Here is a 72,089-nt window from a genome sequence, read left to right as displayed (position 1 = left end):
CGAGGAAATTCTGAATAGTGCGCGGTCCTTCTGGGTTGAACTCCCACATGCGGAGGGGCCGGCGTTTGCAAGGCTGGACTCGACGAACCAACATGACTTGCACCACCGTAACCAGACTGAAATCTCCTTCAAAGAGATCTTGAATGCGGCTCTGCAGTATAGGCACGTCCTTGGCTGGACCCCAGCTCAGCCCTCTGCTAATCCATGACATCAGTTGTGGTGTAGGGCCTGAGCGGAAAGCAGGGGCAACCACCCACTTGGCACTTCTGGGAGCTGTGATGTAAAACCACTCCCATAGCCATAATCCGGACACCTCTGGAAAGGAACCCTTTGGCCATGGAGCTCCTGCGATCCTACTTATTAATGCGCCTGCTCATGCTACATGCTGCCCCTCGACCATCTTCAGCTTCACGTCAAAGGTCTTGAGCCATAGGCCGAAGTGAGGGGTAATGCCGAGGAAGGCCTCACATACGACAATAAATGCCGAGATGTGGAGAAAGGAGTCCGGGGCTAGATCGTGGAAATCTAGCCCGTAATAGAACATCAAACCCCTAATGAAGGGAGCCAGAGTGAGCCCTAGACCTCAAAGGAAGTGGGAGATGAACACAACATTCTCAGTGGGTTCGGGAGTAAGGACGACCTGCCCTCGGTCTGGCAGCCGATGAGAAACCTCGGCGGTCAGGTATCTGGCCTCCCTCAACTTCTTGATATCCTCTTCCGTAACAGAGGAGGGCATCCACCGGCCTTGAAGGCTAGATCCGGACATGATTGAAGGTCCGAAGCTCCTGACCTGGGTTTCGGGTGTTAGAACTCGAGGCGGGGGAAGGATTCGATTGAGCACGGGAGGAAAAAAGTAAAAACCTTGTCCCTTTATAAAGAGGGTGAATATCAAGCGTCCTCCCCGTAGCCGTTTGGGACTTGCCTAAAATCTAGGAGTCCTAGGCACGGTTGGGTTACCCACGGTCGTATTGATGAGAATCCCGTAATAAGGGGGAGACGATCTCTGCTTTGACAACACGTGTCAAAAAACTGCATCGCGTTATGTGCGGGGCTAGTTAAAGGAAACGGTTCGAATAATCACCGAGCCATGGCTTAATGTCATGTTGCCAAAACAAGTCAGGAGATTAGATTTGTGGAAATATTATTCTCTCTACGGTGGTATGTGGAACTTATTTTGCAGGGTCGGATGCTATCCTTGTATTCAAATTCTTCCGTGGTGTATTCGGAGGAGGAACCCGCCTTGCAATGCCGAAGACAATACTGCACGCCGGACTCATCGTCATTGAATCCTGGTTCAGGGGCTACTAAGGGAGTCCTGGATTAGGGGTCTCCGGACAGCCGGACTATATCCTTTGGCCGGACTGTTAGACTATGAAGATACAAGATTGAAGACTTCATCTTGTGTCCGGATGGGACTCTACTTGGCGGGGAAGGCAAGCTAGGCAATACGGATATGTATATCTCCTCCTTTGTAACCGACCTTGTGTAACCCTAGCCCTTTCTGGTGTCTATATAAACTGGAGGGTTTTAGTCCGTAGACCAACAATCATACCATAGGCTAGCTTCTAGGGTTTAGCATCTCCGATCTCGTGGTAGATCAACTCTTGTAATACTCATATCATCAAGAATAAATCAAGTAGGACATAGGGTTTTACCTCTGTCAAGAGGGCCCGAACCTGGGTAAAACATCGTGTCCCCTGCCTCCTGTTACCATCAGCCTTAGATGCACAGTTCGGGACCCCCTACCCGAGATCCGTCGGTTTTGACACCGACATCGGTTAAATCGTCGACAGTGGCTACTAAGTGGGTGGTGGGTGGGGAGCGAATTTCTTCATCATCCGCATCCCATTCTAGCCGGACATGGTTCAGCCAAGGTTCTCCTGGCAAGGAGAGAGACCTTAATGAATTTAACACGTCGCCGAAGGGTCAGTGCTGAAAGATATCCGCGGAGGTGAACTCCATGATCGGCGCCCAATCGGATTTGATAGGCACAGATGCATGTGGCTCGGAGTTCGTGGCCGGAGACGAATCCAGTGGTTCGGCAACACGGCTCTTGTACGGGGTGAAGTCAGTATCCGGCTCCATCACCACTGAGAGTGTGGCCTCCATGGCGGGGTCTACCCCCCCGTCCTCGGATGGTGCGACTTGCTCCGGATTGAGGGCCGGAGTAGTTGCATGTGTGATCTCCTGAACACTATCCAGTGGCAGAGTTACGTCATGCTCGCCGTGATTGTGCGGAGAACCTGACATGGGCTCGAATCCGTCAAAGATCAAGTCTCCGCGGATGTCGGCAGTGTAGTTTAAGTTTCTGACCAGACCTGATGGCCAGGGGCGTAGTGATGTCTACTACACAACCTTCTTCTTGTAGATGTTGTTGGGCCTCCAAGTGCAGAGATTTGTAGGACAATAGAAAATTTCCCTCAGGTGGATGACCTAAGGTTTATCAATCCGTAGGAGGCGTAGGATGAAGATGGTCTCTCTCAAGAAACCCTGCAACCAAATAACAAAGAGTCTCTTGTGTCCCCAACACACCCAATACGATGGTAGATTGTATAGGTGCACTAGTTCGGCGAACAGATGGTGATACAAGTGGTATATGGATGGTAGATAAAGGTTTTTGTAATCTGAAAATATAAAAACAGCAAGGTAACTAATGATAAAAGTGAGCGTAAACGGTATTGCAATGCGTTAAAACAAGGCCTAGGGTTCATACTTTCACTAGTGCAAGTCCTCTCAACAATAATAACATAATTGGATCATATAACTATTCCTCAACATGCAACAAAGAGTCTCTCCAAAGTCACTAATAGCGGAGAACGAACGAAGAGATTATGGTATGGTACGGATGTTGGGTTTCGTAGTAATTTCAAAAAATTTCCTACGCACATGCAAGATCATGTGATGCATAGCAACGAGAGGGGAGAGTGTCGTCTACGTACCCAACGCAGACTGACTGCGGAAGCGCTGACACGACGTAGAGGAAGTAGTCGTACGTCTTCACGATCCAACCGATCAAGCACCGAAACTACGGCACCTCCGAGTTCGAGCACACGTTCAGCTCGATGACGATCCCCGGACTCCGATCCAGCAAAGTGTCGGGGAAGAGTTCCGTCAGCACGACGGCGTGGTGACGATCTTGATGAACTACAGCAGCAGGGCTTCACCTAAACTCCGCTATAGTATTATCGAGGAAATATGGTGGCAGGGGGCACCACACACGGCTAAGGAATAGATCACGTGGATCAACTTGTGTGTTCTAGGGTGCCTCTACCTCAGTATATAAAGGAGCCAAGGGGGGGAGGCTGGCCGGCCACAAGGGCTGTGCCAGGAGAGTCCTACTCCCTCCGGGAGTAGGATTCCCCCCCCCCAATCCTATTCCAACTAGGATTCCCAATGGGGGAAAGAGAGAGAGAGGGGGGCCGGCCACCTTCTCCTAGTCCTAATAGGACTAGGGGAGGGGGGAGGTGCGCAGCCACCTTGGGCTGCCCCTTTCTCCTTTCCACTAAGGCCCATGAAGGCCCATATGGCTCCCGGGGGGTTCCGGTAACCTCCCGGTAACCCGGTAAAATCCCGATTTCACCCGGAACACTTCCGATATCCAAATATAGGCTTCCAATATATCAATCTTTACATGTCGACCATTTCGAGACTCCTCGTCATGTCCGTGATCACATCCGGGACTCCGAACAACCTTCGGTACATCAAAATGCATAAAGTCATAATATAACTGTCATCGTAACCTTAAGCGTGCGGACCCTACGGGTTCGAGAACAATGTAGACATGACCGAGACACGTCTCCGGTCAATAACCAATAGCGGGACCTGGATGCCCATATTGGCTCCTACATATTCTACGAAGATCTTTATCGGTCAGACCGCATAACAACATACGTTGTTCCCTTTGTCATCGGTATGTTACTTGCCCGAGATTCGATCGTCGGTATCCAATACCTAGTTCAATCTCGTTACCGGCAAGTCTCTTTACTCGTTCCGTAATACATCATCTCACAACCAACATATTAGTTGTAATGCTTGCAAGGCTTATGTGATGTGCATTACCGAGAGGGCCCCGAGATACCTCTCCAACAATCGGAGTGACAAAACCTAATCTCGAAATACGCCAACCCAACATGTACCATTAGAGACACCTGTAGTACTCCTTTATAATCACCCAGTTACGTTGTGACATTTGGTAGTACCCAAAGTGTTCCTCCGGTAAACGGGAGTTGCATAATCTCATAGTTATAGGAACATGTATAAGTCATGAAGAAAGCAATAGCAACATACTAAACGATCGGGTGCTAAGCTAATGGAATGGTTCATGTCAATCAGATCATTCAACTAATGATGTGACCTCGTTAATCAAATAACAACTCTTTGTTCATGGTTAGGAAACATAACCATCTTTGATTAACGAGCTAGTCAAGTAGAGGCATACTAGTGAAACTCTGTTTGTCTATTTATTCACACATGTATTATGTTTCCGGTTAATACAATTCTAGCATGAATAATAAACATTTATCATGATATAAGGAAATAAATAATAACTTTATTATTGCCTCTAGGGCATATTTCCTTCAGTCTCCCACTTGCACTAGAGTCAATAATCTAGATTACACTGTAATGATTCTAACACCCATGGAGCTTTGGTGCTAATCATGTTTTTCTCGTGGAAGAGGCTTAGTCAACGGGTCTGCAACATTCAGATCCGTATGTATCTTGCAAATCTCTATGTCTCCCACCTGGACTAGATCCCGGATGGAGTTGAAGCGTCTCTTGATGTGTTTGGTCCTTTTGTGAAATCTGGATTCCTTTGCCAAGGCAATTGCACCAGTATTGTCACAAAAGATTTTCATTGGACCCGATGCATTAGGTATGACACCTAGATCGGATATGAACTCCTTCATCCAGACTCCTTCGTTCGCTGCTTCCGAAGCAGCTATGTACTCCGCTTCACATGTAGATCCCGCTACGACGCTTTGTTTAGAACTGCACCAACTGACAGCTCCACCGTTTAATGTAAACACGTATCCGGTTTGCGATTTAGAATCGTCCGGATCAGTGTCAAAGCTTGCATCAATGTAACCTTTTACGGTGAGCTCTTTTTCACCTCCATATACGAGAAACATATCCTTAGTCCTTTTCAGGTATTTCAGGATGTTCTTGACCGCTGTCCAGTGATCCACTCCTGGATTACTTTGGTACCTCCCTGCTAAACTTATAGCAAGGCACACATCAGGTCTGGTACACAGCATTGCAAACATGATAGATCCTATGGCTGATGCATAGGGAACATCTTTCATATTCTCTCTATCTTCTGCAGTGGTCGGGCATTGAGTCTTACTCAACTTCACACCTTGTAACACAGGCAAGAACCCTTTCTTTGCTTGATCCATTTTGAACTTCTTCAAAATTTTGTCAAGGTATGTGCTTTGTGAAAGTCCAATTAAGCGTCTTGATCTATCTCTATAGATCTTAATGCCTAATATGTAAGCAGCTTCACCGAGGTCTTTCATTGAAAAACTTTGATTCAAGTATCTCTTTATGCTATCCAGAAATTATATATCATTTCCAATCAGCAATATGTCATCCACATATAATATCAGAAATGCTACAGAGCTCCCACTCACTTTCTTGTAAATACAGGCTTCTCCGAAAGTCTGTATAAAACCAAATGCTTTGATCACACTATCAAAACGTTTATTCCAACTCCGAGAGGCTTGCACCAGTCCATAAATGGATCACTGGAGCTTGCACACTTTGTTAGCTCCCTTTGGATCGACAAAACCTTCTGGTTGCATCATATACAACTCTTCTTCCAGAAATCCATTCAGGAATGCAGTTTTGACATCCATCTGCCAAATTTCATAATCATAAAATGCGGCAATCGCTAACATGATTTGGACTGACTTAAGCATCGCTACGGGTGAGAAGGTCTCATCGTAGTCAATCCCTTGAACTTGTCGAAAACCTTTTGCGACAAGTCGAGCTTTGTAGACAGTAACATTACCATCAGTGTCAGTCTTCTTCTTGAAGATCCATTTATTCTCAATTGCTTGCCGATCATCGGGCAAGTCAACCAAAGTCCATACTTTGTTCTCATACATGGATCCCATCTTAGATTTCATGGCTTCAAGCCACTTTGCGGAATCTGGGCTCATCATCGCTTCTTCATAGTTCGTAGGTTCATCATGATCTAGTAGCATGACTTCCAGAACAGGATTACCGTACCACTCTGGTGCGGATCTTACTCTGGTTGATCTACGAGGTTCAGTAGTATCTTGATCTGAAGTTTCATGATCATTATCATTGGCTTCCTCACTAACTGGTGTAGGTGTCACTGAAACAGTTTTCTGTGATGTACTACTTTCCAGTAAGGGAGCAGGTACAGTTACCTCGTCAAGTTCTACTTTCCTCCCACTCACTTCTTTCGAGAGAAACTCCTTCTCTAGAAAGGATCCATTCTTAGCAACGAATGTCTTGCCTTCGGATCTGTGATAGAAGGTGTACCCAACAGTTTCCTTTGGGTATCCTATGAAGACACATTTCTCCGATTTGGGTTCGAGCTTATCAGGTTGAAGCTTTTTCACATAAGAATCGCAGCCCCAAACTTTAAGAGACGATAACTTTGGTTTCTTGCCAAACCACAGTTCATAAGGCGTCGTCTCAACGGATTTTGATGGTGCCCTATTTAACGTGAATGCAGCCGTCTCTAGAGCATAACCCCAAAACGATAGCGGTAAATCAGTAAGAGACATCATAGATCGTACCATATCTAGTAAAGTACGATTACGACGTTCGGACACACCATTACGCTGTGGTGTTCCAGGTGGCATGAGTTGCGAAACTATTCCATAGTTTTTCAAATGTACACCAAACTCGTAACTCAAATATTCTCCTCCACGATCAGATCGTAGAAACTTTATTTTCTTGTTACGATGATTTCCAACTTCACTCTGAAATTCTTTGAACTTTTCAAATGTTTCAGACTTATGTTTCATTAAGTAGATATACCCATATCTGCTTAAATCATCTGTGAAGGTGAGAAAATAACGATATCCGCCACGAGCCTCAATATTCATCGGACCACATACATCGGTATGTATGATTTCCAACAAATCTGTTGCTCTCTCCATAGTACCGGAGAATGGTGTTTTAGTCATCTTGCCCATGAGGCACGGTTCGCAAGTACCAAGTGATTCATAATCAAGTGGTTCCAAAAGTCCATCAGTATGGAGTTTCTTCATGCGCTTTACACCGATATGACCTAAACGACAGTGCCACAAATAAGTTGCACTTTCATTATCAACTCTGCATCTTTTGGTTTCAACATTATGAATATGTGTATTACTACTATCGAGATTTAATAAAAATAGACCACTCTTCAAGGGTGCATGACCATAAAAGATATTACTCATATAAATAGAACAACCATTATTCTCTGGTTTAAATGAATAACCGTCTCGCATTAAACAAGATCCAGATATAATGTTCATGCTCAACGCTGGCACCAAATAACAATTATTTAGGTCTAATATTAATCCCGAAGGTAGATGTAGAGGTAGCGTGCCGACCGCGATCACATCGACTTTGGAACCGTTTCCCACGTGCATCGTCACCTCGTCCTTTGCCAGTGCCCGCTTATTCCGTAGTCCCTATTTCGAGTTGCAAATATTAGCAACAGAACCAGTATCAAATACCCAGGTGCTACTGCGAGCTCTAGTAAGGTACAATCCAATAACATGTATATCACATATACCTTTGTTCACCTTGCCATCCTTTTTATCCGCCAAATACTTGGGGCAGTTCCGCTTCCAGTGACCAGTCTGCTTGCAGTAGAAGCACTCAGTTTCAGGCTTAGGTCCAGACTTGGTTTCTTCTCCTGAGCAGCAACTTGCTTGCCGTTCTTCTTGAAGTTCCCCTTCTTCCCTTTGCCCTTTTTCTTGAAACTAGTGGTCTTGTTAACCATCAACACTTGATGCTCCTTCTTGATTTCTACCTCCGCAGCTTTCAGCATTGCGAAGAGCTCGGGAATAGTCTTGTTCATCCCTTGCATATTATAGTTCATCACGAAGCTCTTGTAGCTTGGTGGCAGTGATTGGAGAATTCTGTCAATGACGCAATCGTCCGGAAGATTAACTCCCAATTGAATCAAGTGATTATTATACCCAGACATTTTGAGTATATGCTCACTGACAGAACTGTTCTCCTCCATCTTGCAGCTATAGAACTTATTGGAGACTTCATATCTCTCAATCCGGGCATTTGCTTGAAATATTAACTTCAACTCCTGGAACATCTCATATGCTCCATGACGTTCAAAACGTCGTTGAAGTCCCGATTCTAAGCCGTAAAGCATGGCACACTGAACTATCGAGTAGTCATCAGCTTTGCTCTGCCAGACGTTCATAACATCTGGTGTTGCTCCAGCAGCAGGCCTGGCACCCAGCGGTGCTTCCAGGACGTAATTCTTCTGTGCAGCAATGAGGATAATCCTCAAGTTACGGACCCAGTCCGTGTAATTGCTACCATCATCTTTCAACTTTGCTTTCTCAAGGAATGCATTAAAATTCAACGGAACAACAGCACGAGCCATCTATCTACAATCAACATAAACAAGCAAGATACTATCAGGGACTAAGTTCATGATAAATTTAAGTTCAATTAATCATATTACTTAAGAACTCCCACTTAGATAGACATCCCTCTAATCTTCTAAGTGATTACGTGATCCAAATCAACTAAACCATAACCAATCATCACGTGAGATGGAGTAGTTTTCAATGGTGAACATCGTTATGTTGATCATATCTACTATATGATTCATGCTCGACCTTTCGGTATCCGTGTTCCGAGGCCATATCTGCATATGCTAGGCTCGTCAAGTTTAACCTGAGTATTCTGCGTGTGCAAAACTGGCTTGCACCCATTGTAGATGGACGTAGAGCTTATCACACCCGATCATCACGTGGTGTCTGGGCACGACGAACTTTGGCAACGGTGCATACTCAGGGAGAACACTTCTTGATAATTTAGTGAGAGATCATCTTATAATGCTACCGTCAATCAAAGCAAGATAAGATGCATAAAAGGATAAACATCACATGCAATCAATATAAGTGATATGATATGGCCATCATCATCTTGTGCTTGTGATCTCCATCTCCGAAGAACCGTCGTGATCACCATCGTCACCGGCGCGACACCTTGATCTCCATCGTAGCATCGTTGTCGTCTCGCCAATCTTATGCTTCCACGACTATCACTACCGCTTAGTAATAAAGTAAAGCATTACATCGCGATTTCATTGCATACAATAAAGCGACAACCATATGGCTCCTGCCAGTTGCCGATAACTCGGTTACAAAGCATGATCATCTCATACAATAAAATTTAGCATCATGCCTTGACCATATCACATCACAACATGCCCTGCAAAAACAAGTTAGACGTCCTCTACTTTGTTGTTGCAAGTTTTACGTGGCTGCTACGGGCTTAAGCAAGAACCAATCTCACCTACGCATCAAAACCACAACGATAGTTTGTCAAATAGACTCCGTTTTAACCTTCGCAAGGACCGGGCGTAGCCATACTTGGTTCAACTAAAGTTGGAGAGACAGTCGCCCGCAAGCCACCTGTGTGCAAAGCACGTCGGGGGAACCGGTCTCGCGTAAGCGTACGTGTAAGGTTGGTCCGGGTCATCTCGTCCAACAATACCGCCGAACCAAAGTATGACATGCTGGTAGGCAGTATGACTTATATCGCCCACAACTCACTTGTGTTCTACTCGTGCATATATCATCAACATAAATAACCTGGCTCGGATGCCACTGTTGGGTTTCGTAGTAATTTCAAAAAAATTCCTACGCACACGCAAGATCATGTGATGCATAGCAACGAGAGGGGAGAGTGTTGTCTACATACCCAACGCAGACCGACTGCGGAAGCGCTGACACGACGTAGAGGAAGTAGTCGTATGTCTTCACGATCCAACCGATCAAGCACCGAAACTACGGCACCTCCAAGTTCGAGCACACGTTCAGCTCGATGACGATCCCCGGACTCCGATCCAGCAAAGTGTCGGGGAAGAGTTCCGTCAGCACGACGGCGTGGTGACGATCTTGATGAACTACAACAGCAGGGCTTCGCCTAAACTCCGCTACAGTATTATCGAGGAATATGGTGGCAGGGGGCACCGCACACGGCTAAGGAATAGATCATGTGGATCAACTTGTGTGTTCTAGGGTGCCTCTACCTCAGTATATAAAGGAGCCAAGGGGGGGAGGCTGGCCGGCCACAAGGGGTGCGCCAGGAGAGTCCTACTCCCTCCGGGAGTAGGATTCCCCCCCAATCCTATTCCAACTAGGATTCCCAAGGGGGGAAAGAGAGAGAGGGGGGCCGGCCACCTTCTCCTAGTCCTAATAGGACTAGGGGAGGGGGGAGGTGTGCAGCCACCTTGGGCTGCCCCTTTCTCCTTTCCACTAAGGCCCATGAAGGCCCATATGGCTCCCGGGGGGTTCCGGTAACCTCCCGGTAACCCCGTAAAATCCCGATTTCACCCGGAACACTTCCGATATCCAAATATAGGCTTCCAATATATCAATCTTTACGTCTCGTCCATTTCGAGACTCCTCGTCATGTCCGTGATCACATCCGGGACTCCGAACAACCTTCGGTACATCAAAATGCATAAACTCATAATATAACTGTCCTCATAACCTTAAGCGTGCGGACCCTACGGGTTCGAGAACAATGTAGACATGACCGAGACACGTCCCCGGTCAATAACCAATAGCGGGACCTGGATGCCCATATTGGCTCCTACATATTCTACGAAGATCTTTATCGGTCAGACCGCATAACAACATACGTTGTTCCCTTTGTCATTGGTATGTTACTTGCCTGAGATTCGATCGTCGGTATCCAATACCTAGTTCAATCTCGTTACCGGCAAGTCTCTTTACTCATTCCATAATACATCATCTCACAACCAACATAATAGTTGTAATGTTTGCAAGGCTTATGTGATGTGCATTACCGAGAGGGCCCCGAGATACCTCTCTGACAATCGGAGTGACAAAACCTAATCTCGAAATACGCCAACCCAACATGTACCATTAGAGACACCTGTAGTACTCCTTTATAATCACCCAGTTACGTTGTGACGTTTGGTAGTACCCAAAGTGTTCATCCGGTAAACGGGAGTTCCATAATCTCATAGTTATAGGAACATGTATAAGTCATGAAGAAAGCAATAGCAACATACTAAACGATCGGGTGCTAAGCTAATGGAATGGGTCATGTCAATCAGATCATTCAACTAATGATGTGACCTCGTTAATCAAATAACAACTCTTTGTTCATGGTTAGGAAACATAACCATCTTTGATTAACGAGCTAGTCAAGTAGAGGCATACTAGTGACACTCTGTTTGTCTATGTATTCACACATGTATTATGTTTCCAGTTAATACAATTCTAGCATGAATAATAAACATTTATCATGATATAAGGAAATAAATAATAACTTTATTATTGCCTCTAGGGCATATTTCCTTCAACGGAACCACCTCAAAGTTATTCTTTCCAATCAATCCGTTGTGCTATTCCTATAAGTGTCACAAACAACCCTAGAGATCGTACTAGAATAACACCTTAAGACACAAATCAACCAAAACCCTAATGTCACCTAGATACTCCAATGTCACCTCAAGTATCCGTGGGTATGATTATACGATATGCGTCACACAATCTCAGAATCATCTATTCAACCAACACATAGAACCTCAAAGAGTGCCCCAAAGTCTCTACCGGAGAATCACAACAAAAACGTGTGCCAACCCCTATGCATAGGTTCATGGGCGGAACCCGCAAGTTGATCACCAAAACACACATCAAGTGAATCACGTGGTATCCAATTGTCACCACAGATACACACGGCAAGACATACATCAAGTGTTCTCAAATCTTTAAAGACTCAATCCGATAAGATTACTTCAAAGGGGAAACTCAATTCATTACAAGAGAGAATAGGGGGAGGAGAAACATAAGATCCAACTATAATAGAAAAGCTCGCGATACATCAAGATCGTATCACCTCAAGAACACGAGAGAGAGAGGGAGAGATCAAACACATAGCTACTGGTACATACCCTCAGCCCCAAGGGAGAACTACTCCCTTCTCGTCATGGAGAGCACCGGGATGATGAATATGGCCACTGGAGAAGGATTGCCCCCTCCGGCAGGGTGCCGGAACGGGTCTAGATTGGCTTTCGGTGGCTACGTAGGCTTCTGGCGGCGGAACTCCCGATCTATTGTGTGTTCTAGAAGTTTTAGTGTACGTGAGTATATATGGGTGCAGGAAGTATGTCGGTGGAGGTTCGGGTGCCCCACGAGGTAGGGGGCGCGCCCTAGGGGGGGTGCCCCCACCCTCGTGAGCACCTCCCTTGGCTCCTGACGTGGGGTCCAAGTCCATCTGGTAGCTTTCCTTACAAAAATAACTTCTCCACTTGATTTCGTTCCGTTTCGACTCCGTTTGATATTCCTTTTCTTCGAAACACCGAAATAGGCAAAAAAATAGCAATTCTAGGCTGGGCCTCCGGTTAATAGGTTAGTCCCAAAAATAATATAAAAGTGGGTAATAAAGCCCAATATTGCCCAAAACAGTAGATAACATAGCATGGAGCAATCAAAAATTATAGATACGTTGGAGACGTAGCAAGCATCCCCAAGCTTAATTCCTGCTCGTCCTCGAGTAGGTAAATGATAAAAACAGAATTTTTGATGCAGAGTGCTACTTGGCATAATTTCAATGTAATTCTTCTTAATTGTGGTATGAATATTCAGATCCGAAAGATTCAAGACGAAAGTTCATATTGACATAAAAATGATAATACTTCAAGCATACTAACTAAGCAATTATGTCTTCTCAAAATAACATGGCCAAAGAAAGTTCATCCCTACAAAATCATATGGTTTAGGCATGTCTAATTTTCGTCACACAAGAATGCTCTCATCATGCACAACCCCGATGACAAGCCAAGCAATTGTTTCATACTTTAGTAATCTCAAACTCATAAACTTTCACGCAATACATGAGCGCGAGCCATGGATATAGCACTATGGGTGGAATAGAATATACTGAGGGGATTATGTGGAGAAGACAAAAAGAGGAAGTCTCACATCAATGAGGCTAATCAATGGGCTATGGAGATTCCCACCGATTGATGTTAATGCGAGGAGTAGGGATTGCCATGCAACGGATGCACTAGAGCTATAAATGTATGAAAGCTCAACAAAAGAAACTATTGGGTGTGCATCCAACTTGCTTGCTCACGAAGACCTAGGGCACTTGAGGAGGCCCATTGTTGGAATATACAAGCCAAGTTCTATAATGAAAAATTCCCACTAGTATATGAAAGTGATAACATGAGAGACTCTCTACTATGAAGATCATGGTGCTACTTTGAAGCACAAGTGTGGTAAAAGGATAGTAACATTGTCCCTTCTCTATTTTTCTTTCATTTTTTTCGGCCTTCTCTTTTTTATGGCCTTTGTCTCTTTTTTTGGGCCTTCTCTTTTTTGGCCTTTTTTCTCACTTGGGACAATGCTCTAATAATGATGATCATCACACTTCTATTTATTTACAACTCAAAGATTACAACTCGATACAAGAACAAAGATGACTCTATATGAATGCCTCCGGCGGTGTACCGGGATATGCAATGAACCAAGAGTGACATGTATGAAAGAATTATGAATGGTGGCTCTGCCACAAATACTATGTCAACTACATGATCATGCTAAGCAATATGACAATGATGAATGTGTCAAGATGAACGGAATGATGGAATGTTGCATGGCAATATACCTCGGAATGGCTATGGAAATGCTATAATAGGTAGGTATGGTGGCTGTTTTGAGGAAGATATAAGGAGGTTTATGTGTGAAAGAGCGTATCATATCACGGGGTTTGGATGCACCGGCGAAGTTTGTACCAACTCTCAATGTGAGAAAGGGCAATGCACGGTACCGAAGAGGCTAGCAAGGATGGAAGGGTGAGAGTGCGTATAATCCATGGACTCAACATTAGTCATAAAGAACTCACATACTTATTGCAAAAATCTACAAGTCATCAAAAACCTCGGCACTACGCGCATGCTCCTAGGGGGATAGATTGGTAGGAAAAGACCATCGCTCGTCCCCGACTACCACTCATAAGGAGGACAATCAAATAACACCTCATGTTTCAAATTTGTTACATAACGTTTACCATACGTGCATGCTACGGGACTTGCAAACTTCAACACAAGCATTTCTCAATTTCACAACTACTCAACTAGCATGACTTTGATATTATTACCTCCATATCTCAAAGCAATCATCAAGCATCAAACTTTTCTTAGTATTCAACACACTCATAAGAAAGTTTTATTATTAATCTTTCATACCAAGCATATTAGGATTTTAAGCAAATTACCATGCTATTAAGACTCTCAAAATAGTCAAAGTGAAGCATGACAGTTCATCTATTTCTTCAAAATAAAACTACCACCATGCTCTAAAAGATATAAGTGAAGCACTAGAGCATTGACAAACTACTCCAAAAGATATAAGTGAAGATCAATGAGTAGTTGAATAATTATGCAACTATGTGAAGACTCTCTACCATTTAATAATTTTAGATATTGGTATTTTATTCAAACAGCAAGCAAAGAAAAATAAAATGGCATCTAATAATAAAAAACATCATGTGAAGAAGCAAAAACTTAGGATCAACCGATACTAATCGATAGTTGTTGAAGAAGAAAGGTGGGATGCCAACCGGGGCATCCCCAAGCTTAGACGCTTGAGACTTTTTGAGATATTTTCTTTTGGTGCCTTGGGCATCCCCAAGCTTGATCTTTTGTGTCTCCTTAATTCCTCTCATATCACGGTCTCCCTAAATCTCAAAAGCTCCATCCACACAAAACTCAACAAGGACTCGTGAGATAAGTTAGTATAAACCATTGCCAAAACCATATCATACTCTACTGTAGCAAATCACTAAAATTATTATTCAACATTGCATACTAAATGCCTCTGTATATTTAATAGTCCTATCCTGAAATATAATCATTAAAGAAGCAAACATATGCAAACAATGCAAACATAACAGCAATCTGCCTAAACAGGATAGTCTGTAAAGAATGCAGCAACATCCATACTTCCCTAGCTACAAAAATTATGAAAGAAAATTCCCACTGTAGTAAATTTATTAGAGCTTAATATGCAAAAGGTTTCAACATTTTATCACATTCTTAATTTTCTAGGGAATTATTGCAACAGCGGTAAACTTTCTGTTTTCAAACAGCAACATGTGGACTTCTAAAATAGGCATAGTAAAGGCTATCAATGCCACTTTTATTGAAATAAAAGATGCAAAACATTGTTATAAATAACAGAAAGCAAATCGTAACAAAATAAATTGATGCTCCAACCAAAACACATATCATGTGGTGAATAAAAATATAGCTCCAAGTAAAGTTTCCGATGAACGAAGACGAAAGAGGGGATGCCTTCCGGGGCATCCCCAAGCTTTGGCTCTTGGATATCCTTGAATATTACCTTGGGGTTCCTTGGGAATCCCCAATATTATGCTCTTGCCACTCCTTATTCCATAGTCCATCAAATCCTTACCCAAAACTTGAAAACTTCACAACACAAAACTTAACAGAAAACTCGTAAGCTCCGTTAGTATAAGAAAATAAATCACCACTTCAAGGTACTTTAATGAACTCATTATTTATTTATATTGGTGTTAAACCTACATGAAAAACAGAATCTGTCAAAAACAGAACAGTCTGTAGTAATCTGGATCAAACGTATACTTCTGGAACTCATAAAATTCTCAAATAAATTGCTGGACCTGAGGAATTTATCCATTAATAATCTTCAAAAATAATTAACTAAATATCACTCTCCAAATAAAAATGGTAGCAATTCTCGTGAGAGCTAAAGTTTCTGTTTTTTACAGCATGATCGCAAAGACTTTCCCCAAGTCTTCCCAAAGGTTCTACTTTGCACAAACACTAATTAAAATCATAAAACCATATCTAAACAAAGGCTAGATAAATTATTTATTACTAAAGAGGAACAAAAAGCATGGAACAAAAATAAAATTGGGTTTCCTCCCAACAAGCGCTATCGTTTAACGCCCCAAGCTAGGCATGATGATTTCAATGATGCTCACATAAAGGATAAGAATTGAAACATAAAGAGAGCATCATGAAGAATATGACTAGAACATTTAAGCCTAACCCACTTTCTATGCATAGGGATTTTGTGAGCAAACAACTTATGGGAACAATAATCAACTAGCATAGAAGGGCAAAATAAGCATAACTTCGAAACTTTAAGCACATAGAGAGGAAACTTGATATTATTGCAATTCCTACAAGCATATATTCCTCCCTCATAATAATTTTAAGTAGCATCATGAATGAATTCTACAATATAACCAGCACCTAAAGCATTCTTTTCATGATCTACAAGCATAGAAATTCTATTACTCTCCACATAAACAAAATTCTTCTCATTCGGGATAGTGGGAGTATCATAAGAGACTTGGATACTATGAATTGTTTCCACATTAAAGGAGTAATGTTCAGAAAAGGGGTAACCATAATCATGACAAGATTTATAAATATAATCCTCACTACTTCTTATAGCATATGTATCATCACAATAATTATCATAAGTAGGAGGCATGTTATTATCATTATAAATTTGCATATCAAAACTTGGGATACTAAAAATATCATCTTCATTAAGCGTAGCATCCCCAAGCTTGTGGCTTTGCATATCATTAGCATCATGGATATTCAAGGAATTTATACTAACAACATTGCAATCATGCTCATCATTCAAATATTTAGTGCCAAACATTCTAATGCATTCTTCTTCTAGCACTTGAGCACAATTATCGTAATCCTTATTCTCAAGATAGATATTAAAAAGATAAAGCGTATGAGGCAAAATTAATTCCATTTTTAATTTTCTTTTATAAACTAAACTAGTGATAAAACAAGAAACTAAAAGACTCGATTGCAAGATCTAAAGATATACCTTCAAGTGCTAACCTCCCCGGCAACGGCGCCAGAAAAGAGCATGATGTCTACTACACAACCATCTTCTTGTAGACATTGTTGGGCCTCCAAATGCAGAGGTTTGTAGGACAGTAGCAAATTTCCCTCAAGTGGATGACCTAAGGTTTATCAATCCGTAGGAGGCGTAGGATGAACATGGTCTCTCTCAAGCAACCCTGCAACCAAATAACAAAGAGTCTCTTCTGTCCCCAACACACCCAATACAATGGTAGATTGTATAGGTGCAGTAGTTCCGCGAAGAGATGATGATACAAGTGGTATATGGATGGTAGATAAAGGTTTTTGTAATCTGAAAATATAAAAACAGCAAGGTAACTAATGATAAAAGTGAGCGTAAACGGTATTGCAATGCATTAAAACAAGGCCTAGGGTTCATACTTTCACTAGTGCAAGTCCTCTCAACAATAATAACATAATTGGATCATATAACTATCCCTCAACATGCAACAAAGAGTCTCTCCAAAGTCACTAATAGCGGAGAACGAACGAAGAGATTATGGTATGGTACGGAACCACCTCAAAGTTATTCTTTCCAATCAATCCGTTGTGCTATTCCTATAAGTGTCACAAACAGCCCTAGCGTTCGTACTAGAATAACACCTTAAGACACAAATCAACCAAAACTCTAATGTCACCTAGATACTCCAATGTCACCTCAAGTATCCGTGGGTATGATTATACGATATGCGTCACACAATCTCAGAATCATCTATTCAACCAACACATAGAACCTCAAAGAGTGCCCCAAAGTCTCTACCGGAGAATCACGACGAAAACGTGTACCAACCCCTATGCATAGGTTCATGGGCGGAACCCGCAAGTTGATCACGAAAACATACATCAAGTGAATCACGTGGTATCCCATTGTCACCACAGATACACACGGCAAGACATACATCAAGTGTTCTCAAATCTTTAAAGAATCAATCCGATAAGATTACTTCAACGGGGAAACTCAATTCATTACAAGAGAGAAGAGGGGGAGGAGAAACATAAGATCCAACTATAATAGCAAAGTTTGTGATACATCAAGATCGTATATCCTCAAGAACACGAGAGAGAGAGATCAAACACATAGCTACTGGTATATACCCTCAGCCCCAAGGTAGAACTACTCCCTCCTTGTCATGGAGAGCACCAGGATGATGAAGAAGGCCACCGGAGAAGGATTGCCCCTCCGCAGGGTGCCGGAACAGGTCTAGATTGGCTTTCGGTGGCTACGGAGGCTTCTGGCAGCGGAACTCCCGATCTATTGTGTGTTCTGGAAGTTTTAGTGTACGTGAGTATATATGGGTGCAGGAACTACGTCGGTGGAGCTTCGGGGGCCCGATGAGGCAGGGGGCGCGCCCTAGGGGGGCGCCCCCACCCTCGTGAGCACCTCCCTTGGCTCCTGACGTGGGGTCCAAGTCCATCTGGTAGCTTTCCTTCCAAAAATAACTTCTCCAGTTGATTTCATTCCGTTTCATCTCCGTTTGATATTCCTTTTCTTCGAAACACTGAAATAGGCAAAAAACAGCAATTCTGGGCTGGGCCTCCGGTTAATAGGTTAGTCCCAAAAATAATATAAAAGTGGATAATAAAGCCCAATATTGCCCAAAATAGTAGATAGCATAGCATGGAGCAATCAAAAATTATAGATACATTGGAGACGTATCACGTAGCTCTCGATCTGCTCCAGATGGCCAAGCGAGTTGGCCCGCAGTGCAAAGCCGCCGAATACGAAGATCTGTTCGGGGAGGAAAACCTCACCCTGGACCGCATCGTTACCGATGATCAAAGGAGCCATCAAGACTTACGGTGACGGCACAGTGGAACTCTCAATGAAAGCACCAATGTCGGTGTCAAAACCGGCGGATCTCGGGTAGGGAGTCCCGAAATGTGCGTCTAAGGCGGATGGTAACAGGAGGCGGGGGACACGATGTTTACCCAGGTTCGGGCCCTCTTGATGGAGGTAATACCCTACGTCCTGCTTGATTGATCTTGATGATATGAGTATTACAAGAGTTGATCTACCACGAGATCGTAGAGGCTAAACCCTAGAAGCTAGCCTATGGTATGATTGTATGTCGTCCTATGGACTAAACCCTCCGGTTTATATAGACACCGAAGGGGGCTAGGGTTACACAGAGCCGGTTACAAGGGAGGAGATCTACATATCCGTATTGCCAAGCTTGCCTTCCACGCCAAGGAGAGTCCCGTCCGGACACGGGACAAAGTCTTCAATCTTGTATCTTCATATTCCAATAGTCCGGCCAAAGGATATAGTCCGGCTGTCCGGAGAACCCCTAATCCAGGACTCCCTCACCGGCCGTCATAGGGTGTGCCCAATGTGTGGAGTCCTACTAGGACTCCCTAGTCCTAGTAGGATTCCACCTCCCACATGGAATAGGAAAAAGGGAAGGGAGAAGGAGAAGGAAGGAAGGGGGTGCTGGTGTCAAAACCGGTGGATCTCAGGTAGGGGGTCCCGAGCTGTGTGTCATGGATCGATGGGTAATAGGAGACAGGGGACACGATGTTTACCTAGGTTCATGCCCTCTTAATGGAGGGAATACCCTACTTCCTGCTTGATTGATGTTGATGAATATAGAGATTACAAGAGTTGATCTATCCCGAGATCATATGTTGTGGTCTAAACCCTAGGGGTATGATGATTAATGTCATAATAATCTATCAACTAGCCTGACCTTGGCTTATATAATGCACCAGAGGCCTAGGATAACAAGAGTACTAGCTGAATACATTGGTGGAGAGGAGTCCTTGTCTTGATCACCATGTCTTGTGGAATACTCCGTGTATGCGGCATGGAATGCCCGACGTGGCCCATGAGTGAACCGCCATGGGGGTCCTTGGCCCGATCCACCTAGTCGGGAGATGATGTGGTGAGTACCCCCTAGTCCAGGACACCGTCAGTAGCCCCCTGAACCGATCTTCAAGTTGGGGACGCTCCTCGATCCTTCCGAACTGTTCTTCATCTTTGGTCGTTGGTCTTGAAAACTGGTTCAAGAAATCTCCTCATCTTCGATCTTGAGGATCGCCAAGGTGAATTTGAAGAGTTTATATGTCGGGTATCCAAGGATCCCCTTTAAGCTCTCGGCCTTTATCAATGCCTTATTATTACATTTTACGCCACACCTCGGGTTTGAAGTTGTTCTCGTGCAGCAGTGTCCTCTTGTATCCGAGATCCAACGCCGAACTGCATTCGGGATATCTTTTGCAGCCGAGCACCAACACCGGACTATATCCGAGCTCCAACACCGGACTATATCCGAGCTCCAACGCCGGACTATATCCGAGGTGTCATAGATCACCTTGTCTTGAAAAAGTTTTAAGGAGGTTATCCGAGTTTAACACTGAAAATTTCTCCATGGAACGAGCCATTTGAATCTGGGCTTTATGCTGGACCATTTCCGAGCTCCAACGATGGTCAGCGACCGAGGTGTCATAAACTACCTCGGTCTTTTAAAAGATTGAACGAATTGAGCCAAGCTTAATGCTAGAATTGCCCCCTATGGAGCCAGCCACTAGTGCCCGAGCTTTATGCCGGACTGCTTCCGAGGTGGTGCACCACCCCGACCGCGGGCTGATTTTTGTGAATATTTTTGATTGGTGCAATTTATTCTCTGCCGAGATATATAGCCAGTATATGTATATCCAGTAGCCCTCAAGGTGTGTGTCGGCCTAAAACCCGAGATGCACCTGAAGGAAAACATAAAACTGCTGATCCTAGTAGCCCCTGAGACTCAGGTCGATTTGCAAAATTGGCCTGAGGATAAACACCTAGCTCGGCAGCATACGTATGAATAGAAACGTAGTGTAATATATTAGAAATAATGATCGGCATACAGGCCCCTGAGAGAGGGTTCTGAGAAGTCGTCGTGACATATTAGCTTGATGCCGAATAAGTCCTAGATGTTACTTAGTGTTGTCCGAAGACGCGATTGCCCATAGTTCGGTCATGCCGAACATGGAGCACTCTGAATTCTCTGCATTGAATAAGCAATGTAGTAGCCCCTGAGACATAGGTCGGGTGGCAACACAAGATCAGGGGATTGATGTGCCCCTTTAGTAGTAGTGAATGATAAGCCCGAAGCCCAGTAGCCCCCGAGCCTTAATGCGGGCACGGGTGGCCGAGTTAAGGATCGATATCCGAAGTAAAATCACAAATTATGTGTAATGATTGTATGTATCCAAGTACTTTACATCATTAATGCTCGAATCCGCATTGTACAAAACTTTGTTGACCGACCATCAGCTTCCACCTCCTCGGCCAGTAGCCGAGGAGTGTTTGTCCTACTTTATAAAGCCTTATGAGGGCAAAGATTTATGACAAACAAGGAAATCCGGCCATACGGTTTTATAAACAAAGGTATGCAGAGAGATATGTTATATTACTGTTTATCATAAGGAATGTCTTCCAAAGAAAATAGTCCCGCTATCGGTTCCTTTCTTTGGGTTGTCATGCTAAGCATGATCATGAAACCTCAGCTCCGATCAACGTGGGAGCAAAATATTGAGGATTTAGTTTGGGGAAAGTTCCCGAACTATGTGGTCTTAATGAACCAAAATTTTCACTTCCATCGTTGCCGACCAATTATATCCTGTAAGATCGCTAGCTTTCAGCTTCACCCAGTCTAAGGTACTAACTCGGATGACCTGGTAGTAACAATCACAGAGGTGCTTCCTTTACCGCCTAGCCGAACAATCGAGAACGTAGGGGTAAGCACAGGAGCCAGGCAACCCAGCTTGGCCAAAATCTTAAGTCAAATTGATGCATATTTATGGCTTTATGACAATGATTGCGGAAGGCAGGCTTCGTATCTTAAATACAAACACCGATGATATATTTATTTTGACTCTATTGCGACCATTTATAAGTTGAAAGTGGCCCATTGTCGGCTTCCGCCCCCTTGTCGATGTTACGCAGGGTGTTTTTGGAATAACATGACAACCCTTAGCCGACGTCTCGATGCCCGAAGGTGGTTGTGTTAGCGGAAACGAGGCAATCAGATATGCGGGCTTTATAACTTTCACTTAGTCATAGGAGTTTAAAGTTGGGAGGCCAGTTACTAGCCCCCGGTTAGTGTTCGGCGAAAGTCAAGGTCAAGCCGTAAACACTTCGACCAATGTTATGAATGGCCCGTCATTTAACACGGGGTGACCTCTATCGATCTTATAGTTTAACACAGTCATCGGATCGCTGAACAATTTGCGCTTATTGTGACAGTCAGTTTTTGTCTTTCTCCACTCAGGTGCTTTAACCATGCTAGCCACAATTGCTGTGGTTCTCCCTTTGCACACCTAGCCGAACAAAGCGGAACGTAGGAGGCAAGAATAGGAGCCGGGCAACCCAACTATTGACCGAAGACACAATTCGAAACTGATGCATATATAGCAATATCCGAGAATGTTTTTTCGAACCTCTAAAGGTGTCCGGCGTTGCACTGCGAGACTTATGCTGGAAACACACAAATAGTTTAAAAGTGCCATAGGCTTGGAAACGAAAAAACTCCAGTAAAAAATTGACGTCCGAACTAGATCATGTGTTCGGTGCCAATCCGAAAATTGGTCTTAGAGAAGAAAATTGTGCTTCTATAATGCTTTAACATGACACATCCTATCTCAAGACTTAAAGCGGGTCATCCCATGGCTTCAACCTCCTATCCCGAAGGCGGAGTACTTCTCGTTAGGCCAGTTTAGCAAACTAAACTCTAGCGGCTTTGAGAGAGAAATTAGGCTCCCCGGCTATTGACCACACACTCACGTCGAAAAACGGAGTGATAGAAAAAGACTTTGCAATGACTAAGAAGAAGAACACTTATTACAAAACAGCTCACATAAATTTAAGAGCACCAAGTGACTTGGGTAAAAGATTTTTATGATTGTATGTACCGAAGTACTTATATCATATCTGTGTTCACCTGAACTTTAAATGCGTCTTAACCGACCGTCGGCTTCTCCCTCTTCGGTCAAGGGCCGAAAAGTGTTATGTACTCCACCTGTCGAGAATATCGATGGTGTTTCCGATAACCAGGAAATCAGGCCATAAGGCTGTAACAAACAAAGCGCGCTCGGGGAACTTATGCTATATTACTGACGAAGTGTAAGAAGCATCTTCGAAAAAAATAGTACCCGCACCGATAGCTTTCTTCGGTTGCACATTGTTACTATGAGACTTGTGCAATAGATTTTTTGTACTCATGAGTTCCATTGTGTGCCGACCATGATTGAAAACAATAAGAGCGCTAGCTTTCGGCTTCACCCAGTCTGAGGTCCGAGCTCGGATGACCCGATCGTGACAATCGCAGAGGTTCTCCCTTTACTCCCTAGCTGAACAATCGGGAATGTAGGGGTAAACACAGGAGCAAGGAAACACACCTTGCGGAACACTTAAGTCAACATGGTGCATATTGTGGCGTAATACACAAACAAGGAACGAAGCCATACAAGTATAATCATATGCAAAAGGAAAAGCTTCACAAAACAAGCCCCCAAGTAGACGGGGTATTTGAATTTGTATGTCACAAACAAAGTTTTGACAAGGAAGTTTTTCATAAACAACTTTTTGCCAAAAAAGTATAATGCTTGGTCGAACCGAACAAAATTAAAAACTGAAAGTTTTTTAGCATGAAGGCGACTTAGCTGGTAATGTGTTTGGCATTGATGACGCAGTCCGAGCTTGATGTGGCACAAGGTTCCATTCCCCAAGCCGGTCCCGAGGTGGCGAAGCGAAGAGCTCGGCACTCCGGAGTGGTGACATAGCACGGCCAATGCAGGCCGGCAGAGTGACGCCGAAGTCCCCGACATGGGTTAATGAAGTGTTGAAGAAGCCCCTCGTCCAGCCAAGGTGACAACACTGCCCGACCAGAATCATTTACCTGTGCACAAAAATAGTGCAAACCGGAGATAATCGTAATAATAATAAATTAAAAAAATTGTTGCCTAATAAATAATTTATGCAAAGTGAGTAATAAAGGAAACATGGCCTGTGCACCGTACACTCGATGAGGTAGAGCTCTCTCGGTGGTACCTGATGACCCAGAAGTATAGGGGATCTATCATAGTCCTTTTGATAATTAAGAGTGTCGAACCCAACGAGGAGCAGAAGGAAATGATAAGCGGTTTCCAGCAAGGTATTCTCTACAAGTACTGAAATAAGTGGTAACAGATAGTTTTGTGATAAGATAATTTGTAACAAGCAACAAGTAACAAAAGTAAATAAGGTGCAGCAAGGTGGCCCAATCCTTTTTGTAGCAAAGGACAAGCATGAACAAACTCTTATATGATGTAAAGCGCTCCCGAGGACACATGGGAATATCATCAAGCTAGTTTTCATCACGTTCATATGATTCGCGTTCGGTACTTTGATAATTTGGTATGTGGATGGACCGGTGCTTGGGTACTACCCTTACTTGGACAAGCATCCCACTTATGATTAACCTCTATTGCAAGCATCCGCAACTACAACAAAAGTATTAAGATAAACCTAACCATAGCATGAAACATATGGATCCAAATCAGCCCCTTACGAAGCAACGCATAAACTAGGCTTTAAGCTTCTGTCACTCTAGCAACCCATCATCTACTTATTACTTCCCAATGCCTTCCTTAGGCCCAAATAATGTTGAAGTGTCATGTAGTCGACGTTCACATAACACCACTAGAGGAGAGACAACATACATCTCATCAAAATATCGAACGAATACCAAATTCACATGACTACTAATAGCAAGACTTCTCCCATGTCCTCAGGAACAAAAGTAACTACTCACAAAGCATAAACATGTTCATAATCAGAGGGGTATTAATATGCATATAGGATCCTAACATATGATATTTGACCAATTAAACCAACTAGCATCAACTACAAGGAGTAATTAACACTACTAGCAACCTACTAGCACCAATCCCGGACTTGGAGACAAGAATTGGATACAAGAGATGAACTAGGGTTTTGAGATGAGATGGTGCTAATGAAGATGTTGATGGAGATTTCCCTCTCCTGATGAGAGGAGCATTGGTGATGATGATGGCGATGATTTCCCCCTCCGGGAGATAAGTTTCCCCGGTAGAACAGCTCCACCAGAGCCCTAGATTGATTCTGCCAAGGTTCTCCCTCGTGGCGGCTGAGTTTTATCCGAGAAGATGGCTTATGATTTTTTTCCCATCGAAAGACTCCATATAGCAGAAGATGGCCACCGGAGGGCCACCAGGGGTCCCACGAGGTAGGGGGCGCGCCCAGGGGGTATGGCACGCCCCCACCCTCATGGGCAGGGTGTGGCCCCCCTGGTGAAGTTCTTGCTCTCGATATTTTTTATATATTTGGAAAACATCTTCTATGAAGTTTCAGGACTTTTGGAGCTATGCAGAATAGGTCTCCAATATTTGCTCCTTCTCCAGCCCAGAATCCCAGCTGCCGGTATTCTCCCTCTTTACGTAAACCTTGTAAAATAAGAGAGAATATGCACAAGTATTGTGACATAATGTGTAATAATAGCCCATAATGCAATAAATATTGATATAAAAGCATGATGCAAAATGGACGTATCAACTCCCCCAAGCTTAGACCTCGCTTGTCCACAAGCGAAAATCCGAAAGCGAAAAATGTGTCCACATGTTTAGAGATAGAGGTGTCGATAAAAATAAAATACGGACATGAGGGCATCATGATCATTCTTAGAACAACAACTTATATAATTCTTGTCATATAATCTCTAATGCTAGAGTAATAATTCAATCACAATATCACGTATGAATCGTAAACTTCATTGAAAACTAACAAACTACAATCTCAGTCATTGAAGCAATTGCAATTTATCATAACATAGGAAAGAGTCAATGTATAAGAGCTTTTCAGCAATTCCACATACTCAACTATCATATAATCTTTCACAATTGCTGACACTCACGCAATACTTATGGGTATGGAGTTTTAATCGGACACAGAGAAAGATAGGGGCTTATAGTTTTGCCTCCCGACGTTTTACCTCAAGGGTAATGTCAACAGTAATAGTTCATGAAAACTCACATCCAATTAGCCATATATACCAGGATCTTTCCAACATATTGTGCTTGCCAAAGGATAAAATGTAAAAAGGAAGGGTGAAGATCACCATGACTCTTATGCAATGTAGGAGATAAAAGTAAAAGACAGGCCCTTCGCAGAGGGAAGCAGATGTTGTCATGCACTTTTATGGTTGGATGCACAAAATCTTAATGCGAAAGAACGTCACTTTATATTGCCACTTGTGATATGGACCTTTATTATGCAGTCTATCGCTTTTATTACTTCCAAATAACACGATCGTGTAAAGCTTATTTCCTCCACACCAATCAATCATACATATTTAGAGAGCAATTTTTATTGCTTGCACCGATGACAACTTACTTGATGGATCCTACTCAATCCATAGGTAGATATGGTGGACTCTTATGGAAAGACTGGTTTAAGGGTATTTGGAAGTACAACTAGTATCTCTACTTGATGCAATGAATTTGGCCAGCATGAGGGGGAAAGGCATGTTGGAAGATCCAAGACAATATAATTCATCTCAGATGTAAGAAAACATAACCCATTATGTTGTCTTTCTTGTCCAATGTCAACTCTTTAGCATGTCATATTTTAATGAGTGCTCACAATCATAAAAGATGTCCAAGATAGTATATTTATATGTGAAGACCTCTCTTTCTTTATTACTTCCTATTAATTGCAACGATGACCAAAACTGTGTTTGTTAACCCTCAACAACTTTTATTCATCATACTCTTTCTATGTGAGCTCATTACTCTCCATAAGACTCACATGATCTCTTTGTTTCTTTTTATTTCTTTCTCTTTTATTTTATTCACTTAGGATCATGGCAAAATAATCAAGCCCTTGACTCAACACTAATCTTTATTATATAGCTCACGGACTCGATTACATAGAAGGATAATAAAGCAAAACTCACAACTAGATCACACTAAAAACTTTTAATCTACTAGATCAAGATATTACCAAAAGGATCAAACTAAGAAAAACAGTAAAGATAAAGTGATGGTGATATGATACCAGGGCACTCCCCCAAGTTTGGCAGTTGCCAAGTGGAGTGCCCCTTTGTTGGTGAATAAGGTGGGGATGTTGATGATGGATAGTCGCACATTGAGCGTAGTAGGTCTTCTAACTTGTGGATAATGCCCTTGAGTGCGATGATATGCTCCTTCAACAAAATATTTTCATGTGTGAGATACTTATTTTGTATACGAGCTAACTCAATCATCTTAAAAGCTTCAATTTCTATTGGGGTAAGAAGATTGTGATCCAGTTGAAGGGTGTCTTCTGTTGCCAGAACTTGGTCCTCCATAGCCTTCTTAATCCCTTCATCCTTGTTGATCTCCATGGGTTCTTATCTCTTCACCTCTATCTTCATTAGCCAAGCATCGTTGCCCTCATGGTTGGAGGAGGAGGGAGATGACATAGTGTCTGGCCTTGACAACCCTGACAGAAAACAGCTCGAAACAAAGATAGGAGATATTTGCGTGATACGGGAGTCAAAACCCCCGGGAGATTATATAATGAATTTTTACTGACCAAAATACGTGTCGTGTATGAAAACGGAGTCCGGAGAGCACACGAGGTGCCCATGAGGTAGGGGGGCGCGTCCAGTAGGGTAGGGCGCATCCTCCACACTGGTGGAGGCCTCGTGTCCTTCCCGGACTGCTTCTTATTTTTCTATTTTTCTAAATATTCCAAAATGGAGAAATATTGCCTTAAAAATTGTTTTGGAGTCGGTTTACTTACTGTACCACATACCTATTCCTTTTCGGAGTCTGAAACATTCCGAAAAGTGTCCCATATGTATTCCTCCGGGGTTACCGTTTCAATAACATTGGTTTCAACATTTATGGGATTACCTGAGATATAGTGTTTGATTCTTTGACCGTTCATGACCTTCAGATTTATGCCTTCGAAGTTGTTGATTTTTATGGCACCGGAATGGTAGACCTCCTCGATAACATAAGGACCTTCCCATTTAGAGAGAAGGTTTCCTGCGAAAAATCTTAAACAAGAGTTGTATAGCAATACATAATCACCTACATTAAACTCACGCTTTTGTATCCTTTTGTCATGCCATATTTTAACTTTTTCTTTAAACAACTTGGCATTTTCGTAGGCTTGGGTTCTCCATTTATCGAGTGAGCTAATATCAAATAACCTCTTCTCACTGGCCAGTTTAAAATCATAATTAAGATCTTTAATAGACCAATAAGCCTTGTGTTCTAGTTCGAGAGGTAAGTGACATGCTTTTCCATAGACCATTTTATATGGCGACATACCCATAGGATTTTTATATGCAGTTCTATAGGCCCATAATGCATCATCAAGTTTCTTGGACCAATTATTTCTAGACCTATTAACAATCTTTTGCAAAATTAATTTGAGTTCTCTATTACTCAATTCTACTTGACCACTAGACTGAGGGTGATAAGGAGATGCAATTCTATGATTAACATCATATTTAGCAAGCATTTTACGGAAAGCACCATGAATAAAATGTGAACCACCATCAGTTATTAAATATCTAGGGACTCCAAATCTTGGAAAAATAACTTCTTTAAGCATTTATTAGAAGTGTTATGATCAGCACTACTAGTTGGAATAGCTTCTACCCACTTAGTAACATAATCAACAGCAACTAAAATATGTGTATAACGATTAGAGGAAGGAAAAGGTCCCATATAGTCAAAGCCCCAAACATCAAATGGTTCATTAACAAGTGAATAATTCATAGGCATTTCTTGACGTCTACTAATATTACCAATTCTTTGACATTCATCACAAGATAAGACAAACTTACGGGCATCTTTGAAGAGAGTAGGCCAATAAAAACCAGATTGTAGTACCTTATGTGCAGTTCTATCTCCAGCATGGTGTCCTCCATAAGCTTCGGAGTGACACTTGCGTAGGATCTGTTCCTACTCATGCTCAGGTACACAACGTCTAATAACACCATCTACTCCTTGTTTATAAAGATGTGGGTCATCCCAAAAGTAATGCCTCAAATCATAGAAGAACTTTTTCTTTTGCTGGTATGTGAAACTAGGTGGTATAAAATTAGCAACAATGTAATTAGCATAATCGACATACCATGGAGAAGTATGAGTAGCATTTATGACATTTAATTGCTCATTAGGAAAGCTATCATCAATAGGTAGTGGGTCATCAAGCATATTTTCAAACCTAGACAAGTTGTCTGCAACGGGGTTCTCAGCTCCTTTTCTATCAACAATGTGCAAATCAAATTCTTGTAGCAAGAGAATCTGTTGGGTGGTAGGTGCGACATATGCCAACGGGTGGCTTATCATTGTGGGAGCCAGTAAGACGTCGTCGGTGCCTGGAAACGGGATGAGGCAAAGACATGCACGCCGGCGAATCTTACCCAGCTTCGGGGCTCTTCGTGGAGATAACACCCCTACTGCTGCTCTGCGGGGTCTCCGCATGATCACTAGGTGGACAAGTAGCTACACAATGCTCCTTGAGCTGTTCGGTGGGAGGAGGAAGAAGGGCACGGCTAGCTTGCTTCTTCTCCTTGCGTGGTGTCTAAAACTAGCTGGGGGTTCCCACCCTTTGCATGGGTGCCCCGGGGGGTTTATATAGGCCTACCCCCCGGGGGTACAATGGTAATCCGACTGAGCGCGGGGCCCAGCCGTCTGTGACTGCGCTCGCCGGCTTCTGCACCGGCTGTTGGGGCCCGCCGACTGGTGGGTCCCGTCGGCTGCCGGCCCCTTGGTCGATAGGTAGGCCCCACCATCCAGGACCTGGTCGGCGGCTGGTTACTGTCGCTCCATCTTGGTGACGTGGGCTTCGTCGTGGTAAGCGTGGCTATAGTGCCGCCGTCCGGCGGGCGATCGCTGTAGCCTTACTGCGTCTTGTCTCCTTAATGGGGCGTCTCCTTCGAGGGGGGGGAAGCGAGCCGGCTGCGGGGAGCCGGCCCCGTCTCAGGCCGACTGGGGGAGGCCTGGCCGCCTTTGGGCATCTCTCTGCCCGAAGGGGCCCACCGCCCGTGGGCCGCGCTGGCGGCTCGTCGTGGGTGACATCAGGGTCAACATGGCAACAGTGCCGCGCCGGACGGGTCATGCCCACTCCGTACGGCGCACTGTGCCAGGCGTGCTCCGGGATTCAGGGGTGGCAGGTTTCACTGTAGCCACGCCCCGTCACACCGCCGCTGGGTGGATGCGAACTTTGAGGGTACGGTCTCGACCGCTTTATGGGAGCCGGCTTCTTGGAGTCGGCCTTCTCGCGGCCGGCTTCTCGAAGTCGGCCCTCCCATGGCTTTCTTCATGAGGGCTAAAGTCGGGCCGCCTTCCGAAAGCCGGCCTGGGTGACAGCCAGCAAGGGGAAGGCAGCCCCATGTCTTGGATTCTCGAGAGCCGGACGGGCTCGTAATTTTTTCGGAAGGGCCAGGGGAAGCCGGCTAGGCTACCCATGGCTATTTACTCCGACAGTAGTCCCCGAAGCTGATCGAGCTTCAAGGCGGACAAAGGGATGAGAAGCTTGGCCAGCTTCCTACCCTGAAGAGCTGGCTTTGCTGATGTATGCCGATTTCGGGGAGCCCTGCGTCTTGCAGGCGGGAAAGTGGTTGACCCGCGTGCTGACCGCGGGCCCTCCCGTGGGCCACGTGGCAGCGAGACCCTACCGGCGCATGCGCGCGACGGGACGCCGCCGCAGGCCCGGGCCCACCACTCCTAGGCCTCGGCCCGAACACTGATCTTCTGCGGCCCAGGTGGACCGCTCGCCTTCCCGTGGCGATTTTATTTCGCCGTTAGGGCGCAATAAACGCGGGAAGTGGGGGAGTGGGCACGATCGATCCCCACGTTTCCCCACGCCGCGCCTCCTCGGCTCCGCCACGCGAGCCTATAAATAGGGGGAGGAGGGGGAGAGACAGAGGTTCGCACGCTCTCTCTCGCTCCGCCCCTTCTCGCCCTCCTTTCTTCCTCTCGTTGCCGCTGCAGCCTCCCGTCTCAGCGCCGTCGCGCCGCGACATCGTCTTGCTCCCATGGCGCTGTCGAGCTCGTGGGACGGCTCCAACGTCCATGAGGACCATGTTGAGTTCCTCCGCCAGACTCGGCGCCTGCCCGACGCCAACCTCGTGCGGGTCCGCCTGGCGCCAGAGACGGAGATTTCGCCGGCACCGGAGGAGGGCGAGCGGGTTGTCTTCCGCTCGCACTTACTGCATGGCTTCGGCCTTCCGGCGAGCAGATTCCTGCGCTCCTTCCTCGAGTTCTACAATCTTCAGCCGCATCACCTCACGCCCAATGCGGTGATGCTGCTGTCGGCCTTCGTCTCTCTCTGTGAAGGTTTCTTGGGGCTGCTCCCCACGCTGGAGCTCTGAGGGAATTCTTCCAGAGCAAACTTGGTACCGTCGTCGCGGGCGTGCCCGCCCCCTGCGGGGCCTTTATCGCCATGAGGAGGTCGGGCGAGAACAACCCGTTCCCGTCCATCCCCCTGATCCAGTCGGTGAATATCTGGCAGAAGTCGTACTTCTACGTGAAGAACGTCGCCCAGCAAGGAGACCATGTCAACCTGCCGGCTTACGTAGCCGGCCCGCCGGCTGGGAGGTAGCTCTCATGGAGTTTCCGGTCCAGGTCACTGTCTCAGGCCGGGAACGCTGCCGTCTCCCGGCTTCGGGTGATGATCCAGTCGGAAGGCTTGTGCGGGGCCGACTTGGTGGCCACCTTCGTGGAGCGCCAGATAGTTCCTCTCCAAAGCCGGCCCCACATGATGTGTTAGATGAGCGGCCGCTTTGACACAAGCCGGCTGAGCACCAGGGAGATGCCTCATGCGGAGGTGTCGTACATGGTAAATTATATCTCCAATTGCAAGCTCGCCGAGGACTGGCGATACGGCAAGGCGCCGTATTCTCGCGCCAACCCTCCGCCCGTGGTAAGCTTTCCTCTCTTTGTTCTTTTTGTTGGTAGCCGGCTTTATGACGGCCAGCTACTGATCGGTCGGTTCTTCTTAGCAGAACCCCCTTCTTCCGCCGATGATCGGGGCCGCAGGGATAGAACGCTAGTACGTCCCCGACCGCACGGTGGACGACGTCGACGACCCGGATTTGGGGGCGGCCGCCATGGAAGAGGCCGTCGTGGGAGACGACGTCGAGCCCTGAGGCACAGGGCTTACCGCCAGCTTCGAGGACTGGCCGGATGATGCCGAAGCCGAAGTCGCCCCGCATCGCCAGCCGGCGGCCGACCATCAGGGCGCGGGCTCGTCCACCGCGCCGGCTGCCGGCGGCAGCGCACAAAAGCGCCGGGTCACGTCAATCCTCTTCGTCAATCGGCCGAAGAAGTCCAAAGCCTCCACCGTGGCGACCAAACGAGATGAGGCGGCCGCGAAAGTGGCCCGCTTCCGTAAGGCGGTGAAGAAGCCTCAGGCGGTCTCAGCGTAAGTCGTCGATTTCTTGGTCGTATGCTTTTCATCGTTCTCTCTTGTTCGAACATTCTTCCTAACCTTTCCCCGCTCGCTAGACAGGGCGCCGCTTTCCCTTGAGCGGGGTCCGGGCGGCTCCGTAGTTGGGCCGACTGGAGGGTCTTCGGGCTCCCGCCGCGTGGACCCCCGCGCCGACCTCAGGGAGGCCACGGAGCGGAACGCCCGTGAGGCGCGGGAGGAGCCTAAGGCGGCGGAAAAAGCGGCCGCCCAGGCGGCGAGGGAGCAGGCCGACGCGGCAGCCAAGGCCCAGGCGGAGGCGGCGACCGCGGAAACGGAGGCGGAGGGTTCACGTAACCAGCCTCCGCTGCTCGCCATTCCCCTCCGAGCCGTGGCTCCCGACACCCCATTACCCCTGGCGGAGGAAATCGTCCAAGACCCGCCGCTGATGGAGAGGAGGGAGGACCTCATGGCCTTCGCGGGGAGAGCACCGCCGGCAGCGCCAACCGGAGTGGGCCAAGGCAGCCAATCGTCGGCGGCACCAGAGGAGCCGGCCGGGGGTGAGCCGGAGGGCGGAGCCGGCTTCGAGGTGCAGCCGGTGACGCGTCGGCGCGCAGGGGGAGGCGCCGCTCCACCGGAGTCGCGCCGAGTTGCGGGCACCGGCCAGTCGGCGGAGGCTCTGGAGGCGGCCAGCACCGCCACGTCCTACTGGACTCCCAGCGGGGGGACTGGCGAACTGAATGTGGTGGCTCAAGAGGTCCGGAGCCGGCTTCAAGCTCAGACCGCCCTGCTGCAGCAGTATACCCAGGAGTTCCTGTCGACGCAGGCCGCCATCCGGGTGAGTCTTTCATTCTTGGCCGCTTTGGTCTCTTGATTTCTTCCGTGGGGGCGCGTCAGCGCACCCATTGGTGTAGTCCCCGAGATTCGGGCCGATTGCTGAGCAGTCGGGTCGGATCTTTCTAGACGACTACCTTATTTTTGCTTCCTGTCTGAACTTCCAGGAATATCATAACTCCCGTGCTGCTGCCTTCAACTCCCAGGCTCAGGAGTTGGGTCGGAAGACCGACGACCTGGTTAACAGCCGAAGTAATTTCTTGATCTTGTCTGTCTCCTGTGGGGGCGCGTCAGCGCACCCACTGGGTGTAGTCCCCGAGATTCGGGCCGACTGCTGGGCAGTCGGGTCGGATCTTCCTTGACGACTTTTTCCTTATTGGTTTTTTCTTTCTTTCGTTTTTCGTGCTTTCAGGGGCCAACGCCGACTTGAGGAGGGAGCTCAGCGAAGCGCAGGCCGCCCTTCGTACCAAGGATGCTGAGCACGACGCCTTGGTCCAAGAGCGTGACCGCCTGGCCAAGAAGCTGGCCGACCAAGAGGAGGGCCTTAAGGCGGCCCTGCAGAAAGCGCAGGATAGCGAGGCCGCCCTGAAGGCAGAGTTTGAGACCGAGGAGGCGAGCTGGGTTGAGACCCGGCGAGCGCTGGATGAAGGCTTCGGCCGCATCGAGGACTTGATCGACAGTAAGCCACCTTCCTCGCTCCTCTCCTGCCCCTTGCTGCCTGGTTTTTGGCCTGACTTGTGCTGCTGCCTATTTTCTTGTGCAGACTACTTTCCCGGCTACTCCGCCTTCGCCGCCCAAACCATCGAGGCCCATCGCAAGGCGCGCCGTCAGGCGGGGGTTAACATCGCGCCAGACGCGAATCGGACGCTTGAGGAGCAGCTCTTGGCTGTCCAAGCGCGGCTGCAGCCGGCTCACCGGATGCTTCACCGGCTCCAACGTGCCGGGGCGCAGGTGTTGGCCGCCCTCTGGCCCGGTGAGACGATCCCCCGCACCCCAAGCCGGACTGCCGACTGGCTGGAGGTCGCAGTCGGTCGCTTTGAAGCTTGGAAGGCGTCAGCGGCCCGTCTTGGAGCCGGGCGGGCGTTGGAGTTCGTTCGAGCTTGGTACCCAAGGCTGAACCTGGACCAGCTGCGCACTTGGTGGCTGGAGGCCGACGCGGAGCTGGAGGAGGTGCGGCCGGCTATCACCCAGCGTGCTTCGACGATCGCCGAGTGCACCGACATCAGCATTTTTGCACCTGAACTCAATGATGACGGCGTTGCCCAGCCGGAGGAGTGGTTCGGGCTGAACCCGGCGGTGGGCGAGGACTCGGCAGAGGAGATCGCCTCCAGTGACGAGGGCGAGGATGACAAAGAAGAGGACGGTGAAGACATCGAGCCGGCTAGTGGAACAACCGGCCGGCCTCAGGCTGACTGTGCCTCCAGCAACGAGGCACGTGGAAGCGCGCCCTCTGCGGGAGGCGGTGATCAATCCGAGGTCCGCCAGCCGGCCACTCCTTTAGCCGGCACAACCGTCTCCGCCGACCAGCCCGGCTCGTCGGCCGCTCCGCCAGCTTGACCTGCCGTCCTTATTTTTCCTACTTGTTGTCTTTTGAACAATCTTTATTAAGCTTTCGCAGTTCCACCCACTGGGGGTGTGTCCAAACTATGTTGAATGCTGGCCTTATGGAGGTCTTTTATGTAAATATTATTATGTGCATGTTTGGTTTCCATTCGCGTATGCTTTTTATCCTTAAGCTTTTTCCTTTGCCGCCTTCCCTCTTTGGGGAGGCAAGTACTCGAGCTTTCTTGGATTGAAGTGAAGTGAATGGAAACCGGCCGGCCGGCTACTCTGGTAGTCGGTCGGTGATAGGCGGCAAACCGGCTTTTGTTATATTAGTCCGTTGGTCCTTGGCCATTTTTCGTGTGGGCATCCTTTCCTGCTTTTGGCTCTTGCCAGCCGGACAGCCGGTTCTTCGAACTGCGACTTTGGCAAGAGCTAAGCCTGGGTGTCGGCACACTACTTGTCTGACCGCGGGTAGGACTTCTAATATAACTCCAGTCGACCAGTCCCCGGGCCGACTAGTCGAACCCGGTGCCGGATGGAACAAGTAAATGAAATGACAAGGTCATAAGCATGATACTTTTCATTCATAGATAAAAGATGGCAGTCCCCGAGCCCTCCTCGGGGGGACTATTGTCTCGTATTTAGTACAAAAGTTAGCGTGATACATACTGCATTTCAACTGTAAAATCTTCGAAGGAGGTTGGCGTTCCATGGTCGTTCCGACTCCTTGCCAGAGTCGTCTCTCTTTCGTGCCTTCGGCTTCTGCGCGTCGATTAGGTAGTAGGAATCGTTCCCTAGAGCTCTGCTGATGACAAAGGGGCCCTCCCAAGGGGCCGAGAGCTTGTGCTGGTCGGCTGTTCGCTGGATCAGCCGGAGCACTAGATCGCCCTCTTGGAAAGATCTTGGCCTGACCTTCCGACTGTGGTAGCGGCGCAAACCCTGCTGGTAGATGGCAGACCGGCTGAGGGCTAATAGCCGGCCTTCTTCCAGCAGGTCGACGCTGTCTTCTCGTGCTTCCTTGGCCTCCGCCTCCGTGTACATGGTTACCCGGGGCGAGTCGAACTCGATGTCGGTTGGGATGATCGCCTCGGCACCATACACGAGGAAGAAAGGAGTGAAGCCGGTTGACTTGTTTGGGGTTGTGCGCAGACTCCAGAAGACAGCCGGCAGCTCATCGAGCCAACAGCCGGCTAAACACTCCAGTGGTACGACCAGTCGGGGCTTGATGCCGGAGAGGATGAGGCCGTTGGCCCGCTCGACCTGGCCGTTTGACTGCGGGTCGACGACGGACGCTAAGTCCAGCCGGATACCTTGTTCTGCACAGAAACGTGCCAAGGCTCCTTTGGGAAAATTCGTGCCATTGTCGGTGATGATGCTGTGTGGCACGCCGTACCGAATTGTTATGTCTGCGATGAATGTCACAGCAGTCGGCCCATTCAGCTTCTTGATCGGCTTTGCCTCAATCCACTTGGTGAATTTGTCCACGACGACAAGCAAATGAGTCATGCCGCCGCGCGCCGTCTTGAATGGGCCCACCATGTGCAGTCCCCAAACGGCGAAGGGCCAGGTGAGGGGAATGGTCTTGAGTGCCGAAGCCGGCATGTGTTGCTTGGAGCTGAAGAGTTGGCACCCTTTGCAATATTTAACTATTTCTTTGGCGTCATCCAAAGCAGTCGGCCAAAAGAAACCATGGCGGAAAGCTTTGGCGATGAGTGATCTTGAGGCTGCATGGTGGCCGCATTCTCCTTGGTGAATGTCTCTGAGGATTGCAATGCCCTTCTCTTGCTCGACGCACCGTTGAAGGACTCCAGTGACACTGCGCTTGACGAGTTCTCTGTTGACGACTGTGTATGCTACAGCTCGACGTTGGACTTGTCTTGCCTCTGTTTCGTCAGCCGGCAGATCTTGGTTTACTAGGAAGTTGAGGATGGACTGAGCCCATGATGGAGCCGCGACTTCTCCTACTTCCAATGTGGCTACTGCCACCAGGGTGGGCGGGCCGGGTGGTGAAATGCTGGAGTCGGCCGCCGGCTGTTGTGTTGGTGCAGTCCCCGGGCCGGCTACTGCAGTCCCTGAGCCGGGTGTGGCAGTCCCCGAGCCGTTTGCCGAAGTCGCCGGGCCGACTACTGAAGTCCCGGGGTCGCCTGCTTGGTTCTTCGAGCCGGACCCGGCCGCGTCGGGGTCAGGCGGTACGAAGATGGAATCGGACTCTGGAGACGGCTTGAGGAGGCGTTGCAGAGCGACGCCGGTTGGTATTGCTTGCCGAGTGGAGCCTATTCGAGCCAGGGCATCGGCTGGCTCGTTGTCGGCTCGCGGTACATGGAGGAACTCGCATCCTTTAAAGTATCCACTGAGTTGTTGAACCAGGAAGTGGTAGCTTGCCATATTTGCGTCCTTGGCGTCCCAGTCGCCGGATGATTGCTGAACCACCAAGTCTGAGTCGCCATAACATAGGATCCTGCGGATGCCGAGTTCCTTGGCAAGCCGGATCCCGTGTATGAGTGCCTCGTACTCGGCTACATTGTTGGAGGCAGCAAACTGAATCTGCAGCGTGTATCTGAGCTTGTCGCCTTTGGGAGAGGTAAGGACGACGCCGGCTCCCAAGCCGGTGCGCATCTTGGACCCGTGAAAGTGCATGCGCCAATGGGTGGAGTCGGGAGCCGGCGGCAGGTACTGGGTCTCGGCCCAGTTGACGAGGAAGTCGGCTAGTGCTTGGGACTTGATGGCGGTGCGGGGCTGATAGAAGATTGTGTAAGGGGCCAGCTCGATGGCCCATTTTGCCACCCGGCCGGATGCGTCCCGGCTGCCTATGATCTCGGCCAGCGGGGCGGTGCATACGACCGTGACGGGATGCTCTTGAAAGTAGGGCTTCAGCTTCTTGGCGGTGAAGTACACGCCGTAACACATCTTCTGGTAGTGCGGGTAGTTCTGCGTTGAAGCGGACAGCACCTCGCTCAAATAATACACCGGCCTCTGGACCGGCTGGGCTCGGCCTTCTTCTGGGCATTGGACTACGATGACGGTGCTGCCATCCGGCTGGTTGCGGCAATGTAAAGGAGCATGGGCTCTTTCTCAGTCGGCGTTCGGAGACCAGGAAGCCTAGGAGCTGGCCGGCTGGCACTCCGTACACGCATTTCTCGGGGTTGAGCTTGATTTGGAACCGGCGTAGGTTCTCAAACGTTTCTTTGAGGTCTTCCAGCAAGGTGCCGCGCTTCTCCGTCTTCACCACAATGTCGTCCACGTAGACGTGAGCATTTCTGCCGAGTTGCTTGAGAAGGCACTTCTGCATGCAACACTGAAAAGTAGCACTGGCATTTCTCAAGCCGAATGTCATAGTCAGGTAGCAGAAGGCTCCAAATGGCGTGATGAAGGCGGTCTTCAGGCGGTCGTCCGGATCTAGCTTTATCTGGTGATATCCTGAGTAGGCATCCAAGAAACTCAACAGCTCGCATCCGGCCGTGGCGTCTATCACTTGGTCAATCCTCGGCAGGGCAAAGGGATCTTTAGGGCAGGCCTTGTTGAGGCTTGTGTAGTCTATACACATGCACCACTTGTTGTTCTTCTTTAACACGAGGACCGGGTTGGCAAGCCACTCTGGAAAGAAAACTTCCATAATGAAGCCGGCTGCCAGAAGCCGGGCTATCTCCTCCCCTACAATCCTTCTCTTTTCCACTGATAGCCGGCAGAGGGGCTGCTTGACTGGTTTCGCGTCTTTTCGGACGTGTAGTTTGTGCTCGGCGAATCCCTTCGGAACACCCGGCATGTCCTTGGGGGACCATGCAAAGATGTCCCGATTCTCACGGAGGAATTCGGCGAGCTGGCCTTCCTATTTGCTGTTCAGGCTTGCCCCGATGACGGCAAACCTCTTGGGGTGCTCGGGGTCAAGGGGTATCTTCTTAGTTTCTTTGGCCGGCTGGAAAGATCCTTGGGCATCACACTCCTTGGGGTCGGGGGACTGGTTCGGCTGCTGGCTGGCCAGGGCCACGACCCGGTCCAACATCTTCTTCTCTGCGGCAATCACGAGGGACTCGGCCAGCCGGCTGCTGGCGGCAGCGCACTCGGAAGACTTCTTGTAATCGCCGGCTACGGTGATGACGCCCTTGGAACTTGGTATCTTCATCTTGAGGTATGCATAGTGGGGAACCGCCATGAACCTGGCCAAGGCAGGTCGGCCAAGCAACGCGTGGTAGGGGCTCTCCAGGTCCACCACTTCAAACCAGATTGCTTCCCGGCGGAAATGCTCCTTGTCCCCAAAAAGTACATCAATCTTGATCTTGCCAATGGGGGCGCAGGACAAGCCGGGTATGATGCCATGAAACACTGTCCGAGTAGGCATGAGCTGCTTCGTCTTGACATTTAGCTTCTCCAAGGTGTCACGGTACAGGATGTTGATGTTGCTCCCGCCGTTTATCAGCACGCGGGAGAAGCGGGCAGCGCGTCTGTCCGTCGCGAGGGTGGCTTCCAGGACCAACGCATAAGAGCCGGGAGACGGCATCACCTCTGGATGGTCGGCCCGGCTCCAGCTGATGGGTTTTTCTGACCAATGCATGTGTCCGGCGCGGTTGGCAGCGACCATGCTGACTTCCTGGTGATTTCGGCGTTTGCCGCGCCGGTCTTCGAGCTGGCTTGTAAAGACGACGTAGGTTGCTTGCTCGTCGGGGAATTCGTCGTGCATGGCTCCGACTGCGGGCCGAGCGGCTGGAGGCGGCAGAGCCAGAGGCGGCGGGCCGGCAGGCGGAGATGGCGCGAGCCCCTCGCCTTTAGAGATTCGGGTTAGCCAATGGCACTTCTGGGTTGTGTGGTTGGACGGCTTCGCGCCGCTATGGAATTTGCACGGGGCGTCGAGAGTTTGCTCGTAGGAGAAAGCCGGCTGCCAAGCCGGCCGGCCGCCCTTGGGTTTCATGGGCACGGGTCGCCCTTCAGGCAGCGCGTCTTCGACCGTGGGCACCTGCCGACTGGCGGGAGGCAGCGCAGGGCCCTTGCTCTTGTGGTCGTTCAGGTGTGGGCGTCGGCCTGAATCACCTGCCGGCGTCTTGGGCGCCGGATTGAGTACTTTCTCGGACGCGTCTACCCAGAGCTCGGTCTTCATCGAAGAGTCGGCGATGGCGTGTTTTTCTTCTATGTCCAGAAGCTCGTCGAGGGTAGTCGGCTCGTCGCAGAGGAGCTTGTGCTTGTGGAGGGTACCTTCTCGGCACCCGGCAGTAAAGTATTCGATGGCTTGCACCTCGTGCACCCCCTCGCAAGAATTGCGGAGCTCGGCCCAACGCGTGAGGTAGTCGCGAGTGGACTCGGCTGGGCCCTGTACGCACAGGGAGAGCTGCCTGGGCTTGGGGGCCCGCTTGTAGGTGCTGGTGAAGTTGCGGATGAAAGCTTCGGTGAAATCTAGCCAGCTGTTGATGCTGAGAGGCTTGAGGCTATTGAGCCAGGTCCGTGCCGTGCCTTGCAGCATGAGGGGCACGTACTTCACGGCAACGCGCCGGTTGCCGTTGGCTATGCTGACCGTCGTGGAGTAGTCGATCAACCAATCTTCCGGCTTCACGGAGCCGTTGTACTTGGGCGTGTCTCTTGGGAGCGAGAACCCTTTGGGGAAAGGCTCATAGCGGATGCGAGGGCCGAAACAAGGCGGACCGACATCGTCTTCTTCTTCCAGCACCAGGGATCGCGCCAGGCGGTCGATCCGATGGCGAGCGTCGTTCTCGCCGACTCCTTCGCGGTGACCTAGCCAGCCGCTGAGAGTCGGGTGCGCCACTGGTGGCGGGGTGGGATATCTCTCTCCACGGGGTCGAGGCGGAGGCGGGTTGCCCCGCCATTCCATGGCTCGGGGATGGCCATCCGCGTCTCGCTCGATGGAGATTCAGGTCCGGCTTCGGCTGGCCGCCGGCTCTTTCTCGCGCCGCGCGCGGGTGTTGCTCGTAGTCGGTGTCCGGGACGTCGCGCCGTGATCTCGGCGCGGGGGAGGGTTTCCTGCGCGGGCGTTGGCTTCGTGCCGCCATGCGGCCGCGTCAATCAGTTGCTGGATGCGCCGGGTCATGTGGGGGAGTTCTTCGGCCTCCAAGCCGTCCAACTCGTCCACGGCCACCTGGGCGGCACGCAAGTTCTCGAGCGGAGTGGCATAGACCGGGCGGTCGACTCCCAGCACGTCGGCGATGACGGCGCCGCGTTGCTTGACAATGCCGGCCCGGCTTGTCCCGCCCGGGGCCGGCGTGCCGAAGGCGGCGCGGTCAGCTTCACGCTGGTAGGCCTCAGCGAGGAATCTCACGGAAGCCAGCCTCCGGCCCTCTGCGAGGAGGGCGAGGCGGCGTGCCTCCAGTGCTTCGTCGTCGGCATCAGCCGGGAGGGGGGCGGACAAGTCGTGGGCCGCCGCGTGCGGGGCGTCGTGGGCGCTCTTGTCGGCCGGGCCGCCGCGGCCGATGACCATCACTTCGGTGGTGACAGTATCGCGGCCGTCGGTCCGAGGAAGCGGGTCGTTGTAGATCGCGACGTTGGTGGGGAAGGTGTCGAAGGAGGCCGTGTCGAAGTCGATGGACATCGGGTCGGTGGAGCCAACCGACTCCAGATCCACAGCGGGCTCGCTAGAGACATGGAGCTGGCCGAGGAGGTTGGCGAGGTGATCGGTGCCCGCATCGGAGGCGAGCTCGCTGGAGATGAGGGTTTCGTCGAGGAGATTGGCGAGGCTGCTCGCCGCGCAGATGCTGGTGACGCCTTGCAGCGCGTCGGGGCAAGCGCCATCGGGCGTGCCGGGCTGGCTACGCTCGCTGGGGAGGAAGAGGGTTCCCGTCCAGAATAGGTCTCCGGACGACGGTGCACCTGGCCCCACGGTGGGCGCCAAATGTCGGGTGGTAGGTGCGACATATGCCAACGGGTGGCTTATCATTGTGGGAGCCAGTAAGACGTCGCCGGTGCCTGGAAACGGGATGAGGCGAAGACATGCACGCCGGCGAATCTTACCCAGCTTCGGGGCTCTCCGTGGAGATAACACCCCTACTGCTGCTCTGCGGGGTCTCCGCATGATCACTAGGTGGACAAGTAGCTACACAATGCTCCTTGAGCTATTCGGTGGGAGGAGGAAGAAGGGCACGGCTAGCTTGCTTCTTCTCCTTGCGTGGTGTCTAAAACTAGCTGGGGGTTCCCACCCTTTGCATGGGTGCCCCGAGGGGTTTATATAGGCCTACCCCCGGGGGTACAATGGTAATCCGACTGGGCGCGGGGCCCAGCCGTCTGTGACTGCGCTCGCTGGCTTCTGCGCCGGCTGCTGGGGCCCGCCGGCTGCTGGGTCCCGCCGGCTGCCGGCCCCTTGGTCGACAGGCAGGCCCCACCGTCCAGGACCTGGTCGGCGGCTGGTTACTGTCGCTCCATCTTGGTGACGTGGGCTTCGTCGTGGTAAGCGTGGCTACAGTGTCGCCGTCCGGCGGGCGATCGTTGTAGCCTTACCGCATCTTGTCTCCTTAATGCGGTGTCTCCTTCGAGGGGGGGAAGCGAGCCGGCTGCGGGGAGCCGGCCCCGTCTCGGGCCGACTGGGGGAGGCCTGGCCGCCTTTGGGCGTCTCTCTGCCCGAAGGGGCCCACCGCCCGTGGGCCGCGCTGGCGGCCCGTCGTGGGTGACATTAGGGTCAACATGGCAACAGTGCCGCACCGGATGGGTCATGCCCACTCCGTACGGCGCACTGTGCCAGGCGTGCTCCGGGATTCGGGGGTGGCAGGTTTCACTGTAGCCACGCCCCGTCACACCGCCGCTAGGTGGATGCAAACTTTGAGGGTACGGTCTCGACCGCTTTATGGGAGCCGGCTTCTTGGAGTCGGCCTTCTCGCGGCCGGCTTCTTGAAGTCAGCCCTCCCGTGGCTTTCTTCGTGAGGGCTAAAGTCGGGCCGCCTTCCGAAAGCCGGCCTGGGTGACAGCCAGCAAGGGGAAGGCGCCCCATGTCTTGGATTCTCGAGAGCCGGACGGGCTCGTAATTTTTTCAAAAGGGCCAGGGGAAGCCGGCTAGGCTACCCATGGCTATTTACTCCGACAGAATCCATCTAATAAGTCTAGGTTTAGCATCTTTCTTTTCCATAAGATATTTAATAGCAGCATGATCAGTGTGAATAGTTACTTTAGAATCAACAATATAAGGTCTAAACTTATCACAAGCAAATACAACTGCAAAGAATTCTTTTTCAGTAGTAGCATAATTTCTCTGAGCATTGTCTAGAGTTTTACTAGCATATTGAATAACATTTAGTTTCTTATCAACTCTTTGTCCTAGAATAGCACCTACAGCATAATCACTAGCATCACACATAATTTCAAAGGGTAAATTCCAATCAGGTGGCTGAACAATAGGTGCAGAAATCAATGTTTTCTTAAGTATTTCAAATGCTTCTACACAATCATCATTAAAGACAAATGGTATATCTTTTTGTAATAAGTTAGTCAGAGCCCGAGAAATTTTTGAGAAGTCCTTAATGAACCTCCTATAAAAACAGGCATGACCAAGGAAACTTCTTATACCTTTGATGTCCTTGGGACATGGCATCTTTTCAATAGCATCAACCTTGGCTTTATCAATTTCAATACCTCTTTCAGAAACTTTATGACCCAAGACAATACCTTCATTCACCATAAAGTGGAACTTTTCCAAATTCAAGACAATATTAGTTTCTTCACATCTCTACAAAACTCGATCAAGGTTGCTCAAGCAATCATCAAAAGAAGATCCATAGATGGAAAAGTCATCCATGAAAACCTCACAAATCTTTTCACAAAAGTCAGAGAATATAGCCATCATGCGTCTTTGAAAGGTAGCAGGTGCATTACAAAAACCAAAAGGCATACGTCTATAAGAAAAAGTACCAAAAGGGCATGTAGAAGTAGTCTTTGATTGATCTTTGGCTGACACAGGTATTTGAGAGAAACTAGAATAACCATCTAGAAAGCAAAAATGTGTATGTTTGGACAATCTTTCTAGCATTTGATCGATAAAAGGTAAGGGGTAATGATCTTTTTAGTAGCCTTATTTAATTTGCGGAAATCAATTACCATCCTATAAACTGTAATAGTTCTTTGAGGAATCAATTCATCTTTATCATTAGGAACAACAGTAATACCTCCCTTCTTAGGGGCACAATGGACAGGGCTTACCCATTGACTATCAACAACGGGATAAATTATACCTGCCTCAAGGAGCTTTAGTATCTCCTTTCTTACCACTTATTTCATTCATAAACATGTCATTTTCATGGTCTAGCAAGTATTGTTCTAAAGGATCACTAGGAGGTACGGCAATAGAAGCAAGACCAATAATTTCATCCTTACTAGGTAATTCTTCTTCACGGTGTTGTCTACTAAATTTAGAAAAATTAAATTCATGAGTCATATCATCTAAACCAATAGTAACAACATCTCTTTTGCAATCTATGGTAGCATTAACAGTATTTAGGAAGGGTCTACCAAATATAATGGGACAAAAGCTATCTTGTGGGGAACCAAGAACAAGAAAATCAACAGTATATTTAGTTTTCCCACACAAGACTTCAACATCTCTAACAATTCCCATTGGTGAAATGGTATCTCTATTGGCAAGTTTAATTGTAACATCAATATCTTCTAACTCAACAGGTGCAATATCATGCATAATTTCTCCATAAAGGCTAATAGGTATTGTACTAGCACTGGCACCCATATCACATAAGCCATGATAACAATGATCTCCTATTTTAACAGAAATAATAGGCATGCCTACCACAAGTCTAGGTTTATCTTTATCACGGGGTTTAGCAATTGTAGCAGTTTCATCACAGAAATAAATAACATGCCCATCTATATTATCAGACAAGAGATCTTTAACAATAGCAATATTAGGTTCAACTTTAACTTGCTCAGGAGGTATATATGTTTAAATATTGATTTTACGAACCACAGTTGAAGCTTTAGCATGATCCTTTATCCTAACAGGGAAAGGTGGTTTCTCAACAAAAGAAGTAGGAACAATAGGATCATTATAAGTGATAGTATTTTCTTCAACTTTAATAGGTGCAGCTACTTTTACTTTTATGGGAGGATGATATTTAAACCACTTCTCCTTGGGGAGATCAACATAAGCAGCAAAATATTCACAGAAAGAAGCTACTATCTCAGTGTCAAGTCCATATTTAGTGCTAAATTTACGAAAAATATCAGTGTCCATAAAAGATTTAACACAATCAAAACTAGGTGTCATACCTGACTCCTTACCATTGTCGAGGTCCCAATCTTCAGAGTTGCGTTTAATTATTTCCAATAAATCCCATTTGAATTCAATAGTCTTCATCATAAAAGAGCCAACAAAAGAAGTATCAAGCATTGTGCTATTGTTACCAGAAAGCTGAGCATAAATTTTTTGAATAATCATTTCTCTTGAGAGCTCATGATTGGGCCATGAATATAACATTGATTTAAGCCTCCCCCAAGCTTGAGCGATGCTTTCTCCTTCGCGAGGCCAAAAATTATATATATAATTGCGATCACGATGAACAAGGTGCATAGGATAAAACTTTTGATGAAATTCCAATTTCAATCATTTGTAATTCCAAGACCTCATATCATCAGCCTATACCATGTCGATGCATCTCCCCTCAAAGATAAAGGGAAGACCTTCTTCTTAAAAACATCTCCGGGTACACCTGCAAGCTTAAATAATCCACAAACTTCATCCACATATATCAGATGTTCATCAGGATGTTTTCATCCATCTCCTAAAAAAGGATTAGCTAGCAGTTTTTCTATCATACCCGAAGGAACTTCAAAGCAAGCATTTTCATTTTCATTTTCATTTTCAGTAGGTTCAGTAGGTTGAGGAGCAACTCTTTGATCTACTGGTCAGGGTGAATATACCCCGAACAAGACCATCAGAGGATTACCTTCCATGGTAACAAGTGACAGCAAATTTCAGCACACTATATAATTTTTCCTTACCAAATTCCACCTACCAAAGGCGCTTCACTCCCTAACAACAGCGCCAGAAAAGAGTCTTGATGACCCACAAGTATAGGGGATCTATCTTGGTCCTTTTGATAAGTAAGAGTGTCGAACCAAACGAGGAGCAGAAGGAAATGGTAAGCGGTTTCCAGCAAGGTATTCTCTGCAAGTACTGAAATAAGTGGTAACAGATAGTTTTGTGATAAGATAATTTGTAATGAGCAACAAGTAACAAAAGTAAATAAGGTGCAGCAAGGTGGCCCAATCCTTTTTGTAGCAAAGGACAAGCCTGAACAAACTCTTATATGATGTAAAGCGCTCCGGAGGACACATGGGAATATCGTCAAGCTAGTTTTCATCACATTCATATGATTCGCGTTCGGTACTTTGATAATTTGGTATGTGGGTGGACTGGTGCTTGGGTACTGCCCTTACTTGGACAAGCATCCCACTTATGATTAACCTCTATTGCAGGCATCCGCAACTACAACAAAAGTATTAAGGTAAACCTAACCATAGCATGAAACATATGGATCCAAATCAGCCCCTTACGAAGCAACGCATAAACTAGGGTTTAAGCTTCTGTCATTCTAGCAACCCATCATCTACTTATTACTTCCCAATGCCTTCCTCTAGGCCCAAATAAAGGTGAAGTGTCATGTAGTCGACGTTCACATAACACCACTGGAGGAGAGACAACATACATCTCATCAAACTACTGAACGAATACCAAATTCACATGACTACTAATAGCAAGACTTCTCCCATGTCCTCAGGAACAAAAGTAACTACTCACAAAGCATAAACATGTTCATAATCAGAGGGGTATTAATATGAATATAGGATATGAATAGATGATCTTCCACCAATTAAACCAACTAGCATCAACTACAAGGAGTAATTAACACTACTAGCAACCTACTAGCACCAATCCCGGACTTGGAGACAAGAATTGGATACAAGAGATGAACTAGGGTTTTGAGATGAGATGGTGTTGATGAAGATGTTGATGGAGATTGCCCTCTCCCAATGAGAGGAGCGTTGGTGATGACGATGGCGATGATTTCCCCCTCCGGGAGGGAAGTTTCCCCGGCAGAACAGCTCCGCCAGAGCCCTAGATTGGTTCCGCCAAGGTTCCGCCTCGTGGCGGCTGAGTTTCGTCCGAGAAGATGGCTTATGATTTTTTCCCATTGGAAGACTCCATATAGCAGAAGATGGCCACCGGAAGGCCACTAGGGGGCCCACGAGGTAGGGGGCGCGCCCAGGGGGTAGGGTGTGGCCCCCCTGGTGAAGTTCTTGCTCTCAGTATTTTTTATATATTTGGAAAACATCTTCCGTGAAGTTTTAGGACTTTTGGAGCTGTGCAGAATAGGTCTCTAATATTTGCTCCTTTTCCAGCCCAGAATCCCAGTTGCCGGCATTCACCCTCTTTATGTAAACCTTGTAAAATAAGAGATAATAGGCATAAGTATTGTGACATAATGTGTAATAACAGCCCATAATGCAATAAATATTGATATAAAAGCATGATGCAAAATGGACGTATCAGTGCCGAAGTCCCTGAGGCAACCGAACATGTCGGTATGGCAACACGACCAACAAGGTGATCACGTGAGCCGATTTACGCTGATTGGGACGACAACGCTGGCTTGCCGAAGAGACCACGTGACGCAGTCGAAGTCCATTACCCGCACATGTAAAATAGTGCAGACCAACAATAATAATATAAATATATAAAAATCCTCGCGTAATTAATTTATGCAAAATAATTTATTTAAAGATATGTGGCCTGGCACCGAAGCGAATGTCGATGCAGGGCGTCGGTGTGACGCAGTGAAGGCGTGACAAAGCCTAAATTTGCAGGGCGGTCCGGGCTCTAGATGCAGCGTTCGCCAAACTGCGGATGGGAGATGGACCGAACCATCGCGCAACCATCATTAATGCGGCCATCATTTGACAGACCTGTGTGCAAATAATGGAACAAACCATAGTAATAATTTTTTGGAAAAATAAACCCAACCAAGAAAAAATTACTAGGATTAATAGCACCTAGTTTATCTTTTGTAGCAATATGAAAAAAGCTTACTCCCAAATTGGGGACTTTATCCGCACACCCATTGCCTGATGAGCGATGGAGCGGCGGCATGGCGATGCTAGCAAAGGTTAGCTTGCCGAGGCAAAGCCCCCAGTCCAGCTAATGTGACAAAGCTGGTCGGCGGGTGATGTTGAAGTCTCCGGAGTAGGTTGATAAAGAGATGGTGAAGCACCCGATCTAGCCAAGGTGAAGGAGCGGGTCGGTAAGGAGACGTTGCAGCTGCCATGTCAGCCGAGGTGTTGAAGAAGTTTGGCGTGATGGACATCGGCTTGAAGAAGCAACAGTGCAGTCATGCCGACACTGGTCATAACTTGTGACGTGGTCAAATCCGGATTGATGAAGTGACCGAACGGCGATGCCTGTGTGCCTGTTCCGTGTAATCCGTGGGGTGGTGTTGTTGGTGATGATTTATCCTTCGCGATGCCGAACTCTTTTTCGGCTCGCTGAGATGATGATCCGAAGAAGATAAGCTCGGCTCAACGAAGCGACGATGTGTCTAGTGCTGGTCGGCAGCCATGGAGCAATGTTACCGGGCTGGTTTGACAACAGCGCGTGAAGAGTACCTTAGAGAAGGCTCAAAATTTTATGGGCACGTGTTAAGAACAACGCACAATACTCTAGAAGAAAATTTCCGTAAAAAGGTTGTCCAATATCACGTTCATAAAGAATCATGAATTCGGGTCAGATCCGTATTCACGCAGAAAACAGATTAGAAAATTGGTCCATTCGTCGGAATGTTCCTAGAGTTTGAACTGTCGGATCGAGCTGAAATTTTGAGGGGTGGTAGATATGGGAATTCCGCGGTAGATGAACGGTAGGATCTTCCAAAGGACTTGCGAGGCTGGCTCAAGAAACCACGCCCTAAACTCGGCCAGATTCCCATCTAGATTTGACATGGCTCCGGTATATTGTAGATTGCCAGAGGTTCCTCTATCGAAACTCGACGAAATATTGCATGGTTGTTGTAGACTTAATTCCGCACAATTCCACCGAAGCAATAGTTAAAACGACATTCGAGGAGGTGGTGGCGGAGGCTACAAGTTCGCTGTCCAGAAAAACAGCACGGTCGCCCGAGGGCAATGTTGACGTTGAGCCCTCGAGCTCCATGGATGATTCCTCCATGATCTTGATAAAGATCGGAGTTGATGTTGATGAAGGCCCTCGTCCGAACATGATGATTGGAGGCAGGGAACAGTCATCGGTCAAGCCAAGGTGACCAGTCGAGGCGGCGACGAAGACACTGACGTCGCAGTTGATCTACATGCGAGCCATTGATCCTTTTGCCGACCACACAGCAGAACTCTCAATGAAAGCACCATTGTCGGTGTCAAAACCGGCGGATCTTGGGTAGGGGTTTCCAAGCTGTGTGTCATGGATCGATGGGTAACAGGAGACAAGGGACACGATGTTTACCCAGGTTCGGGTCCTCTTAACGGTGGTAATACCCTACTTCCTGCTTGATTGATCTTGATGAATATAGAGATTACAAGAGTTGATCTATCCCGAGATCATATGTTGTGGTCTAAACCCTAGGGGTGTGATGATTAATGTAATAATAATCTATCAACTATCCTGACCTTGGCTTATATAATGCACCAGAGGCCTAGGATAACAAGAGGTCTAGCCGAATACGTTGGTGGAGAGGAGTCCTTATCTTGATCACCATGTCTTGTGGAATACTCCTTGTATGCGGCATGGGCTTCCCGAAGTGGCCCATGAGAGAACGGCCATGGGGGTCCTCGGCCCGATCCACCTACTCGGGAGACGATGTGGTCAGTACCCCCTAGTCCAGGACACCGTCAGGGGGCCCTCCCTTTCCCTAGTCCAATTCAGACCAGTGCATGGGGAAGGGGTGCGACCACCCTTGAGGCCTTTCTCTCCTTTCTCGTATGGCCCATTAAGGCCCAATACGAATTCCCGTAACTCTCCGGTACACCGAGAAATACCCGAATCACTCAGAACCTTTCCGATGTCCAAATATAGCCTTCCAATATATCGATCATTATTTCTCGGCCATTTCGAGACTCCTCGTCGTGTCCCCGATCTCCTCCGGGACTCCGAACAAACTTCGGTCATCAAATCACATAACTCATAATACAAATCGTCACAGAACGTTAAGCGTGCGGACCCTACGGGTTCGAGAACTATGTATACATGACCAGACTCATCTAAAGTCAATAACCAATAGCGGAACCTGGATGCTCATATTGGTTCCTACCTATTCTACGAAGATCTTTATCGGTCAAACCGCATAACAACATACGTTGTTCCCTTTGTCATCGGTATGTTACTTGCCCAAGATTCGATCATCGGTATCTCAATACCTAGTTCAATCTCGTTACCGACAAGTCTCTTTACTCGTTCCGTAATGCATCATCCCGCAACTAACTCATTAGTCGCAATGCTTGCAAGGCTTATAGTGATGTGCATTACCGAGAGGGCCCAAAGATACCTCTCCGATACACGGAGTGACAAACACCATCGGAGACACCTGTAGAGCATCTTTATAATCACCCAGTTATGTTGTGACGTTTGATAGCACACAAGTTGTTCCTCCGGTATTCAGGAGTTGTATAATCTCATAGTCTGAGGAACATGTATAAGTCATGAAGAAAGCAGTAGCAATGAAACAGTAACAATCATAATGCTAAGCTAACGAATGGGTCTTGTCAATCACATCATTCTCCTAATGATGTGATCCCGTTCATCAAATGACAACACATGTCTATGGTTAGGAAACATAACCATCTTTGATAAACGAACTAGTCAAGTAGAGGCATACTAGGGACACACTACTACAGAAAACCCTAGTAGTAGCGCTTGAAATATGCATAGCAGTAGCTCTGGGTCCAGCGCTACTACTAGTGCGCTATAGCTAAGTTGTAGCAGTAGCGCTGGTATAGGCAGTGCTACTACTAAGTATTGTTAGCAGTAGCGCTTCCTATAACAGTGCTACTGATAGTTATCAGTAGCGCTTTTTCATGTGAAGCGATGCTGCTAAGCCAGCGCTACTGCTAATGTTCCTGCTTTCGCCGACCCTCACCCCCTACGTATTTGTGGTGTATTTGTACAGGCTCTATACAATAGTTTCATCAGATCATACTAAACATACACTATTCTCATCATATCATAGACATACAGTAGTCTCATCATACCAACATCATCATTCAACACAAATATCATCAAATCTCGAAAATAGCGATACACAAGTGCGATCATGTCATGTCTCGAATAGGTGCAACTGCATGGTCGTGGCACACACACAAGTTTCATCATCCCTATCTAAACCATGATGTAGAAGAGAAGAGCGATCATCATGAGCAAGAGCGCGACTATGTAGTACCAGCGGTCCCGCCCCTACTCATGCTGGAGTGTCTACCTCAAGTAACTACCTTCCGCTTCGGCTCTGCTGTCGAACCCTCTATTGCTAGCACCCGGGTACCTGTGCACCTGGGCCTGAGCGGCTGGCCAGTGGTCGTAGACTCCTGGAACCCTCCCAACGTACACGGCACAGTAGCCCTTCGCCATCTCTGATCTATGTACCTGCATTGTGAGTTGATGAATTGAACGATAATATGCAACATAATGTACTTAAGAAAACAAGGAGGCATAATTAGCAAAATACAATCAAACAATAGTAAACATAAATGAAGAAATTCCACATACCCAAACTAATTAACTAGAGCGACCTACGGTAGTTCAGGACCACGGATTCGTTACATCACATAGTTTCGCCGTGCATAAATTCAAAGTTTTGCCATAGAAAGATAGTAGTGACACATTGTCATCAAAAATCAGTCCTCCATGTCGGTGGTCCAATCTTCATAGTTAGGGAGGAAGCACCCCAGCTTCTTGAAAGGCTTCAGGTCTAGACGTTGAGCGAGTAGCCGTGCTCGGACATCTTCCCGCATGATTGGCCCATGGTAGAACATCCCTGTTGGTTCGAGGACCTGCTTCATGATCACTTGGGAAAGTTCACACTATACGTGATAAAACTCAGCTCTGATTCGATGATCTGGTGTCCTTCCTATGCTTGTGGCCCAACTGACTATCTCGGCATCGTTGGTAGTAGGTGACATGCGAAGGCATCAATTATCCCTTTTGTACTCGAGCAGGTGATGCATGAGGTAGAATCCATCAGCCATACTGCTGTGCGGTTGCTGGATGCAGCAAAAGTCGGTCTTATGGCCGAAGGTTAACATGGCACTATCGAGAACACCCTTTATGTGCTTGTAATCCTTTTTCCTGAGGTTCTTCGATGAGTCCATGTACACCGCATGGGAGTATTCCAGGGACAAAACGATGAGGACGCCCCCCCCACTGCGCAAATTAAGTACACCTCAAATTAGCCTCCATGCTTGCAAAGGAATGATTAATACTTACGAAAGGATATGTGCGGATGACTTAAGTGGGATGATAAGGCAAGAGAATCACTTCCTTGTCCATATTAGCGATCATGAATTCGCCGAGGTACTTGCTCGCATAGTCACGGTGCTCTTTGCAAACTGCCAAGAAGCTCTCATGCATATGGAATGGGTCCGCGACGCAGATATATTTGATGTTCTCGACCCTGATGAAGTGGTTCAGATACAGCGCAAACATGCGGATGAACTGGAAATCCAGCTTGGTCATGTGGAACATGTCGTAGATGTAGTCAAATCGCAGGATGAACTTATTCGCGAGCCATCTCTCGACGTACAACCTCCCACCCGACACCTGAGTCATGTAAAGCGGGTATCCTGGTTTTTCTGCGACCAGAAGGCTTTTCTCTCTGGCCAGCACATCTTCATGGAGTCTCCTTAGATCATTGTTCACTATGTGCTCTAGCGCTTTCGCAGGTAGGATCGGCTGGCCGGCGACATGGAAGCGTTGCGCACCTTCGACGGGTATTCTGTCTACCACCCGGGGCTCCAGAGGCGGCTGGCTGCTTGAAGCAGCTCTGGCTCCTTTAGGGCCTTTCTTGTCTGGTCTCCTCCTTTGCTTCTTGGTGGGTGGCGGTAGTGAGCCCACCATACCTTCCCTAACCACCACCCCTAGTGTCGTCGGGCTAATCAGTGGACGGGCGTCAGGGGGTTGCTGGGTACATGCGGCATCTAGAGGCGTTTCCTGCGAGGATCGCTTGAAGAGAGACTTTTTGCATTCCGCCTTAGGACGTTCTGGCTCCGGCAAATCATGCAACATCAAGTCATCATCTCCATGCTCATTGCCTGAGTTTTCGCTGTCTTGAGCCATCAATCCTCCATCATCATAGGCGGTATTGAAATACTTGTCTGGGTCATCATCATCATCCTCCATGTCATCATCAACATTTGCTTCTTTAACAACAGGGGCAAGATCATCTGGCACTAATGGAGGCTCTCCCTCACGTCGTCCGCTATCACTCGCCACGACAAGTGCAGGTAATGTGGTAGGTGGGGTGGTGTTCATACCTTCTTGAGAAGGTGGAGTTGGCATGATACTGGGAGCCTCGAGACGAAGAAGAGACTTGGGCCAAGGCAAGAACCAGCTCTTGCAGGTGACAATCATCTTAGGGGTCTCGTCGTCATCGACTGGTACTGGAGGAGGCAAATCCTCGAAGCCCTCTAAGACACTGGCCACGTTAACCTTGAAGACGCCATCGGGCATCTCTCGGTTGTGGAACATGCGGTCCTTTGGCTTCACGATCGTTGCCTTTCCCACGGCCACCTTCTGGCCCTTGATGTTGTTGAGTAGGGTGCACGGGGTGTCGTCGGCCTACGAAGGAGACATGTCTGCGACGTCAAACATCTGAAACGGAAGACTATAGACATGCTGCTAAAAAGGGTATGACGCGTAATTACTGCGAGGGTGTCGAGCTCAGCCAGCGATGAAGGCCCACCAACCATGCAAGAGACGGAGGTTTGGCTGCTATGAACAGGAGCGGGACATTTTGCGGTTGCTTGAGCATGTGCTGGTGCTCTGGTGTTCAGGGAATTGCTCCTGACAAAGCTGGGAAGGGGAAAGTCCTCCGGCCGTGCATTTAGATTGTTCTTCATGAAATCCCATAGTGCCGGAAGCAAGCTGACCACTGTGTCAGTGACCGATGCATTGACGGCCCCGAGCAACTCTTCTTTGGTCTCAGCTTTGGTCTTATCGACCGCAATCTTGACCATCTCGTTGATGCTCTGCTGAGTGACGACCGAGCATTTCTTCCTTCTTTTCTCTAGATCCTTGGGGTAGCACATCTTCCATGAGGCGCCATCTCCGACGCCGTGCACACGTCCATAGGACGGTGATACATCTCCGTCGTATCTACTTTTCCAAACACTTTTGCCCTTGTTTTGGAACCTAACTTGCATGAGTTGAATGGAAATAACCCGGACTGACGTTCTTTTCAGCAGAATTGCCATGGTGTCTGAGGGAGTCCTTGATTAGGGGGTCTCCGGACAGCCGGACTATATCCTTTGGCCGGATTGTTGGACTATGAAGATACAAGATTGAAGACTTCATCTCATGTCCGGATGGGACTCTACTTGGCGTGGAAGGCAAGCTAGGCAGTACGGATATGGATATCTCCTCCTTTGTAACCGACCTTGTGTAACCCTAGCCCCACCCGGTGTCAATATAAACTAGAGGGTTTAGTCCGTAGGACAACAAACAATCATACCATAGGCTAGCTTCTAGAGTTTAGCCTCTCCGATCTCGTGGTAGATCAACTCTTGTAATACTCATATCATCAAGAATAAATCAAGCAGGACGTAGGGTTTTACCTCCATCAAGAGGGCCTGAACCTGGGTAAAACATCGTGTCCCCTGCCTCCTATTACCATCCGCCTTAGACGCACAGTTCGGGACCCCCTACGCGAGATCCGCTGGTTTTGACACCGACATTGGTGCTTTCATTGAGAGTTCCTCTGTGTCGTCGCCGTTAGGCTTGATGGCTCCTACTATCATCGATAGCGATGCAGTCCAGGGTGAGACTTTTCTCCCAAGACAGATCTTTGTGTTCGGCGGCTTTGTACTGTGGGCCAACTCGCTTGGCCATCTGGAGCAGATCGAAAGTTACGCCCCTGGCCACTAGGTCAGGTTTGGAAGCTTAAATTACACGGCCGATATCCGCGGAGACTTGATCTTCGACGGATTCGAGCCCCTGCCTTGTGCGCCACGCGGTCACGATGAGTACGATTTAGCTCTACCATCGGACCGTATTAAGGAGATCGCACCGGCAGCCGCTCCGAGCCTCAATTCGGAGCCAGTTGCGCCATCCATGGACGGGTGGATAGACCCTGTCACGGAGGCCGTATCCTCAGTGGCGATCGAGCCGAATATCGACCTTATCCTTCATGAGAGCCGTGTTGCCAAACTACCGGATCCTTCTCCGGCCACGGACTCTGAACCGCCTGCGCCCGTTCCTATCGAATCCGATTGGGCGCCGATCATGGAGTTACCTCCGCGGATATTTTTCAGCACTCGCCCTTCGGCGACATGCTGAACTCATTCAGGTCCCTCTCGTTGTCAGGAGGTTCCAGGCCGAACTATGTCCGGCAGGATTAGGATGCGGATGACAAAGAAATTTGCCGCCCACCCACCACCCACTTAGTAGCCACTGTCGAAGACTTAACCGACATGCTCGACTTCGACTCCGAAGACATCGACGGTATGGACGACGATGCGGGAGACGAAGAGGAACCACTGCCGACAGGGCACTGGACAGCCACCTCATCATACGATATATACATGGTGGACACACCCAAAGAAGGCAATGGCGACGAGACAACGGAGGATGACCCCTCCAAAAAGCAACCCAAGCACCGGTGTCAGCGGCGCCGCTCTAAGTCCCGCCAAGGCAAAAGTGGTGATACCAGCACAGGAAATAATAGCACTCCGGACAGTGCCGGAGATGGCCACAATCCCCTCTAGCAAGATTTAGGGCAGGAGGATGGAGAAGCCAGCCCTCCTGAGAGAGCGGCAGATGGAGAGGCGGAGGATGATAATTACATGCCTCCCTTCGAAGTCGAGGCAAGCCTCGACGATGATGAATTCGTCGTGTCAGAGGATCCTGTCGAACAAGAGCGCTTCAAGCGCAGGCTTATAGCCATGGCAAATAGCCTTAAGAAAAAGCAGCAGCAGCTTTAAGCTGATCACGATTTGCTAGATGACAGATGGACTGAAGTCCTGGCGGCCAAGGAATATAAACTCGAACGCCCCTCCATGAGTTACCCAAAGTGCAGGTTGCTACCACGACTGGAGGAGGAAGCATCAGGACCTACATCCCCGGCGTATGACACGGCTGATCGGCCACCTCATGGCCACGACAGAGAAACATTCCAGCCAAAAGCTTACCCGCACCCTGACGCCATTCAAATAAAAAGGCATGGGGAAATACGCCAGACCTGCGAGACGTATTGGAGGACAAAGAAAAACATGCAAGATCGATCTACGGATCACGAGGGCGCGCCACCATACGAGACGATAATCGTCACACCGAATACAGTAAAAATAAGTCCGGCCGGGCCGAACACAGCGGGCAAGACTCATTCGAGCTGCGTCGCGACATAGCCCAATATAGAGGCGCTGCACACCCCCCATGCTACACAGACGAAGTAATGGATCATCAAATCCCAGAGGGCTTCAAACCCATAAATATAGAATCATACGACGGCACAACAGATCCTGCGGTATGGATCGAGGATTTCCTCCTGCATATCCACATGGCCCGCGGTGATGATCTGCACGCCATTAAATACCTCCCACTCAAGCTCAAAGGACCAGCTCGGCATTGGCTCAATAGTTTGCCAGCAGAGTCCATTGGCTGTTGGGAGGATCTGGAAGCCGCATTCCTCGACAACTTCCAGGGCACTTACGTGCGACCACCAGACGCCGATGACCTGAGCCACATAATTCAGCAGCCAGAGGAATCGGCCAGGCAATTCTGGACACTTTTCCTAACAAAGAAAAATCAAATCATCGACTGTCCGGATGCAGAGGCCCTAGCAGCTTTTAAGCAGAACATCCGTGACGAGTGGCTCGCCCGGCACCTTGGTCAGGAAAGGCCAAAATCTATGGCAGCCCTCACGACACTCATGACCCGCTTTTGTGTGGGAGAAGACAGCTGGCTGGCTCACAGAAATAACATATCAAAGAACCATGGTACTTCGGATACCAAGGATGGCAATGGTAGGTCACGTCGCAACAAACATAAGCGCTGCATTAACAGTGACAATACCGAGGATACGGCAGTCAATGCCGGATTCAAAAGCTCTAAACACGGTCAGTGGAAAAAGCCATTCAAAAGAAGCACTCCTGGCCCATCCAGTTTGGACCGTATACTCGATCACTCGTGTCAAATACACGGCACCCCCGACAAGCCAGCCAACCACACCAACAGGGATTGTTGGGTGTTCAAGCAGGCCGACAAGTGAAATGCCGAAAACAAAGATAAGGGTTCACATAGTGATGACGAGGAGGAGCCCCGGCAGCCGAACACCGGAGGGCAGAAGAGGTTCCCCCAACAAGTGCGGACCGTGAACATGATATACGCAACCCACATCCCCAAAAGGGAGCGGAAGCGTGCGCTCAGGGACGTATATGCGTTGGAGCCAGTCGCCCCAAAGTTCAACCCATGGTCCTCCTGTCCGATCACCTTCGATCGCAAAGACCACCCCACTAGTATCCGTCATGGCGGATTTGCCGCACTGGTCCTAGACCCAATCATTGACGGATTTCACCTCACTCGAGTCCTAATGGATGGCGGCAGCAGCCTGAACCTGCTTTATCAGGACACAATGCGCAAAATGGGTATAGACCCCTCAAGGATCAAACCCACAAAAACGACCTTTAAAGGTGTCATACCAGGTGTAGAGGCCCATTGCACAGGCTCAGTCACACTGGAAGTGGTCTTCGGATCCCTGGATAACTTCCGAAGTGAAGAGTTAATCTTCGACATATTCCCGTTCCGCAGTGGCTACCATGCACTGCTCGGGCGAACCGTATTTGCGAGATTCAATGCGGTACCGCATTATGCATATCTCAAGCTCAAGATGCCAGGACCTCGGGGGTCATAACAGTCAATGGAAACACAGAGTGCTCTCTCCGCACGGAGGAGCACACTTCGGCCCTTGTAGCAGAAGTGCAAAGCAGCCTCTCAAGGCAATCCACTAGTTCGGCGATTAAGGACCCGGACACCTTCAAGTGCGCCTAGAGTAATCGGCAACTGGACCACCTGGCACGTTCCGAGCTCACATAGCAATACGGCCCCCACCCCGGTCCCAGCCAAATGGCGAAATCCATGCCACGCGTACATAATTACGCATTAAAAATACCATGGGCACAGGTTGGGAGGGTGGCACAACTACGGCACGCCCCAAGACACGGCTTGAACCGCACTAGGGGCTTCCCGCTTTGTTATTTTTCTCTTTCAGGACTTTAATCTCTGGAAACCCTCTCCGGCAGCATGATTGCCGAACACATGATGCAGCAACCAAGGAGGCAGAAAGCTACGTCACACCACGGAACTCCTAGGTGGATTACGATAACGAGTGAAATATTTTCTTTAATACTATTCCTCAGCTTACCCTTGGAAGGGACATGTCAAATAGTCCTACTTTTTGCTTATCGCACTACTTGTATCATTCTGCTTTAACGCACCTTTTTGAATAAACAATGCATAGCATTAGGACTATTATTGCATTCTTCCTTTATATATATATATATGTTTGTTCATGACATCTAGCACCCGTACACTCTGGTACGGCCAATACGCTAGGGGCTTAAGCATACCCCATAATACCGTGTGAGAAGCCCAAACACTTTCAACAGTGCGGCACCCCAAACTTATAGCGTTATATGCATCAGCTACGAATCATGTCTTGGGTCAATAGTTGGGTTTGCCTGGCTCCCATGTTTTGGTACCTTATGTTCCGCTATATCGGCTAAGGTAGCACTGGGAGAACTACTGCGATTTTGCCCCGCTTCTGCTGGGCTAAGCACCTTAGTAGAGAAAGCTAAAACTGACTGTCATGATAAGGCGAGAGACTGGTCGCTGTTCGAGAGGTTTCAAGTCCCTAAAGACTTATGCCGCTTAGAGCGAGGAGTCGGCCCTATCCGGCTTAAGGCGTGTATAGAGCCCCGAATTCGGCCTTCCGAATACTAGGGGCTTCGCCGAAATTTAAAATTATAGAATTCTATGGCTAAGTCAGAGTGATAACGCATTATAGTCCGATTGCCTTGTTCGTTGTGCTGAGCAGCTCCCTCGAAGGACCCAAAAATGGGAACAAGAGTGTTAGGTTTATCCCGAACACCCCAGCACTCGTGGCATGGGGGCAGAAGCCGATGACTAGCCATCTCTCAGATTTGATAAACAGCCGAACAGAAGGTAATATTTTAAATTCAAACAAGCGTTGCATAGCGCATATGAACAAGTTTTCATAATACAGGATTACACGAGCAAGTTTACTCAAATATTACATCTTTCGTACACTCGTCCGCTACGAGACGGGCACCCTTCAGGACACCCTCATAGTACATCTCAGGGTGGCAATGCTCCTTGCCCGCAGGAGGCCCTTCCTTCACTAGCTTCACGGCGTCCATCTTGGCCCATTGCACCTTGACACGGGCGAAAGCCCGGCATGCACCTTCGATGCAGATGGACCGCTTAATGACTTCCAGCCGTGGGCAGGCATCCACAAGCTACCTCACCAGGCCAAAGTAGCTGTTGGGAAGGGCGTCGCCAGGCCACATCTAGACTATGAAGCCCTTCATGGCCTGCTCGGCCACCTTGTGCAGCTCGACCAGTTGCTTTAGCTAGTCGCTCAGAGGCATCGGGTGTTCGGTCCCAGTATATTGAGACCAGAACAACTTCTCCGTTGAGCTTCCCTCCTCGGCCTGGTAAAACTGTGCGGCATCCGACACGCTGCGGGGCAAATCTGTGAATGCTCCTGGAGAGCTCCAGACTCGGGTAAGTAACAAGTAATTTACTTTCACATGCTTGCTTTGCATATTGAATACCTTACCCGCCGCTATCTTCTTCATCGCATCAATCTCCTGGAGGGCCTTTTGGGCTTCGGCCTTGGCACTCTTTGCACTCTCAAGGGCCACGGCAAGCTCAGACTCTCGCGTCTTCAAGTCAAGCTCCAACGCCTCATGCTTCATCACCAGAGCATGGAGCTCTTGCTGCACCTCGCCCACCCGTGCCTCTTGTTTTTCCCGCTCGGTGCGCTCCTGGGCCACTTTTTTTGGCCTCGGATAACGCTTGCTTCAGGGTTGCCACCTCGGTCGTGGCCCCTGGCAAATTAAAGATGATCCTATCATTTTGCAATCGAATTCTTTTTGTATATATACACATCTATAGACCAGGTATTACTTACCTTTGTTCTCCTGGAGCTGCCTCTTGGCAAGTCCGAGCTCTTTCTTGGACCCTTCGAGGTCCTGCTTCAGTACGGCGACCTCCGCAGTCAGTGCGGCAGAGGTCAGCAGTGAAGCCTGCATACGCATATAGACATACTCATATTAGACTCCTGCAGATATTAGTTGATCCTCTATTCGGCTTTTCTTTTTGAACACCAAACAGAGCATCAGGGGCTACTGTCTATGCGGTAATATTTTTCCTATATTTCAAATACTTACCTCAAAGCCTGTTAGAAGGCTGGCATAGGCTTCAATCAGTCCGCTCTTGGCGGACTGAACCTTCTGGATCACCGCACTCATAATAGTGCGGTGCTCTTCATCGATGGCAGCGCTCCCAGCAGATTGTCCAGTGCCTCTGGATGGACAGAGGTCACTGGCACAGGCGTCTTCCCCCTTTTGGAAGGAGGCCGCCTGCCTGAGTTCGGAACCATTGAAGGTTCCGGCGCGGTGTTCGGCTGAAGGCCGAACTCGGAGCCCTCGGGAGCCTCCCTCCCTCTGCTCCTGGAGTCTGGAAGGCCGCCTTGAGGCGCCTCCTGGATTTTCTCCACTCAACCCAGTGCCTCTTGAGAGAATATCTCGTCATTGTCCATAGGGCAAGGGGAGGTGGCGGTCAAAAGTGGATCGCTATCCATATCTGATGAGTCCAAGGAGCCGCCCGACGAAGATACGTCGATATGGGCTTGGGGCGGTCTGCATAATCATATTCGGCGTTAGGGGAAGCAGTATGACAAAGGTATGCTATGAGTTAGTCTAGTATCCAAATACTTACGACTTTGCTAGGGGCTTGGCCCTGAGAAGCCACTCGTCTTCGCCTTCGGCGGCGGTGGTGGAGTAGTCCGGAAGGAGGGTCATCCCCTTATTGGACCCTTTGCCCCCCCCCCTGGTCGGAGCATCTTCATCTTCTTCCTTGTCTTCGGGGGAGGAGTGTGTCGCGGAGTTATCGGACGATGAGTCCGATACCACCTGGCACCGGGAACTCTTTCGGGTTCCCTTGGCCTTCTTGGTCTTCTCCGGCACCTTGTAAGGAGCCGGAGTCAGCATCTCCATCAGGAGAGTGTCCGCAGTGTCTTCGGGCAGCGGGGCCAGACAGTTAATCTGCCCCGATGTCTCCACCCAGTACTCCTGTCAAAGGTGTGGAGCTCAGACCCCGCACATGGTTAAGCTAGGGGAAATAAATATCCTATCGGATGTATAGAACTCACCGAATGCGCTAGGCGCTTCGCGCTTAGCCCGCGGTCCTCGGTAAGAGAAGGAGGAACCTCGCCGCCCTTGAACAGCACCCTCCAGACGTCATTGTGCGTCGTGTCGAAGAGCTCGCCTAGAGTCTGGTGCCGGGCCAGGTCGAACTCCCATAAGTTAAAATCCCGTTGTTGACACGGGAGGACCCGACGGAAGAGCATGACCTAGACTATGTTGACAAGCTTGAGCTTCTTGCTTGCCATATTCCAGATACATTTCTGGATTCCGTCTAGCTCCACCGGTGAACCCCAGGACAGGCCCTTCTCTTTCCAGGAGGTGAGCCGCGTGGGGATTCCGGATCAAAACTGCGGGGGCGCCACCCAGTTGGTGTCGCGCAGCTCGGTGATGTAGAACCACACTGATCGCCATCCCTTTATGGTCTCCATGAAGGAGCCTTCAAGCCATGTAACATTGGGCATCTTGCCCACCATGGCTCCGCCGCATTCTACTTGTTGGCCTCCCACCACCTTCGGCTTGATATTAAAGGTCTTCAGCCACATGCTAAAGTGGGGCCGGATGCGGAGGAAAGCCTCACACACAACGATGAACGCTGAAATGTTGATGATGAAGTTCGGGGCCAGATCATGAAAGTCCAGCCCGTAGTAGAACATAAGACCACGGACGAATGGATGGAGGGGAAACCCAGTCCATAGAGGAAGTGTTGGAGGAAAACTACCCTCTCATGAGGTTCTGGGGTAGGAACAATCTGCCCCGCAGCGGGCAGCCGACGAGCGATATTCGCGGCTAAGTATCTCGCTCCGCACAGCTTCTTGATGTGTCCCTCCATTACGGAGGAAGCCATCCATTTTCCTCCCGCTCCGAACATGTTTGGAGAAGGTTGAGGGGAAGGATGTAGACTTGGGTGTTGGAGCTCGAGTGCGCAAGAATGGATGAGCAAGGAGGAAGAAGGCGTGGGTAGAGAAAGGTCAAACATTATCCCCGTATAAGGGCAGCCGAAACTATGCGCCCCCACTAGCCTGGTAAAACTCGCTTATCCTCCAAGCGCCGTAATTGATGGTGGGGTTGGGTTACCCACGCCCGTATTGATGAGAATCCTGTAATAAGGGGGACACGATCTCTGCTTTGACAAGATGTGTCAAGAAACTGCCTCCCGTTATGTGCGGGGCTAGTTAAAAGAAACGGTTCAAATAATCAACGGGCCACGGCATGATGTCATGTTGCCAAAACATGTCAGTAGATTAGATTTGTGGAAATATTATTCTCTCTACGGTGGTATGTGGAAATTATTTTGCAGTGTCGGACACTATCCTTGTATTCAAATTCTTCCGTGGTGTATTTGGAGGAGGAACCCGCCTTGCAATGCCGAAGACAACACTGCGCGCCAGACTCATCGTCATTGAAGCCTGGTTCAGGGGCTACTGAGGGAGTCCTGGATTAGGGGGTCTCCGGACAGCCGGACTATATCCTTTGGCTTGACTGTTGGACTATGAAGATACAAGATTGAAGATCGTCTCGTGTCCGGATGGGACTCTACTTGGCGTGGAAGGCAAGCTAGGCAGTACAGATATGGATATCTCCTCCTTTGTAACCGACCTTGTGTAACCCTAGCCCCCTCCGGTGTCTATATAAACCGGAGGGTTTAGTCCGTAGGACAACAAACAATCATACCATAGGATAGCTTCTAGGGTTTAGCCTCTCCGATCTCGTGGTAGATCAACTCTTGTAATACTCGTATCATCAAGAATAAATCAAGCAGGACGTAGGGTTTTACCTCCATCAAGAGGGCCCGAACCTGGGTAAAACACCGTGTCCCCTGCCTCCTGTTACCATCCGCCTTAGACGCACAGTTCGGGACCCCTACCCGAGATCCGGCGGTTTTGAAACCGACAGTGTCATTTTTGTGCACAAATAAAAGTTCTCGGAATGACCTGAAAATCAACGGAGAACTATTTTGGAATATATAAAAAATATTGGAAGAAAGATCCACGTCAATGGGCCCCCTGACGCTCCACCGACCTCAACCTTGACTCCATATATTCACTTTCGGGGAGAAAAAAATCTGAGAGAAGGATGCATCGCGTTTTACGATACAGAGCCGCCGCTAAGCCCTAAACTCTCTCGGGAGGGCTGACCTGGGGTCCGTTCGGGCTCCGAAGAGGGGAATCCGTCGCCATCGTCATCATCAAACTTCATCCATCACCAATTTCATGATGCTCACTGCCGTGTGTGAGTATTTCCATCGTAGGCTTGCTGGACGGTGATGGGTTGGATAAGATTTATCATGTAATCGAGTTAGTTTTGTTAGGGTTTGATCCTTAGTATCAACTATGTTATGAGATAGATGTTGCTATGACATTGCTATGCTTAATGCTTGTCACTAGGGCCCGAGTGCCATGATTTCAGATCTGAACCTATTATGTTTTCATCAATATATGAGAGTTCTCGATCCTATCTTTCAAGTCTATAGTCACCTCTTATGTGTTATGATCCGTTAACCCCGAAGTGACAATAATCAGGATAATTACCGGTGATGACCATAGTTTGAGGAGTTCATGTATTCACTATGTGTTAATGCTTTGGTCCGGTACTCTATTAAAAGGAGGCCTTAATGTCCCTTAGTTTCCAATAGGACCCCGCTGCCACGGGAGGGTAGGACAAAAGATATCATGCAAGTTCTTTTCATAAGCACGTATGACTATATTCGGAATACATGCCTACATTACATTGATGAACTGGAGCTAGTTCTGTGTCACCCTAGGTTATGAATGTTACATGATCGATCACATCCGGCATAATTCTCCATCACCGATCCAATGCCTACGAGCTTTTCCTATATTGTTCTTTGCTTATTTACTTTTCTGTTGCTACTGTTACAATCACTACAAAACCCAAAAATATTACTTTTGCTACCATTACCTTTTGCCACCCTTACCACTACTATCATATTACTTTGCTACTAAATACCTTGCTACAGATATTAAGTTTCCATGTGTGGTTGAATTGACAACGCAGCTGCTAATACTTGAGAATATTCTTTGGCTCCCCTTGTGTCGAATCAATAAATTTGGCTTGAATACTCTACCCTCGAAAACTGTTGTGATCCCCTATACTTGTGAATTATCAAGAATATTTTCTGGCGCCGTTGACAGGGATGATAGCTCTATTCTTTGAGTCACTTGGGATTTATATCTGCTTATCATTATGAAGAACTTAAAAGATCAAAGAACCAAGATTTTTCCCTCAACTACAAGGGGAGGTAAGGAACTGCCATCTAGCTCTGCACTTGATTCACCTTCTACTTTGAGTAAGCTTGCGACACCTAAACCGTCTTCTGCTATTAATTATGATATGTCGCATGTTATTGATGATGCCACTTCTGCTATGCATGACACTTATGATGAAACTACTTCTATGCTTTATACTACTGCGCCACTTGGTGAATTTCTTGATGAACAACTTGCTACGGATAGAGATAATGAAATTATTGAAACTAATAATATTGATGAAAGTGATGATGAAGATTCTCCCCCTAGATATGAATTGCCTGTTGTGCCCGAGGGTTATGTTATGGATGAAGAAACTGCTAGAGACTTTATTTAATTTCTTGCAATGATAGAACTGATCTTAAGAAGTTATTAGCTGAGCTTAAAGAAAAATCTCTGAATGCTAGAATGAAATATGATCCTGCTTATGCTACTTCACCTATCTTTATTACTGATAAGGATTTTGATTTCTCTGTTGATCCTGATATAATTACTTTGGTTGAATCTGATCCCTTCTATGGCTATGAATATGAAACTGTTGTGGCACATCTTACTAAATGAAATGATATAACCACCCTGTTCACTAATGATGAGAAAATTCGCTATTACTATATCCTTAAATTATTTCCTTTCTCGTTAAAGGATGATGCTAAGATATGGGTTAATTCTCTTGATCCTGGTTGTGTGTGTAGTCCCCAGGATATGATTTATTACATCTCTGCTAAATATTTCCATGCTCATAAGAAACAAGATGCTTTAAGGGAAATATATAATTTTGTGCAAATTGAAGAAGAGAGTCTCCCACAAGCTTGGGGGAGGCTTCTCCAATTACTTAATGCTTTGCCTGATCATCCTCTCAAGAAAATGAAATACTTGATATCTTTTATAATGGACTAACTGATGCTTCCAGAGATTACCTGGATAGTTGTGCTGGTTGTGTTTTTAGGGAGAGAACAGTTGATCAAGCTAAAATTCTATGGAATAATATGTTGACCAATGAAAATAATTGGACACTTATTGAACCAACTCCTAAGCCAACTCCGAAGAAAAGGGGTATTCTATTTCCCAGTCCTGAAGATATGCAAGAGTCAAAGAAATCTATGAAAGAAAAAGGTACAAAAGCTGAAGATGTTAAAAATTTACCGCCCGTTGAAGAAATACATGGTCTTAATTCATCACCTATTGAAGAAACACATGGTCTCGATAACCCGACATAGGTAGTAAAGGTAAATTCTCTCTATAGATATGATAAAGCTGAAATCCCTCCTGCTAAGTTTGCTAGCCAATGTTTGGATGAATTTGATAACTTTATGGTTAAGCAAGAAGATTTTAATGCTTATGTTGGTAGACAATTGAAACATAATGCTTATATGATTCAACACTTGAGTCATTATATGGCTAGTGTTAAAGGTGAACTTAAACTTATTAGTAAACATGCTTCTATGGTTACCACTCAAGTATAACAAGTACTTAAAGCTCAGAATGATTTGCTCAACGAATTGAATAGTAAAAATAATGACTTTGCTGTTAGAGTTGCAACTAGAGGAGGTAAAGTGACTCAGGAGCCTATGTATCCTGAGGGCCACCCTAAGAGAGTTGAGCAGGATTCTCAGAGAAATAACGTTGATGCACCTAGTCCTTCTAAAAGGAAGAAAAAGAAAAATGATAGGAATTTGCATGCTTCTAGTGAACCTGTTGTAGACACACCTGAGAATCCTAATGATATTTCCATCTCTTATGCTGAAACACAATTTGGTAATGAATAGGAACCTAGTGATAATGTTAATGATCATGTTCATGTTGATGCTCAACCTAGTAGTGATAATGATGTAGAGATTGAACCTACTATTGATCTTGATAACCCACAATCAAAGAATCAACGTTATGATAGGGGAGACTTTGTTGCTAGGAAGCACGGTAAAGAAAGAGAACCATGGGTTCAGAAACCCATGCCTTTTCCTCCTAAACCATCCAAGAAAAAGGATGTTGAAGATTTTGAGCGCTTTGCTGAAATGATTAGACCTATCTTTTTGCGTATGCGTTTGACTGGCATGCTTAAAATGAATCCTTATGCTAAATATATGAAGGAAATAGTTACTAATAAGAGAAAGATTCCGGAAGCTAAAATTTCCACCATGCTTGTTAATTATACATTTAAGGGTGGAATACCAAAGAAACTTGGAGATCCAGGAGTACCAACTATACCATGCTCCATTAAAAGAAACTATGTTAAAACTGCTTTATGTGATCTTGGAGCCGGTGTTAGTGTTATGCCTCTCTCTTTATATCGTAGACTTGATTTGAATAAGTTGACACCTACTGAAATATCTTTGCAAATGGCTGACAAATCAACTGCTATACCTATCGGTATTTGTGAGGATGTGCCTGTTGTGGTTGCAAACGTTACTATTTAACGGACTTTGTTATTCTTGATATTCCTAAGGACGATAGCATGTCTATTATTCTTGGAAGACCTTTTTTGAATACTATAGGGGCTTTTATTGATTGCACCAAAGGCAATGCCACTTTTCATGTTAATGGCAATGAGCATACGGTAGACTTTTCGAGGAAACAACCTCAAGTCCACAGTATCAATTCTATTGGAAAAATTTCAACAATCACTATTGGGGTTTTGAATTTCCTCTTCCTACTGTCAAGAAGAAATATGATATTCTTCTTATTGGGGATGTGCATATCCCCATTGAGGTAACCTAGTGTTATTCGAAAATTCTCTGGTTTCATGTTATTCGAAATGAGTTTGTTAACCAGACCTGATCAGCCTTGTTAGTGGATTCCTTTTGATGAGCATGAGATGGATGAATTTAGAAAACAGAACTCTCTGTACCCTTTTTTTACTTTCTGTTATTTATATTAAATAAAGCAAAAATAGTATTTTCTGTCTGTTTTCTGAATTATCCATGCAATAAAAAATACCCCGAAAATAAAAGTTCTCTAAATGCCCTGAAAATTAAATATGTTTTTTGTAGAATATTTGAGAATATCTGGCACTGAGAACACACCAGGGGAATCAAGCACCTGGCCACGAGGGTCCAGGGCGCGCCCTACCCCCCTGGGTGCACCCCCTGCCTCGTGGGCCCATGGTGGCTCCCCTCCACTTATTCCAGCTACCACACACTCCTTCTTACTCCCAAAAAAATCACCAACCAGCTCAATCACGAGTTCTAGCTCATCTTGCTGCCATTTTCGATCTCCTAGCTCAAAGCTCCATTCACAAAACTGCTTTGGGGGATTGTTCTTTCGTATGTGACTCCTCCAATGGTCCAATTAGTTTTTGTTTTAGTGCTTTATTTATTGAAAATTTTTGCTGCTTAGGTGACCCTGTTCTTGAGCTTGTATTTCAAATTATGTGGTCAAAAGTAGTCTTAATTCATGATATTGCCTCTAGGCACTTGTGGGAGTAGTTGCTATCAATATTGTTGAGTTTGGTTCACTTTTATTTTGAGTTGCTAAAAATTTCAGAAAATTTCAGGAAAAGATGAAGAGATTTTTGAGGGGCTCATCGAGCCGAAGCTCGAAGGATAAACAAAGTGAAGAGAACAAGAAGCCCAAGTATAATCTCCGTCGCACCGCAGAGGCTGAGAATGCAGGCCTCACCGCCTTCCTCCACGACCAACGCGAACAACAAGTACCTTGTTCCGCCGGAGGCCATTCACGCTTACCGAAACCCCACACCAGCTATAGAGCCAGAGCCGGAACTACAATTTGATCCTCACCGGCAGTCTGTTCATCAGTGGAATCCGGAAGAGCTACAACTTTGGATATTCGCCAGGCCAGCCGTGGCCATAGACCAACTTAGGCCAAAACCCTAAGCTTGGGGGAGTATGTATCTCTCACCGACATTACATTCATGTTCACACACTCATGCTAGTAGTCAGTGCTCATACTTTTTCATTGTATCATCCATGCTAGTTTATTTTCCTTTTTATGCTTTCTTCTTGTGTGTTTGATAAACCTTAGGAAAAAAATTAGTTGTAGCTTTTAGTTAGTTTACTTTCCATGCGTATAGTGGTAGTAATTAAAAGGAAAACCCAAAAAGATTTCTCGTTCTTCTTTTGCTTGTTGGGAGCTTTCCCGTGTAAATAGTTTTATTTCTTTCCTTTCCTTTGGGGGTCGAGAGGAGAAGACCATGATGAAAATGTTGAGTGGCTCTCATATGCATTATTGTTGATCTAACAAAGAGCCCATACTACCTTGTCTTATCTATTGAATTGAATGCTTGCAGATTCCAGCTTAGTCCAATGCACGTGCACTATTATTATTATTTTCCACACAATTCAGTTGTGCAAGTGTAACGCAATAATGATTAGTCCATCGTTCGTGATGAGAAGAGCTGGTTTGAACTAATTGAGATGAGAAAAGCTGGTATGAACTCGACCTCTCTTGTTTTTGTAAATATGATTAGTCCATCGTTCCTGATTCGGCCTATTATGAAATAAATATGTTTGCAATGACAATTAGAGATTGTAGTTTCTTATGCCATGCTTAATTAGCTAGGGGTTTATAATGGTTTACCTTGCGTGCCAACATGCTATTAAAATGGTTGTGATGTGGTATGATAGGGTGGTATCCTCCTTTGAACGATTCGAGTGGCTTGACTTGGCACATGTTCATGAATGTTCATGGTGCATTATATCCTACTCATGCTTGCATTCGGTGTTGATTAATTTTAATGCATATTCATGTCTGTTGTCGCTCTCTAGCTGGTTGCTTCCCAGTCTTTTTCTAGCCTTCACTTGTACTAAGCGGGAATACTGCTTGTGCATCCAATTCCATAAACCCCAAAGTTATTCCATATGAGTCCACCATACCTACCTATATACGGTATCTACCTACCGTTCCAAGTAAATTTGTATGTGCCAAACTCTAAACCTTCAAATAAACATTCTGTTTTGTATGCTCGAACAGCTCATGTATCAACTAGGGATGTCTGTATCTTCCATGCTAGGCGGGTTATTCTCAAGAGGAGTGGACTCCGCTCCTCACACACGAGAAAATGGCTGGTCACCGGGATGCCCAGTCCCATACTTTATGCAAATCAAATCAAAATAACTGCAAACAAAACTCCCCCGGGACTCTTGTTAGTTGGAGGCACTCGTTGTTTCGAGCAAGCCATGGATTGATGCTTGTTGGTGGAGGGGGAGTACAAACTTTACCATTCTGTTTGCGAACCGCCTATAATGTGTGTAGGATGGAAGATATCGAGATCTCTCGGTTGTTATGTTGACAATGAAAGTATACCGCTCAAAATATTATTCATATCTATTTCAAAACCGAGATCTGGCACATCTACAAATCCCTGCTTCCCTCTGCGAAGGGCCTATCTATTTACTTTTATGTTGAGTCATCATACTCTTATTAAAAAGCACCAGTTGGAGAGCAAAGCTGTCATTTGCATCCATTACTGTTAGTTTACATTGAGTATGACTTGACTGGATCTCTTTTACCATGAATTACAATGTCTAGTCAGTCCTTGATCTTTAAAGGTGCTCTGAATTTATGTTTTGCGGTCTCAGAAAGGGCTAGCGAGATACCATCTTGTCATATCATATCATGATTATTTTGAGAAAGTGTTGTCATCCGAGATTTATTATTATTGCTCGCTAGTTGATTATGTCATTGATATGAGTAAACATCAGACCTAAGTGTTATTGTGAGTATGGTTAGTTCATAATCTTTGCTTAAAACCTGAATGCTGGATTTACATATTTACAACAACAAGAGCAAACAGAGTTTGTAAAAGTTTTTCTTTATCACTTTCAGTTTATCAACTGAATTGCTTGTGGACAAGCAAAGTTTTAAGCTTGGGGGAGTTGATATGTCTCCGTCGTATCTACTTTTCCAAACAGTTTTGCCCTTGTTTTGGACTCTAACTTGCATGATTTGAATGGAACTAACCCGGACTGACATTGTTTTCAGCAGAATTGCCATGGTGTTATTTTTGTGCAGAAATAAAATTTGTCGGAATGACCTGAAAATCAACAGAGAATTATTTTGGAATATATAAAAAATACTGGAAGAAAGGTCCACGTCAGTGGGCCCCCTGACGCTCCACCGACCACAACCTTGACTCCATATATTCACTTCCAGGGAGAAAAAAATCAGAGAGAAGGATCCATCATGTTTTACGATATGGAGCCGCGGCAAGCCCTAAACTCTCTTGGGTGGGCTGATCTGGAGTCTGTTCGGGGCTCCGAAGAGTGGAATCCGTTACCATCGTCATCATAAAACTTCCTCAATCACCAATTTCATGATGCTCACTGACGTGAGCGAGTAATTCCATCGTAGGCTTGCTGGACGGTGATGGGTTGGATGAGATTTATCATGTAATTGAGTTAGTTTTGTTAGGGTTTGATCCTTAGTATCCACTATGTTATGAGATTGATGTTGCTATGACTTTGCTATGCTTAATGCTTGTCACTAGGGCCCGAGTGCCATGATTTCAGATCTGAACCTATTATGTTTTCATCAATATATGAGAGTTCTTGATCCTATCTTGCAAGTCTATAATCATCTATTATGTGTTATGATTCGTTAACCCCGAAGTGACAATAATCGGGATACTTACCGCTGATGAGCGTAGTTTGAGGAGTTCATGTATTCACTATGTGTTAATGCTTTGGTCCGGTACTCTATTAAAAGGAGGCCTTAATATCCCTTAGTTTCCAATAGGACCCCGCTGCCATGGGAGGGTAGGACAAAAGATGTCATGCAAGTTCTTTTCATAAGCACGTATGACTATATTCGGAATACATGGCTACATTACATTGATGGACTGGAGCTAGTTCTGTGTCACCCTAGGTTATGACTGTTACATGATCGATCGCATCCGACATAATTCTCCATCACTGATCCAATGCCTACGAGCTTTTCCTATATTGTTCTTTGCTTATTTACTTTTCTGTTGCTACTGTTACAATCACGACAAAACCCCAAAATATTACTTTTGCTACCGTTACCTTTTGCCACCATTACCGCTACTATCATATTACTTTGCTACTAAATACCTTGCTGCAGATATTAAGTTTCCAGGTGTGGTTGAATTGACAACTCAGCTGCTAATACTTGAGAATATTCTTTGCCTCCCCTTGTGTCGAATCAATAAATTTGGGTTGAATACTCTACCCTCGAATACTGTTGCGATCCCCTATACTTGTGGGTTATCAGACGGCGGCTTGTCCACCGGGACCTTCTTCAGTATGTTCAGGGCCCGGTTGAATGGGGTGTCCCACTTGGGCCTCTCCAACGAATGTGATGACTCGTCGCTTTCGGCTGCCTTTTGGTGCTG

Source organism: Triticum urartu, chromosome 2A (assembly GCF_056163025.1).
Source record: "Triticum urartu cultivar PI428250 chromosome 2A, HENAU_Tu73, whole genome shotgun sequence".
NCBI lineage: Eukaryota > Viridiplantae > Streptophyta > Magnoliopsida > Poales > Poaceae > Triticum > Triticum urartu.
This window is presented reverse-complemented; position numbering follows the sequence as displayed.